Source organism: Dasypus novemcinctus, chromosome 2 (genome assembly GCF_030445035.2).
Source record: "Dasypus novemcinctus isolate mDasNov1 chromosome 2, mDasNov1.1.hap2, whole genome shotgun sequence".
Classification (NCBI taxonomy): Eukaryota; Metazoa; Chordata; class Mammalia; order Cingulata; family Dasypodidae; genus Dasypus; species Dasypus novemcinctus.
This window is the reverse complement of record NC_080674.1, coordinates 171,862,125-171,934,213: the sequence shown is the minus strand read 5'-3', so window position 1 is coordinate 171,934,213 and position 72,089 is coordinate 171,862,125. Positions and strand designations below refer to the sequence as shown.

Here is a 72,089-nt window from a genome sequence, read left to right as displayed (position 1 = left end):
ATGCTCTTTAATTCATTTGCCTATTCTTTCATTCACATATATTTATTAATCACCTATGATAGACTAGGCAAGAATTCACAATGGCAATAAAGACAGGCTGTCTGCCCTCACAGGACTTAGCAGGGTGGTGGGGAGAAATGCAAGTAAATAGACAAGGTTAGACACCCATATGTGTCGAGACACAAGAAGTATGGAACACTGAGAGTATATAGGAAAGACACAAGACCCATTGTGGGGGAGGGGGTTGGGGACAGGGAAAACTTCCTGGACAAATTACCCACTCATCTGAGAGCTAAAGGACAAATAGGAGGCACCTCATTACCTAAGGTATGCAAGCTGATAAGCTTAACTCTGTCTCCTGAGAGGAAAACAAACCTGGGTCATGTGGTCCACAAAGAACCAGAACAGCCACACTTGTTTCTAAGCATTACTATTTTACACCTTCACTGAAATTTGCTATATTCATTGTTAAATGAATCAGTAGCAGGTCTCATCCTAAAAGGGATAACGTCCTTTTGTTCTGCTTTGAGAATAATGTAGAGTTCCGCCAGTTTTCCCTGTTTAATCAGGTGTCGAATCTCAAGAGCTCCTCTTAGGACACTTTGTCTTTAAATGGGTCCCTTAGCAATGCTGAAAGTTAAAATCACACATCCTCACCTGAATATACTTCAGAAGGCTTGGTGTTATGCTCCAGTCCTCATTAGGAAGGTGACAGGTTCTTGATTTTTATTCAATTTAGAGAAAATGATACCTTGTGTCTGGTTATATTAGGTTGTGGTTTAAAAATAAATGTGAGATCTTAAGAGTCAGGTGGGCCAACTGCCCAGGATGTGAAATTATGAATAGGGAAACTGATTCAGTAACTTGGGCAACTTATGGGGACTATTTTTATTCATTCTTTAATTTTGCGTTTTTAAAGAATCCTCGTATTATTTACAAATTCACCGCAAAGAACTTTTAGTGTATCAGTGAGACGTCTCATAACATACTTTTCAAGACCTTTCAATAAGCTTCAAATTTACCACCTATAAAATGAAGGATCTAATCTAGATAATGTGACAAAATGAACCCATCATCACTAATCAATCACAGCATTCTTTCATACCAAAGTCAAGAGCAGCCTCATAATTAATAATCAATGTTATTTTTCTGCAAAATGTATATGCGTTTTATAAAAACCCTCAGGCAAGAAAAACAAATAACAAAAACTCCAACTCCCATACTCAAAGATAACTACTACCAATATTTGGAGAGATTTTTGTTTTTTTAATTTTATATCCAGTGATGAATTTTTTTAAGGGTGCTTCAGGGGGGCATTTTTTTCATTTTCAGACTTTATATCACCCAGGTAAACAAGATTTCTTTATTTTGAACTTCCACAAATTGACATGACTCTTTCTGAGGGAATTTTGAAGCTTTTTTTTTTTAATGTGGGCTCCCATTCCTACCAGTCAATTCTTGTCTTTTCTCAAGTATGCAGATCCTGGTCAGAACACTTTATAACTGTAGGTACCAAAATAATTCCCTAAGAGAAGGACCCTTACGCCATGGTCTTAGAAGCCTTCAAGTACCGGTACCCCGGTTGACTTGGTGGATTTACACCTGGAAATTCCTTTTAATCTTCACGGACAAAGACTCCTGGAATCTAGGCTGAACTTTTCTGTTCATTCATGGTTGCTAACTTTCTCTCTATTCTCCTTACAGCAACAAAAATAATCTGTCTAAAATGCAAATCTGGTCAGGTCATTCTGCAGCTTAAAATACTTCCATGGGTCACTGTTGTTCTTAGCATAAGATCTAAATACTGTAACATTGCCGTGACGTCATTTGTGATCTGGCCCTTGTTGACCACTCTGTCTTCATCCTTTGGAGGGTTTATAACTAACAGGCACCACTGGAAGCCTCAAGTATTTTCAGTTATTGAAGGACCATGCTTTCTTTGAGCCTTTAGATCTTCTCATACATTGAAATCAAATACAGAACAGAAATTTATAGATTACTTATGTAAAGCAGATATCTTAATATTTAGTTTTTCTAACTGAAAATTAGATATGTTTATTCATTTGTTGCCTTGAACACTTCTTTCATGTTTTTTAGTAGAATTTTAGAAGTTTTTTTTTCCTACTACAGCAGCAGCAATAAAAATAGTAACAGCTAACTTTAAGTATTTTCTATGCATCAGACATAAACAAAACCACCCACAGGCATTGTTATTTAATTCTTAGAACAATCAAATGAGGTACTGTTCTTAATATTTTAGAAATGAAAAAACTGAGCCACAGAGAAATGCAGTAAGCATTCCTGTCTCCAGGACCTTCTTTTTGGGTATTATACACTTTCACTTATGTTTGTATATGTTTATATATGTAAGCTTTATTATTACTATTGTAAATTAGATATTTTCCCATTACATTTCATAGCAGTTATTTGGGCATGAGAAAATTAATGCTCTTATGAGTATTAATATTGTAACCAATCACCTCACTAAATTGTCTGATGATTCTAATATTTTTTAAAATATATTTTTTATTTATTTTTAAAAAATACATAGTTCCCACAAAATGTTACATTAAAAAAATATAGGAGGTTCCCATATGCCCCACTTCCCACAGCCCCCACTTTTCCCACATCAACAACTTTCATTAGTGTGGTACCATTCATTGCAATTGATGAATACATTTTGGAGCACTGCTACACAACATGGATTATACTTTACATTATTGATTCTAATACTTCTAAGATCATTCTCCTTTGGGGTTTTCAAGTTATATAATCACATTATCTACTTTGTACTCTATTGTTTATACTTAATGTCTTCCTTTCCTTGATTGCATTGGCTAGTGCTCCCAAGAAAATATTGTTCAATAATGGTAACAATGACCCTTCTTCTTTTCCTGCCTTTAACAGGAATCTTCCTGGTTTTTGCAATTGGAAAGTATTCTCATTATTTCTCTTTTGTAGATAATTGAAGGTTATGTTTTTAATTTTCTCTTTAGCCTGAGAGTTGTTAAGTAGAGAGGAGTTCCATTCTCCACAAAGATAACATTTTGCTGTTTTTAAATTCATTTCCGACTAGATTATATTTTGAAAAGGAATGAATTACATGGTGCCTACTTTTTAGTAGCTACTAATATTTATTTTGAGGCCTAATATATGGCTATATTTTGTAAATGTTCCATGGACCCTTGAAAACAAAGTATATTCTCTACTCTTTATACCATTTTATTTATCTTACTTGGTGTATTAATTTTTTCCTTATTTATTTTTTGTCACTTTTAAATTTGATGAACTGATATAAACAGGCTAGCCTCTTACTATAGTTTTTTCCTATATATCCTTCCTTGCTTTTCCTACAGATTTTACATTCTGCATTTTGTTTCTACAGCTATTTGTTCTATAAATATTCAAGATATATATATCTTCATTGTCCTCCTTCTTTTTCATGTATATTGTTACATGTCTTGAATTTAACATCATTTGGGTACTAACTTTATGACTCCTTCTTGTTCTGTGCCCCTTTCTTTTTTTTCATTCTTTCAATGAATTTTTATTCCAACTGGGAATTTTGTTCTTTTAATAATTGATTTACCATATTTTTATGTATTAATGCAAAAATACCTTAGTTCCATTGTTTTATTCTGTCTTTCCTTCTCTCTTTTAAATGCTTACTAATGTCTCATTTATCATGAAAATATTGCTATTGACACTAAAATGAGTAACTGTTCTTTTTTCTTTTTTTTCTTTGCCTTTATTTTTCATCTGGATGGTCATAAAACTTTAGGGTTTCAAATATGCCTATGTTCAATCTCCTTGGGTCTCATTTATACCTATAGCTACCTTCCTAAATAGCTGTAAAATATCAGTTTTATCCCTTTTGGTATTGCTGTATTGGTTTACCTTGTATCATCAATATTGTTTTCAATAATAATGTCTTTTCTTCTCTTTTGTTTTTCTAATCTGGCTTGTATTTTGTACTAATTTCATGTTCATAATTTCAGTTAGTTCACTTTCCAATGCCACCTTCATTTTCCTTTAAATCCTCCATTCAGGCATCTTTTGTCTGTCTTTGAGATTTTTTTTTGTGCCAAAGAGGTCATATTTTTTTAAAAAAAAACTCTGGCAACCTAGAAAATATTGGCTTGAACTATTCTGCTTTCTGATGGACTTTTAAATTCTAATTTCTATTATCCATCTGCCTTTTGTTTGTTATAATTTTTCCTCTTTTTTAAAAACAAAATCCATCTATGGTGCTGATAGAATGGATATTTTGACTATGCTTTGAATCTTTCCAATGGGACAGTTATATCTAGTTCTGCTGCATGGTGTAGACAAATTTGAGGAAAAGCCACAGTAATGAACCAACTTAGTAGAACTTTCAGTTCAGATGCATTATCTTCAAACTCCCTCACCAATTTTCTAGAACCATGGTGTGGCAGTTTGAAGCTGGTGGACCCCTGATGATCATATCCTTAGAACTAATCCATTCCTATATATGTAAACTCCTTGTAGGTGGGAACTCTTGATTAAATTACTTCTGTTAACAGCCTTTGATTAGATTGTGTGATCCAGGGTGTATCTTAATCTTTAGATGACAAAAAGCCACAGACACAGGAAAAAATTGGCAGAGTCAAAGGGAAGCCTGCAGAAGTTGATGAGCCCAGGAGAGAGAAAAGCTACAGGCTCAGAGGAGAGAGGAGAGGACAGATGAGAGACCGGCATTGTGCCTGGCATGTGCTTAAATCACCCACAGCTGAGCTTGGAGAGAAAGCATCTTTAGATGACAGGGCCATGTGCCTGATTGCCTACAGCTGCCACTTGGAGAGACAGCATCTCCTGATGATGACTTGATTTGGATACTTTCACAGCCTCAGAACTGTGTGAGCTTTTAATCTAATAAATTCCCATTATAAAAGCCAAACCATTTTTGGCACATTGCTCCCAGCAGCCTTTAGCAATCTAAAAGACACGGCTTTGATAAGAATTGTATACAGGCACTGTTCTAGTTACTCATCTGCTATCTATTCATCCACTATAGTTACGGGTGCATCTGTACTACTCCATGGACATATGTTTTCATTAGATTCTGAAAGACCCTTGTGTATAAAATAATAATTACAATAAATGCCTATTTTGAGATAGTTTTTCTACCCTTCATGAAATTCTTCTCTTAAATTTAAGGACACTATGATGTGCCAATTGTCTCCTTATCACTCAAGCTACACAGTATAATCTGAAAGCTACTCCTCTTCCTCTCAATCTTCATTACAATTCCATTCTCATCTCCCTTCCTTCATTCTTCTTGGCAAAATTAACTCTTGTTTTATAACTTCATATAACACCTACCAATCCCAAACCTAGATTTCTCTTTTGAACCCTTCCCTGTGTATAGAGCAGTCTCCTAGACAATTAAACCTAGATATCCCCCTATATATATTTTTTTAAGGAATTTTATTGATAAATACTAATAAAGCATACAATCCATCTAAAGTGTACAATTGATGGTATTTGGTATAATCACATACTGTGCACTAATCAACTCAATCATTATTAGAAGATTTTCTTTATTCCCATAATAATAAGCAAAAACATACAATTAAAAACTCATCATCTCTCAAACTCTCTGTACTTCCCCTTTCATACATAGCTGCTAGTCTGTTTGTGCCTCTCAAGATTATTTGTTTGTATATTTTGTGTAGATGGAGTCAAGCAATATGAAGTACCTTGTGTCTAGTTTATTTGCCTTAGTATATTTCCTTTCTTTATGCTTACTGGACGATTATTAACATCTTACTATATGTTACTGTCTATAGTTTGCTTTGGTTGTATTTTTGCCTGATATTAACATTTTATACCATTGACATACATTTGTTCACTTTCAGAAAAAAGTCTTATATATACAATATTACCCATATTCATATTTCACATGAGGTTTCACTATGTTATACAGTCTCTTGTTATATTTTTTAGCTTTCCTTCTAGTAATATAGATGACCTTAGACTTTCCCTTTCAACTGCTACCATACCAATATAATAGCACTTCTAGCTATAAACACTATGATGTGCATCACCTTCTCTATATTCATTTCCAAAGATTAACTATTTTTTACCAATTCTGCACAGAAACCCTCAGCTTTCCATTCTCTACCCTCATTCTATTTTCTAATGATCGATATTCTAGTTAACTGCATGAGTTTACACAATATATTTAGTTCATAAGAGGACAGTCACACAGTATTTGTCTTTTTGTGTCTGGCTTCTTTCTCTCAACATAATGTCCTCCAGGTTCATCCAGTTGTCATATGCTTCATTACTTCATTTCTTCTTACAGCTGCATAATATTTCGTTGTGTTTATAAACCACAATTTGTTTATCCATTCATCCATTGATGGACAACTGAGTTGTTTCCATCTTTTGGCAATTGTGAATAACACAGCTATGGACATCAGTGTGCAGATCTGTTCATGTCACTGCTTTCAGTTCTTCTGGATATATACATAGTAGTGGTATTGCTATATCATGTGGCAAATCTATGTTCAACTTCCTTAGGAACTGCCAAACCAGTTCTCCACAGTAGCTGTACCATTCTACATTCCCATCAATAGTGAATAAGCTTTTCTATCTTTCCACATCCTACCCAACACTTGCAGTTTTCCGACTTTTTAATAGTGGCCAGTCTAATAGGTGTGATATGATCTTTCATTTTAGTTTTGATTTGCACTTCTCTAATCAGGAGTAATGTTGAACATTTTTTCATGTGTGTTTTTTTTTTTGCCATTTTTATTTCTTCTTTGGAAAATGTCTATTCAAGTCTTTTGAACATTTTTTAATTGGTTCATTTGTGTTTTTATTGTTTTGTAGCATTTCTTTATATATCATAGATATTAAACCCTTATAGGATATGTGCTTTCCAATTACTTTCTCCCATTGAGTCAGCTGCCTTTTTAATCCTTTTGACAAAGTCTTTTGAAGTGCAAAAGTATTTGTGCAGGCCCCTTTTATTTTTTCTTTTGTTGCTCGTGCTTTGGGTGTAAGGTCCAAGAAACCATCACCTACCGCACGATCTTGAAGATAGGCGTCCTCTTTCCTCCTTCTGATTATGGATATCCAGTTCTTCCAGCACTATTTGTTGAAGACACTGGTTTTTCCCTATGATGTGGACTTGGATTTGGTAGGTTTGTCAAAAACCAGTTGGCTGCAGAGATGAGGGTTTATTTATGGACTCTCAATTTTATTCCATTGATCAATGCATGTCTCTTTATGCCAATGCCACACTGTTTTGACCACTGTAGCTTTGTAATGTAACTTCCCACTCAGGCAGTGAAAGTCCTCCCATATCACTCCTCTTTTTCAGGATGCTTTTGGCTATTTGGGTGCACTTTCCCTTCCAAATAAATTTAGTAATTGCCTTTTCTATTTCTGTAAAGTAGGTTGTTGGAATTTGGATTGGTATTGCACTGAATCTATAAATCAGATTGAGTAGGCTTGACATCTTCCAATCTGTGAACACAGAATGTCTTTCCATTTGTTTAGGTCTTCTTTGATTTCTTTTAGCATTGTTTTGTAATTTTCTGAATACAGGTCCTTTACATCTTTGATTAAATTGATTCTTAGATATTTGAGTTTTTTTGTTGCTATTGCAAAGGGATTTTTTTTCTCCTGATTTCCCTTTCAGATTATTCAATACTATTGTACAGACCCTGCTGATTTTTGTGTGCTGATCTTGTACCCTGTCACTTTGCTGAACTCATTCATTAACTCATGTAGTTTTGTCATAGACATTTCAGAATTTTCTAAATACAATATCATCTGTGAATAGTGAGAATTTTACTTCCTCTTTTCCTACTTTGGTGCCTTTTATTTTTATTTTGTTTCTCATCTAAGTGTTCTAGTGAAAACTTCTAGTACAATGTTGAATAGCAGTGGTGATAATGGGCATCCTTGTCTTGTTCCTGATCTTAGAGGGAAAGCTTTCAACCTTTCCCTATTAAGTACATGTTGGCCGTTGTGTTTTTCATATATGCCCTTTATCATACTGGGGATTTTTTCTTCTATTCCTATCTTTCAAAGTGTTTTTATCAAGAAAGGATGCTGGGATTTTATTGAATGCATTTTACACCAATTGAGCTGATCATGTATTGTTGGTTTTTTTCCCTTCAATTTGTTAATATGATGTATTATATGTTAATGGGTTTTCTTGTGTTGAAACATCCTTGCATACGAGGAACAAATCCCACTTGGTCATGGTGTATATTTCTTTTGATAAGTTGTTGGATTCTATTTGCATGTATTTTTTTTGAGAATTTTTCTATCTATGTTCATTAGGGAGATTGGTCTGTAATTTTCTTTTCTTGTAATATCTTTATCTGGTTTTGGTACTTGGGTAATGTTGACTTAACATAATATATTGGGTAATCTTCCCTTCTCTTAAATGTTTTGGAAGAGTTTAAACAGGATTAGTATTAATTCTTCTCGAAATTCTTGGTAGAATTCACCTGAGAAGGCATCTAGTCCTGGACTTTTCTTTTTTGGGAGGTTTTTGATGATGGACTCAATCTCTTTAAGTGTGACTGGTTTGCTGAGTTCTTGTATTTCATATAGAGTCAGTGTAGGTTATATATTTCTAGGAATTTGTCCATTTCATCTAGGATGTCAAGTTTGTTGGCGTACAGTTTCTCATAATATCCTCTTATGATCCTTTTTATTTCTATGGGGTCAGTCGTAAATTCCCCCTTTTATTTTTATTTTATTTACTTGCATTTTCTCTCTTTTTTTCTTTGTTAGTATAGTTAAGTGTTTGTTAATTTTTCTGATCTTCTCAAACTACCAGCTTTGGGATTTGTTGATTTCTCTCTCTCTCACTGTTTTGTTCTGTTCTTGATTTCATTTATTTCTGTCTTTATCTTTATTATTTCTTTCCCTCAACCTTGCTTTGAGGTTGGTTTGCTGTATTTTTATAGTTCCTCCAGGTATTCAGTTAGGTATTTGATTTTAGTTCTTTCTCGTTTTTTAAAAAGACATTTAGGGCTATAAATTTCTCTCACACTACCTTCACTTTGTCCCATAAGTTTTGATAAATTGTATTCTTGTTTTCATTCATGTCAATATATTTATTAATTTCACTTACAATTTCTTCTTTGACCCACTGATTGTTCAGGAGTGTATTGATTAACCTTCACACATTTGTGAATTTCCCCCTTTCCTATCTATTATTGATTTCCAGTTTCATTTCATTATGATCTGAGAAAGTGCTTTGTATAATTTCAATATTCTTGAATTTATTGAGAGCCATATTGTAACCCAACATGTGGTCTCTTATTTTCGTCTGTCTTTTTACTCTTTTGGTTATCCTTTCTGCTAGTATTGCCTTCTACACTCTCCTTCAAGTCTGTGTCTCCTATCTTTTTCTTTTGGGCTGTAAGGTTCCCTTTAATATTTCCTGTAAGGCAGATTCTTTTTTACAAACTCTCTGAGTTTCTGGTTATTTGTGAATATTTTAAACTCACCTTCATATTTGAAGTACAATTTTGCTGGACAAAGAATTCTAGGCTGGCAATTTTGCTTTCAGTATCCTAATGGTATCATATCACTGTCTTCTTACCTCCATGATTTCTGATGAGAAATCACACTATTTCCTGCTGCATGACCCTTTTATGTGGTGGTTTGCTTTTCCCTTGCTCCTCTCAGAATTTTCTCTTTATCTTTGATGTTTGAAATTCTGAGTAGTATGTGTCTTAGAATAGGCTGATTGGGATATATTCTGATTGCGGCACACTGTGATTCTTGTGCATGTAAATTCATTTCTTTCATATGAGTTGGGAAATTTTCAGCCATTATTTCCTCAGATATTCTTTCTGCCCCTTTACCCTTCTTTCCTTCTTCTAGAATTCCCATGGCACGTATGTTGTTGCATTTCATTTTATCATTCAATTCCCTTCTCAAGTTTTTCTGTTCTCTCTCTTCAATTTCATCTGTTCTGTCTTCTGTATCACTTAATCATTCTTCTATCATTTTGAGTCTGCTGTGGTATGCCTCTAATGATCCCACTTATTGTATCCTTCATTCCCATAAACTGTTGTTTTTCTATTCAGGCTTTCAAATTCTTCTTTGTGCTCACCTAGTGTCTTCTTGATGTCCTTTATCTCTTCAGACTTATTGTCTTTCAACTAATTTATTTGATTTAATTTTATTTGTATGAACCTCATTGATTAGTTGTCTCAAATCCTTTGTCTCATTTGGGACTTTGATATATTCCTTTGCTTGGACCATTTCTTCCATGTTCTTAGTATGGTTTTTAATTTTATGCTGATGTCTAGGCATCTGATTATGATAGTGAGTTTACTCTGATGATCAATATATCTCTCTTGCATAAGGATTTAGTGTCAGGAGACTATGTGGTACTGCTCTTCTTTGATTCTTGGCTCAATCTGTTCTAGGTTTTAGAATTGCTCAAATCTGGGCATAGACCTAGTAATGAGTTGCAGACACATTGCCAAGGACTTTGGGGAGGGAGGCTATAAAGGTCAGAGAAGGCCTCTTTTTATGATAGATAGATAGATAGATAGATAGATAGATAGATAGATAGATAGATAGATAATTTACTTTTAACTTCCTCACATGCACTTTCTTGGTCAGCCAGCAGATGGTGCACATTGGCAGCCCTGTCATTCAAACTCTGGTTAGAATGTGGAGCAACAATGTAACAGAGGATCTTGCCTCAATGCTTTTCAGAGCCTCACAAATCAAACTTTCTCAGAAGCTGTTCTCCAACCTTTGTCAGCAGTCAACACCGCCCCCCAGTAGGAAATAATTCTACCTGCCTCTGTGTCCTCAACAACTAGTCCCAGTTAGTAGGGAAGGTGATTGAAAGGTTTGGATCTCTTTAGTTCATAATGGTGCAGTCCCAACTGATCTGGAAAGGCTCTTGGGACATGCAGACCAAATTTGTTGACCAAAAGCTGAATCAACCTTAGCCCGCACCTCTCTCTCTTCCTTTGCTGGGGAGGTAGACCCCGATGGCCCTCTCTGTCAGTAGTCACCAGCCAGAGGTCATTGAATCCAAAGTTTCCTCCTCAAAGGGTGGAGGGATGTGCACCAACAGTTGCAACTACAGCTGTTACTCACGGTCTTCCCACTAAGATTATTTTCTTGTGCCTTTCTCTCTCCTGGTTGTTGCTCAGTCTTCCCCTGGTGTCCTAAACCCTAGAATATTTTTTTCCAGGCTGTTTCTGCCTGTCCACTGGCAGGAGGAATGTCTTTTTTATCTTTATGCCCTCGTGTTTAGCACTATTCTTGATCTAGTGGCATTAAATAAATGTTTGATCATTAAATAGAACAGCTTAGAAAGTGAATAAATTCATAAATTGCTCCAAAATAAATGTGAACTTCTTGGTATACAGAAAATAACCCTGCTAACATATGTCAGTAGTCCTTGAGAAATTCCACATATTACAGTGCAATAAAAAAAAATCAGTTTTTGAAGAAATGTCAGTGAGACCTCAGGAATATCCTAAATAATGCCTGGTACACTGGTTAATATGATTATATGTGATATATTCTAGAAAATTTTTCATACAAATGGAAAAATAAATGTAAAAAATACTCTAATAAAGCATAATTTCCCAACTATTTCTGATATATAAAACACTATTTTACCTCATGTTGACATATCTCCAAAAACTGTTAATTTTTACACTGAAGCTTCATTGATTGTTGTTTGTTTAAACAAACAACCTTAAAATTAGATGCTTGAAAATCTTCATTAGTTATCCTGACTCCTTGTATAAAGACTAAGAAAATCCTGGGTACTAAATTTCAATCTAATATCTATATTCCTCTATTATAGTTTCAGAATAAATAGTATGCTTTTTAATCCAAATATGTTAATGCATTTTTGCAGAGTGGAGAAAGAACTACCAATGTTTATAGGTAAAAATTTTATTTTTTTCCTACAAAGATTTAATTTGTACAACAATTACCTATGAGGATATTGATCTCAGAGGGTGAATTGTTGTTGATTCTTTTTTGGAAAATAGTAGGAATAATTTTACCTCAAGCCAATCACAGTCTTTCAATCAAATTTTCCCTAATAAACATGAACTACAAATTATAGAATAGCAGCTACAAGTTAAAGGTTCAGTCTTTAGTCCATGGAACAGAGTGGATTTAATTCATTAATGGAATTTTCATTACACTCCCTTTTCAGAAAACTATCTGGCAATTTATAATAATTTGTGTCATGGATCATCAATCTTTGAATGTCCCAGATAAGTAATTGTTATTAAGCATTTTAAAGGAAAGGATACCAAATTGTGAAGTAGGAAGCACTTGATAACTATTGCCCCAATTCCTTATTAAATTCCTTATAATACGCTGCAAAGTTTTCTCTTCTCTCCTATGCATAAAATATGTCTGTGAGAGTCAAAATATGAGCAAACAAGATCCTTTTTGGATCATGACCTTGCACTTTTGTTACCAATGCAGAAGATGATAACCAAAATTAGAATAAAGTTTGACCTTCTGACAAACTATAAAGATTCATAAAATGTGTATCACATCAAGATTCCACAGATTAATCCAGACAGCATATGGAGCACAACAAGTGATATTACATATCCTAAGCTCAGGAATAGAATTATCATTTGTCTTTTACGGGAGTAAAACAGAGCTTATGGCTGGACTGTGTTTTAACGCCAACACTTGCCGTTAAGTATTATTCACCTGCAACTGCACATAAACACACTAATTATTTAGGTGAATATATTGAGGAAACTGACATATTATGGATTATGAATATTTTTGACTATAGCAGTGACAATAGTTCTACAGTTCATAGCTCAAATTACATAAAGAAACACTACTTACAATAAAATCAGAACACATAGTTATGTATTAGAAACTCCATTCTATGTTTAAGAACAAAGCAACAATAAATATTGAGCAGTATATCTAGCATAGTGCATTGTACATAGTAGATATATTATATACAATGTTTATTGATTGATTTATTGATGTGCCATATAGCCAAGTTATTTAAAAAGATGTCTTCATTTTGAGGTCTAGTCCACCTATTATCCACTGAGTACCACTTTAATATGCATTTCCTGGGGAACTATATTTATAAAAGTAATTTGAAATACTCTTACTTTGAACAGGAATTTTGTGTGTGAAAGAATACTACTTTTCCCTCACCTCTCCATTCAAGCCAAGAACTCCATCATATTGAATGAAAGAGAATAAAAGAATATATAATAAAAGAATTATTAATAAAAGAGTATATACAATTAAAAACAAGAATAAAGGGTTTGATTGACAGTAAAAACAATGAAGGTCAACCATGCCCTAAAGCTTCATGAAGAGTATGAAACAGAGGCAAAGTAGATGGCGATATGGTCAGCCTACCATATATGAGGGCCCGGGTTCAATCCCTGGTATCTCCTAAAAAATAAAATAAAATAAATAAAATAAATAAAATAAGTCCTAAGGGACAAAAAAAAAAAAAAAGGTATTCGGCAGGAGGAAGGGGCTTACACACCCTAACGTAAAGAGGCAGGAGATCAGAGTAAGTAGTTGAAGATATGACCACAGAAGCAAGAGGATGGAGTGATGAGAGGGAAGGATCATGAGCTGACCCCTCCCCCAGCCCACTCCACTCCCAAGGATATTTAGGTATGTCTCAAGTCATTTATGTTGCCACAATGAGGGAGTAAGTGTGTTGCCAGTATTTAATTGGTAAAGATCAGGATTCTGCTAAACGTCCTGCAATACACAGGGCAGCCCACTCCCATCACCCCACAAAGAATTATCAGGTCCAAATTGTCAGTAGTGCTGAAGTTAAGAAACTCAGCTCTAAAATGGCCCCAAAGCCCTTCACAAATAGACTGTAGTCACTTCTTCCCCATCTTCCCCAATTCTCCACTTAGTGAGTTTCAGCCATCCTCGCCTTTGCTGTTTCTAGCATGTCCTCAAATGATGGTATTGGGCCCCCTCCTCTCCTTTGAAAACTCTTCTCTTACGTAGCAGCTGGGACCACACCGGCACCTCCTTCAAGATAGTGTTCTCAGTGATCGCTTTCTGAATTCTCTGCATAAAATTTCAATCATCCTACAACCTACATTGCCTGTCCTCCTTTGCTTCTATATATTGCATTTATTTATTTATTTTATTGCCCCCACAATCATGTAAAACTAAAGAAGTCAGGATTTTATCTATTTTGTCCATTTCTATCTCACTGGTTCCCAGAAAATAGTAGGCACTCGATTCATGTTTTGAATGAGTGAAAAGAAGGCAAAAGACACAAAATCTCTCATGTAAAAGTATTCTGTGTGAACAAAGCAGAAAACAAGTACCAATGGATTGAGTCTATAGGGTTACAGATTTCAGTTCAATGGCTATAAATAGTCTAACAGAAAAGGTATTAAAAACAAATTGACAGAAGCTAATGTTGCAGAGTTCTCCATCTGTAAGCAATGACAAAAGAACCACAGGACAAGGATGGAATAGAACACATGGGATTCAAGTATCAGTTCTAGAAGTTTCTTGCAAGCTACAATAATGTGGTGATATACACAGATTTTGGAATTAGACCAACTTGGGCTTGGCTCTCAGTTCTGCCATTTACTAGCTGTGAAGTTGTGTGCAAATTATTTAAACTCTCTGAGCCTCACATTCCTTGTCTTTCAAAAAGGGATGAGTAATAATATATTCTGTCAAAGGTGGTTTGGAGAATAAAATGAGATACATGAATTACCTGGCATAGTTAAGCACATATATGTTTGTTAATTATTATTTTTAATGTAATAAAGTTTCCAAGAGATAAGACTTTTATTAGCTTATATTTTGAGAATTCTACAATTTCTTGTCTCCATCTTATCACTTGCCATGTTTTTTTCAACATCTTCCTAAGAGCAGAAGTCAATCTACAATTCCAGTACAGAATTATTGCACTACTCTCTATCAACCGAGTCCCTTTCCCCAAATCCTCAGGATAAGTTCTCAGCCCCAATGTCGTCCATGCCCACTATACTACAGATGCCAAGAAATCAGAATAAATAAGGATTTCATTTGCATAAATAATCTTTCAGCTTTTCTCAACTTGTGTGATGTGAATCTACTACAAGGATTAACACTCTATTCTTATCAATGTGGAAAATGTATTTTTGGTACAATTGATGAACTTGGCTATAGAGCAGGATAAAGAGGGCATAAGTCTTTTATAAGTAAAAGATTAGAGTTGTAATCCCAAATTTATACAAAGACAAGACCGTATATGAACAATGAGCTATTCAAGAATGTGCATCCTGAGTGTATAAGAAAATGCCATCAAGGAGCAAAAATTTTACTCAGTAATACAGACCTGAGAAGTGACCAGTGACTAGGTGATAGATTTATCTATCTGATGCTTTGTTGCACTGCAGTGAAGATTTCTAATGTTTAGTGATGACATGTTAATGATTTTTAAAAATTTATTGAAATATACCACTCATACATAAACATACATAAACAATAAGTGTATAATAGTTGCTAACTTACAAAACAAGCATATATAATATCAAACAAACATATATAACATCTCACCCTACCACCAATAACTTGCATTGTTTTTAAACTTTTTAAACTAATGATTTAAGAGCATTGTCAAAATATTACTACTAAACAAAGTAGTTTTCCCCTAACCAATCTAGTTGTTATTATCTTTACATCATTTAAATATGAACATACATAAACAATTAAGTGTATAATAAAAGTTGCGAACTTACAAAGCTAACATGCATAATATCATACAGGGATCCCATACATCAACCCTTCAGCAACACCTTGTGCTGTCATGAGATGTTTGTTACAAGCTATGAAAGAACACTGTAAAAATCTTACTACTAATCACTGTCTTATCTTACATTTGGTGTGTTTTTCCCCCAACCCACCCTATTATTATTTTTTAAATATATTCTTTTATGACAGATGTTGTAAACTTACAGAACAATCATGCACATGTGCAGAATTCCCAAACAACATCCCTCCATCAACACACCAATGGAACCAAATTTATGGTTCAGAAACAGACCCTCACAGGTATGGTCAAGTGATTTTTGACTAACCCATCAAACTCACACAGCTCAGGCAGAACAATCCAGTCAACAAATGGTGCTGAAAAAATTGGTCATCCATAGCTGAAAGAAGGAAAGAGGACCCCTATGGTCCAACAATAAGCCCTTGATACTAATGACTATGCTTGTGAGCCTGTGCACCTGAAATAAGAACAAGGCCTAGAGCTGCAGGGTGCCTAAGAGTTACCTCCTGAGAGCCTCCGTGTTGTTCAAATGTGTGGTCAGTCTTGAAGCCAAACTCAGCATGTAAATGTGTTGCCTTCCCCCCAGCATGGGACATGACTCCCGGGGATGAGCCTCCCTGGTGCCAAGGGATTACTATCAAGTACCAGCTGATGATGTAACCAGAAAATGACCTTGAATAAAAGGGTCAACTCAGACCAGCAGTATATCTCAGTCTACATATAATACCAGGAGTTAAAAATGCTTTTTGGCTTGAATCAAGGGGGAAATGGAAAGGACTAATGAGTTTATATGGCTATGAGTCTCCAAAAAGAGCTGGGAGGTTATAAGGGGCCCTTATGCACACCTCAGCAGAGTCCCAGAGACAGATAAAGTAGATACAACCCTGGGTATTGGTTCTTCTGAGGGCTACAGAGACCCACAGGTTCTATGGACATGGCGGATGGAGTTCAGTGCCATGTCAGTTGGCCCTTCTTTGGAGTTTGTGTTTCTGTGTGATGGAGCTGGACTGAGATGTGATCTTTTTTCACAAGCCTCTCCTGTTACTTTTACCAGAACCATAGTTGGTGGGGGGGATATGGGGACCTCATATTTTTTGAATGTAATATTAAAAAAATAAAGAAAGAAAAAAATTAACTCAAAGTGGATCAAAAACTAAAATTAAAAGCAAGAACCATAAAACTTCTAGAAGAAATTATTGGAAAATATCTTCAAGACCTGGTAGGAGGTGATAGATTCTTAAAGGAGGTAAGAGAAGAACTGAGTGGACTACTGATGTTTAATGTATGTAGAAGTTTTAATTAGTTTTACTGTAAAATTGTGGAACTGTATAGAGTGGATGGTAACACACAGTAAGCAACAGCTAGTTTATAAATGGGGATGTGACTGAAAATGTTAGTCTAGGGAAGCGGAGTTGGTCCAGTGGTTAGGGCGTCCGCCTACCGCATGGGAGGTCTGTAGTTCAAACCCTGGGCCTACTTGACCTGTATGAAGCTGGCCCATGTGCAGTGCTAATGCACGCAAGGAATCCCGTGCCACGCAGGGGTGTCCCCCATGTAGGGGAGCCCCATGTGCAAGGAGTGTGCCCTGTAAGGAGAGCCACCCAGCATGAAAGAAACTGCAGCCTGCCCAGGAATGGTGCTGCCTACATGGAGAGCTGACACAACAAGATGACACAACAAAAAGAAACACAGATTCCCATGCTGCTGACAACAACAGAAGCAGAAGAAGAAGACGCAGCAAATAGACACAGAGGACGACAATAGGGGTGGAGGGGTGGAGGGAAAGGGGGGAGAAATAAATAAATAAAATAAATCTCAAAAAAAAAAGAAAATGGTAGTCTAGTTATATAAATGCCAATTGACAGAATGCTTGAGAATAATCTTGGAACTGGATAGCACAGTAAACCAAGAGGTAGGTGAGAATTGTGGTTGATGGTACAGATACAAGAGTGTTCTTTGTTAGCTAGAACAAATGTATATCATTAATGATATTTTGATCCTGTTAATCCCTTTGTATGTGTGCCCCCAATATCTGCCATTTAAAAGTGTGCCATCCATAAGAAAGAAATGTTTGAGAATTAGTTGCTAAGAATGTCAGGATTCCCAGTATGTTAGTGAGTAATTATATTCTAGCTCTCCCCCAAAAATTCCATTGAATTTCCTGCCTAAATTATCTTTTTCAACAAATTCTGTGATTTCTTCTAATAAATGACCAAAGATGAAGAATGACTTTTGATCTCTTAGGTCACCCTCTTCTGTGTCCAGTTTATTATGCACCAGCTGTAAATATCATATGTAACTAACTCATAGCTCCATGGCATCTCTGTTGGTGATTCAAATCCAGAGATTGGGTGCAGGATAGGTGTGCTGAAACAGTTTTACTATTTTGATTCCTTACCACCATGTCTCTAAGTTTTCCCAATGATCATATATCATTTACATGAATGTCACCCTAAGTTTTCAGCTGAGGGAGAGAAAAGAGGGAGGAAGGAAAAGGGGGAGGAACACATAGAATGAAAGAAAGAAAGAGAAAGTAATGTAAATGCAGCATTAAATATTGTAAATTATTCCTTCGGCCATTCCCACAGAAGTGTGAGCTAGAGTGAGTTTGAGGTGGCAGAAGTCAATGTCTTATTTCCTCACTCACTCTCATATATTCCAAGTGTGAGAATCTTGTAGCTCGGGGTTCTAGTGTTTACAAATTATGTAGTTTTCATCACATGGCCCTCTTTAGTATGTATTGTACATAAGTGAACACATTGTAGATTTTACATATATGTTATTCATGGGTGTTTTAAGGAACAAAGACTATTTTTCATTCTTGCTTTCCAGACTGAATTTGAAACCAAAACTGATACACTGTTTTTCCATTGTTTATGTCCTAATTTCTGAAAAGCTAAGTGCATATTTTTTGTATCACAGATACAAGGAAATTTTTTTAAAAAGTAATGTGCCAGTACAGCATTGTTTCGAAAATTTGGTACTTCCCAAAAGAAGGGTAGCTAAGGTATCTGCGTTTTCTTTTAGGGCAAAAAATTTGATCTGTAAGACAGTCATAGATTTCTGTAATATAGCCTGCCCTCACAGTGCTGCTCCAAAGTCTTCTCAAAAACCTTCAGCCCATATTTGTTTCTTTGGAAAGATACAATACATTAGTAGAAATATAACAGCATGGCAAGCAACAGTTGCTCGGGTTGCTCTAGTGAGAAATATACGTAAGTAAAAATGGAAAGGCAAAGCTTTCTACATTTAATACATTTTTAAGATAGAGGCACTGATTTCACATCATTTAACTTCAGCCAAAATATATGGATGATGTAGTAGAACAAACATCTCATGGAAATACCAAATTTATTTTCAAAGATGCATGGAATCTTGGGTCCTGATCACTCTAATCCCATTTCTTTTTTACCTTTTCTATGTAAGTCAACCTGTTTTTCAGAAAGATGGTTCTTGGGAGATATAACTATAGTCATGTTTATTCCAAGAGAGAAAAACAAGACTATTAAGAAAACAAAACAAAACAAAACTTAGTGTCCTGAATTGTAAACTTAAATTCCTTTTGAAAAATGAAATGAAATACCCACATTGCCTACTTTATGTAGAGTCATTATGTGGGACAGACAGGAACTTTGTTTTTCTGCAGTAAAAATATCACTGTATGGATCATACTCACTCAGTAAATACCCAGAATCTGAATTAAGACAGATTAAACTAAAACTGTTTAAACCATCAGGGTACTTAGAGAAAACTGTTTAAACCATCAGGGTACTTAGAGAACCCTTATCTATCTATCTATCTATCTATCTATCTATCTATCTATCTATCTATCTATCTATCTATCTATCTCTACTCTTTACTTTGATAATAATAATAAAAATGAGAAAAAGAAGACTTAGAAACAGGATGTGGGTGAAATTACCATTTAAGATATGAATGAAAAGTAGCTATTTCTAGACTAACATTTTAATAATTATAAATCTTTCATGGTGATTTGTTTTCCAAGCTGTCAAGAAAAGCATTCTCATATGTTATATTTATGGGAATGCCGTTGCCAGAAATTAACATTTACACTAACTTTAAGAGATATGAAATTATGGAAATTCTTCTTTAATACCTTTTTGCATATACTTGTAGATTTTGGTCAATAGAGAAAAATGTCCACCTAATTATTAAGGACATTGAAAGATGAAAAGTGAAATGGTTTTTCACTTCTGCTCATTTAGGATAAAGTTCTAGACCCCTGGGAAAATATTTGCACCATGTATTACCTTATCTATAAAAATAAAGATGTGGTTAATTTAAAGCATTATTTTGAAATAGATAGCAATCAGATACATGGTATTAACAATGGCCTGTGGTGAGGAAAGTTCTATCAAGCTATTTTTTATACAAGCCATATCTACATAGTGCAAATTTGCTGCCTTCCTGGAAGAAATTATAAGAATTTTGAATATGTCTGCAAAATAAATGTAAGAGGGAGACAAATATTATATCTATAAATGACCTAAAGTGTTTTTTTTCTCAAATTCCCTCATTTCTAACGTCCTTTAAAACATTTCAGCATTTCTGTTGGAACTTGCTATAATTTTAAAATACCCCCCACTTCATAGCACATAGTCTCAAATAAATAAACCAAAAGCAGCCTTAGCTTTTTAGTTTTTCCCCTCCCCTATTTTCCACAGTACTCAAGAAACACATTAAGAAAACTTTTGAATAGTTTTAAATCTACATCATAGCTCTATAAATGGAATTTGGTACAAAATTATTGCTCTCTTATGGTTTACAGAACATAAAGACACTCTAGCCACATTTTTAATTTAGCTTTGAAGAAATACTCCAAAAAAGTTTTTAAAATACAAAGAAATACAGAAATAATGTATGCTCCCTGTTCCTTCTTCAAAGAGGCTTTGAACAAATATACAGTATTTGGGAGCTGAGGAAAATACTTATATAAAAGGAATTCTCCGTAATCTGCCTTTCTGTCATGTTTCATGTTGTTGCCAGTAAAATAGAGACAGAGGAATAAAGATTTGTTTCATATTCAAACAAACTCAATTTTCAGACTAGATCTTCAATCTGACCTTAAGACAGACTCTATCCCTCCCATTTGAGTCTAAATGAAAGAGCTGTGAGATACTGCTTTAAGCAAACATATTTTACATGAAACATAATATTTTATATATTTGCTTTTATGTTTTGTTCAAGTTCAGCATTAGTTAAAATATCATGAGGTAGAATGCTACGTAATCACTGAATTCTGAGAAGCACAGTTAAATTCTAGACATTGTTCAGCAACAGACACGCACAGAACCTTTGGAAAATTACTGACCATGTTATGCCCTCCATTTTCTCACATACAATGTGTGACTAATGATACTTGCTCAAATTAATTTCATAGGATCCAAAGGGATCAGCACAGACTTGATATATAGACTTGATGTGCTTTGAAATATTTAAAACACAAGAACAATAAAATGTCATTAATGAAATAATGGGACTGATTAAAATTTTATGGAATGAATGTGTCCAGAAATAAATATCCTTTCTTATATCCACTTACAGATCTATGGTATTTTGCTTTTTTGATTAAACTTCCCAAATTTTTTTATTTTCTCATGCAATATAATTAATAGATTTGTTCATGCATATTGACAGTTATATCAAAAAGGAGGTCTTTAAATTTGTCTAAATTAAAACTAGAGTATTTAAATATGTGTATGTGTGTGTACAATGGATTTTGTCACTTTTAAATATTTGGAGACAGGTTTACATATGTAGCTTTCTCTATGTTGTGTGTATACAGCATGCACACATACACATAATACGTATATAGTATATATGTATAGATGCATTTTTGTATATATATAAAGTATGTAGTTAAGTTGCTATGATATATATATATATGACCTATAAACATTTATACATATACATGCACACACACATACACATACAGAGACAGACAAGAGAGAAGAAGAGAGTGACCAAACTACATTTTTTTAATGTCTCCAAATATTTAGAAATGGCAAAATAATTCTTTATTAGTTGCTTAAACACATCTCTAAATGACTCTGGATCTGCTGAAATCCTTTCAAACTTACAAGACAGTAACAAAAATAGTTCATAGCCCATAGAGAAAATTCTAACATACCCCTATTTCCCCAGATACCCAGATCCACCAATTTAAACATCTTGCCACATTTGCTGTATCATTCTATCTATTCATCAATCTACCAACCCAGCTATCCATCCATCTGTCTATCTGTATGTCTATGCATTTATCAATTCATTTTCTGAGCACTTCAGAATAGGTCGTATACATCATGGTCCTTTAGCATGTAGTGCCGCAGAAGAGATTGTTCCACCAGCACGAAATGATTTTCCTATTTTCCCCAAAGTATCAATAAAGGCTATTTCAATTTAAGCCAAAAAAACGTAAAAACTGGAGATAACTGTGGTGAAATCCTCTTAATACTTTAGAGTCCTCAGGTGATTCTTTTTTGCCATAAACACAATTCTCTATTCATGATCCAATTAATCATCAAAATATCCCCTTGAGAGAGTATAGTAGCAAGTACTACTAGATAAATAAAGATGTTCATTTTTACTTTATGAGTTAGCTTCCTCAGCTTATTTATAACATCAATTACCTCTTTACCTAGAATATCATGAAGTATTCCAATGATACCATATATATTCTTCCCAGGTGGTTAAAAATAGATATAAGTTTATTTCATGAATTTGATGATATGTCAAGAAAGTTAATTCTGTAAGACAATTTAGTGAATTCTAAGTTCTTCCTGATTTTCCAAATAAGAATTTAGTACCCAAATTGAATCTGTCAGCACTTGATGAATTGAAAAGAAAGGAAGAAAGAAGTGAAGTTGATTGAAAAAATAAAAAGATGGGAGTGAGCTTTTCTTTGTCTTAGGAGCTAATGAATGAATTCATCTCTGGGGGTATTAGGAAGAATACTTCTTGATTTAACTTTCCATTGTCCTTCTTTTTCCCTTCTCCTGCAATGGACCATGGATAAAGAATGCATATGCATCAACCTGTGGATATTTCTATTTCACCTCCATATTTCTTTGCTTCCCATTGCAGCAGTTTCCGCTGGGAAACAAAATGAACAAATTTGGGGAGTAAGCCAATTTGGCAATGATCATTCTTCTCTTTCTGTATTATTTAATACCCCTAGCAGAGCCTGGCACTCAGATACTCATGTCTTCTTCACAGCTGCCATATTGTGTTGTAAATATCTCTATTAGCACTTCTTTCCATGGTTTCTAATTATCTGTTTATGTTCAGCAACTGACACGCTATAGAACTCTTTTCACTAGACTGAGTTCCTTGAGAGCATAGTATAAATGTTTTGTTTTGTTTTAAATTCCAGCACATCCCAGGCATAAAATAAGTGCTTAGTATGAATTAATGCCACTTATATTTTGGATTAACGATGGGAAATAGATTCAGAAAAAGAGCAAATCAGAAATCCATTCAGACATTTGGTGTTGAGTTAGAAGGCAATCTATGTAGAACAGAGAACTTGACATATATAATTTATGGTCACGTACTTGATAATTTTGCATGTCTTTTGCATGTCACTAACTGCACTGGCTCTATTTTAAACCTGATGATCATATATCACATGAATATAAATATTTGTGTAATATGTGAAGAATGAGCCTCCCTTTCTCTGATATTCTTTATTCTATAGATATTTTGGTTTAAGTAAACTACAACATTCATCTTCATTGCTATTCACAATATAGTAAATTGATTACCTGGTATGTGCAAGGCAGTGTAGATGGATCTCTATATTTAAATTTTAATCCTAACAAAATTATTGTGAAAGAGTTTTGGTGTCTTTATTTTATAATTAATTGCACAGAAGCATGGAGGTAAAACATGATAGTACTAAATTTATAGATAATTGTTGATATATACTGATGCTTTTCTCTTCCCCCAAGTGACTTCTAGATAACTGTTAAGGAATTTCAAAATGGCCTAACCTAAATCTGTTTTTGCTATTAACAGCAAGAAAAGAGCCACAGGTTGGGCAATCACTAGAAAGATGAAAATGTACATGTAATGCACACACTGGAAAATTAGCCCATTGCATCTCTCTGTGGCAATGGCAAAACCACTCTACCCTCATCTATTCCATCCCATATATTCCAGTATATTAGGTGGCCTCATTTACTGGGAAGGAAATGCACAATTCACTCAGAACTGGTTGTTAAGAGGCCACCTCTATAACCTTATATTGATATAATGTTCTCAGTGTCTAAGCCTTTTATCAGAAACTAGCTCATAATATGTAGGCCAGCAGAGAGAAGAAACAGTGCATCGTGCTTCACACAAAAGATAGACCTGGCTTCAAATTCTGATTCTACCCTTCTTTATCAACTGTGACAAAATTATAAGATCTCTCCCTTGGCCTGGAAAATGAGAGAAAAGCTCATAATAATGTTTTCCTCAATAGATTTTATAAAAATTAACTGGATAATGCATTTAAATTGCCTGGTACATAATATGACCAGTAATAATCCTTTCAGATAAGCAAAGCTGGTATTTGAGGTTCAACCAAGAGCTAAAAATAGAGCTATGGAGAAATAAGTGTCACTCATTCAACAAAAATGTATGGAATATTGGCAAATTATCAGACCTTGCACTATGCAGTAAGGAAATAAAGAGAAATAAATTCAAATTCATAGTATTAAGGTATCTACAATTATCACAGGGCTAGAAAGTGATAGCAGCAGCTAATAATAGCTTAGGTTTTTTTTCATCACTCATCATATGTGAAGTTTTACTTTACATACATATATGAATTTACTCACTTAAATCTTTACCAGAATCCCGTAAGTTATTTACTATTATTATTCCCAGTTTATGGATGAGAACATCAAGACTGTGAGATGCCTTAGATGACATATTTAAAATGTGTTTAGTTATAGACGATCACCTTCACAATTCATATTCTTTGTTACTCTCAAATTGGGCCTCTTGGATATTATTTCCATTCTTAAATAACTACTCGGAGAAAATGGATAATGATTTCTGGTCAAGATGGTAGGGTGATACTTGCCATACTTCTTGCCTCCAAATACTTCAAAATGACAGTTTATAAAATGAATAAACTGATAAAAATAGCATATTCAAATCCCAGGGTAAACCTCCATATATCAGCAAGCCCTTAGCAAGATGTGGATATTGAATTCTATTGTGGCGAGGAAGTGGGAGTCACATTTAATCCCTTGAATGTTCTTGCAGGACCTTGAACCACCTGGTAAAATAGCAGAATCTAAGGCTGCATGTAAATAAGAGCCAGGAGCATGTTCCTACCAACAAGCGACAGAAGAGATTGCGCCACCTAAGTGTTCGTTCCACAGACGAGAAGCATGGTGCTTGTGTGCGGCCCAGGAACCTCTGTGCTGTTCCGGGAGGTAGAATAAAGTTTTGCAGAAGACAAAAAACAGGCTCAGCATTGATTGTACACTTTAGATGAATTGTATGCTTTATCAATATGTATCAAAAAATTAATGTAAAAAGGAGTTCAGGATCTTGGCTCATCAAGGGCTACTGTACAATTTACATACCTGACTGAACTTCGATTTCCTCATTTATACAAAGTACTTAAATAGAATCCTCTTTCCAGGCTTGTTGCAAATATTAAATCAGATAATACACAGAAACACTTGGACAAATGCCTGGATTGTGCTAAATAACTGGTATTTATTACCATTAAGACCAAATCACTTTTATTTAATTTGACTGCTTTGGGTAGAAATATTTTAAAAGGTGCCACACACTCTTCTGACTTTTTAAAGGAACATCATTGAAAGCCAATATAAAATTGTTATAAAATGGAATTTTGTATTGGTGAAGGATTTTAAAAATCATCTACTCAAATCCCCTGGAGGCTTAGGAAATTTCTTCTGTCTCACTATTTTCTATGTGTTGCATTTCTACATCATGTTCATCTGATTCAAAAAGCCTCCATCTTTTACTGCTCTTAGTTAAAAACAAAAGATCTAGTTTGAAATAGATTTTAAATATGAGTGTACAATAACTTTGGAGTGAGGATGTAGTAGCACTTCTGTAAGTAAAATAAAACGCCTTTATTTTAATTTATTTATTTGCCACAGTTGCAGATGGTAGTAGTGGTGGTAGGAATTGGGACATTCTGGGCTAAGTATTAGGTTACTGGTTTTCTGAAAAATTAAATTCCTTAGAAAAGTGAGGTACACACAGCGAGACATTGTTACATTAACACATGTATTAATGTAAAATTCAGAATTGGAAAAACAACCTAATTAACCCTACCACCAAAAAATGAATCCAAGAACAGTAACTAAATTATGGGATTTTAATATGTTCAGTTAGAATAAAAACATAGATGTTATACAGAGAAGATAGTCTGTCAATTCATTTTGCAATAACTGAGGAACTTTGGAAACTAATTTTAGGAAAGTTTGTTTGCATATTACCTTTCTGGCACTGTAAGTACGGAATCTAGTCTGGAAGAACTGCCATCCAAATAGATATTATGTCATAAAGCTACTTTGCAGTCTCCCTTCCCCCTCAATATTTTCCTACATGCTAAATAACTCATGAGGTCAGAAAGATGAACTTAGCCCAGGTTCTCCAGGATTTAAGACTACAATTGCCATCGATTTCTCTGGGACAGAAAGTATTAGGCTGCCAAATCATGGGCTAAGGATTTTATTAAATAATAACACATAATCAAACAGCAAAACTTTGAGGGAAGCTCATTTGAAATTGTTTCCCTTTTTATTTGGATACCAGCACTGTGTGAATGTTTCAACATTGATTAGTGTTTTTTAGATTTTATTTTGGTATGATAACACAATTTGTATTTTTATGTAAGTTAAGATTTGTAGGCGGCAGACTTGGCCCAGTAGTTAGGGCATCTGTCTACCACATGGGAGGTCCACAGTTCAAATCCCGGGCCTCCTTGACCCGTGTGGAGCTGGCCCATAAATGCCCTGCCATGCCGGGGTGTCCCCCGCATAAGGGAGCCCCACGCGCAAGGAGTGCGCCGGGTAAGGAGATCTGCCCAGCGCGAAAGAAAGTGCAGCCTGCCCAGGAATGGTGCCATGCGGAGAGCTGACGCAGCAAGAAGACACAACAAAAAAGAAACACAGATTCCCGTGCCACTGTCGACAACAGAAGCGGACAAAGAAGACACAGCAGGTAGACACAGAGAACAGACAACTGGGGTGGGGCAGAAGGGGAAATAAATAAATAAATAAATAAATAAAAAGATTTGTATAAGCAATTTCATGATTGTACATTTCAATGATTTGTAATGCTTTTAACAAACTTAATTTTATTACTTTTGCACCAATGTTTAATACTAGAATATATTAAAATGATCTGACAGAGATAATGATAATAATAAGATGAACAATAACTTGTTGTGTTTTATATATGCCTGACACTGTTTTAAGCATTTCACATATATAAATTTGGCAATCACGTTCAGAAATGAGTTTTTATCAGTAAGTGCTTTATGATCAAAATATGTTCTTGGTCCATTATACCAACCAGCCCTTTATGACTCAACCATTACTTGGCAAGTCATCTTCCTGGGTGTGAGAAGACTATCCAACTCTTGGATTAAAAGACTTCAGTAACTCTACAAGGTAAGCAATTCCAAATCAACCAGCTGAGATGCTGACTAAGTGAAAAAAGTAACAGAAAAAGAAGTTTTAAGTATTAACTACAGTTGTATGGCCATACACAGAAACGAGAACTGTAGCGGCTATGTATATTTTATTCTTTGATTAAAATTTCTGTCATAGATATAGACATAGATATAAATATGCACGGATATACGGATAGTTATGTGGATTTATAGATATTTGTATATATTAACTACTCTCTTCTGATCTCCTTCATCTCTTCTCCTTACTAATTCATATGAAGTGTTTTTTTCATCATAGTTACCATTACTTTTGTATCTTTAGGAGTCAGTACTTAGAAGGGATGTGATTGTGTTAGAAAAATAAATATCACCATTCAGAAATGGATACTGCAGTTGTAACCTGGAGATGGGTAAAATGGCTGTTGAGATTTGCATATCTACTTTTCTTGGAGAAATGATGACAGCATTTTAGTTTGTGTGAACGACAGCTGCTCGTGTTATTGATGTTGTGAGGTAGTAGAAATACGTAGAGAACTGTGTATTTGGTACTGAATTATGCCAGTTATTAAGCAATTGTCTGTCAGCTCCAAGTCAAGCCTTCTATACTCTTATTTTGTGAGGCTGGAGCTGGGTCTTAGGAAGTTTTATGTCTTCTCTTCCTCCCAGCTTCCCGTTATTTTCTGCTAATAGGAGGTACTAGACAGAGACTGGAAGTCAGGAAGAGAGGAGATGGAATATTCTCCCTTCTGTTGACTTGCTGTGCCTGTCCATGTTACCCTTCACCTGACAACAGTTGGTTGCAGGCTCCATTTTTAGGCATTCACAGAATCCGCCTCAGTGTGCCCTCTCAGGGCTGTTTCAGTCAGGCAGAACCTCATCTTCAAGAATATGGGTCCCAAATTTACAAGGCTTCTCCTTCAAGCTCCTGAGGGATCAGCAATATCTGGGCAGAACTCAGGGTCAGGCTCCACTCTGAGGAGCCTTCTGCTGGCTTTCTGATTCTAGCTTCGGAGTACAGGGGGAGGCGTGTTCCTTCTCTGACCTCCTGAGGTACTACCCTTATCGTCATCCTCTTGTGGTAAAATTTCTTCCTCAGATGGCTGAGCCCAGCTCTATAGGGCCTCTCATCCAAGCTTCTAGATTCTTTTAACTCTATCCTCTTCCCTTTGGTGTCTGGATCCTGAAATTACCATCTCTCAATTGCTTATTTGTTGCTGATTGAAATACTTAGTCTCATATCTATTTTATACAGTCCTGAATTGGTCTCAATGGCTGCAAGGAGTGGGGTAACTCACGTCCATTCGGAGACTCGATTTTTTGTTTGTTTTCTCAGGTGTGGTAAAAGGGATAGTATAGTTTATATCTAAGGTGGTCCTCCCAAATTGTTTTCTTGGAAAAGTAGTTCCAAGACTTCCTTCCTATAAAATTATTTTTATAGTCACATGGATTTGGGACATGTAATAATAGTATAGCAAACAATTTGAGAAGCATAGTGCACATAAGCATAATAAAGCCTCTGAGAATCCCTATAGGAAATAAATCTATTTTGATCAAGCATCTCTCCCAAAATTATTTCACTATGCGAACTGTTTTATTTTCATTTAACATATTACCATCCCATAACATACATGGAGAAACGACATTCTTTAGAGTCATAAATTTTGTAATTTTATGGTTTGTCCTCCTTATTGAAAAGGGATCTAGGATCTGTAATATCTATGCCTTTAAGAGATTTTATTTATCAATTTCAGTTTTATGCACAAATTCTGGCTGAGAGTGCTGTTCTTTGCAGTAAAATATAGAATGAATGCCGTGGAGAGAGGACTGGACAGCAAGGACGCTATTACAGAAAATAAAATGTGAGGTGAGAGATTTTGGAGGGGATGAAAGAACAGAGAGTTATATGGAATTAAATAAGGACATGGCGGGTTATGGTTAAATGAACAGAGCACTGACTTAAACTGCCTGGACATCACTGTCAGCTACAAAGCTTTAGTGTTTTTTGGTCTTGAGCATAGATACTCCTCCTCTCTGTAGGGTGGCACCGTGTGGGAGCGCAGCGACAGCAAGGGTCGGCTCGTCTCCAGGCGCCGATGCGAGTCGGACCCGGGTGGCGGGAACGGGCGTTAAGGCCCTCCGCTTGGGGTTCGGGCGTACTGCCCGCCCCTCTGCCCAGCTGCACCCGCTTCCCCCTCGGTGGCCTAACCCCGCCTCTCCCCCGAGGGCCACCGCCGCGCCATGACAGCCCCGCCTCGCTGCCGCCGAGAACCCTGGATACCCCGTCTTCTGCCCGCAACCAGTGATGCACCCCTGCACGAACCTATCAGCCGTCTGCCGCCCCCTGGCCACGCCCCCTGCCCCTCCCCCGTCTTCGCCCTATATTAACCGCTGTACTTCCTGAATAAATCAGACTTGCGCACAGATCCTGGTCTCCTCGGTAGTCTTCTTCCTACCGCGCGTCCTCCGCACCTTGCCGGCCCCGGAGCGCCTTCTCGGAAGGCCCCTCCGTGTGTTGCAGCCCTCCGCCCGAGCTCACACCACCCCTGCAGCGGCCCTCCGGGCGAGCCCACACTGCGACACTCTCTTTATCTTTACATGAAGCTAATAGTAGTAAATCTTTTACATGTTTGTGAGGAAGATTAAGTGTGACATAGTATATAAGATTACTAACCCTTACCTGGGATTTAATAATTTTATATACTCCTCAAAACAGAGGTAAGCCCTGTAAAAATTAGGTTAACTAAATTTAGCCACAAAAGAAAACATGATACAAACATACCTTTTTCAAAATGAAAAGACTTTAAGTGGCCATCTAATCCAGTCCCCTTATTCTATACTTGAGAAAAGAACTGAGGCTTCCAGAGATTAACAGGTTGGTTGCTTGGCTCATTAATTCTGCTGGGGAACTATTGTGATTAGTAAGAGAAGAAATTGTGGTAGTTATGTGGAGAAGGTGGCCACAGTGCTGCTGATGGTAGGGAGACGGAAGATCTTTCATACTGGGGCATTTTCAGGACTTGGAGTTGTCCTGGGTGGTGCTGCAGGGATGGATGCTGGACATTGTGTGTCCTGCCGTGGCCCACTGGGTGGACTGGGGGAGAGTGTGGACTACAATGTGGACCCCTGTCCCTGTCCATGTGCTGCAGCAGTGCTCCAGAATGTATTCACTGGATGCAGTGGATGTGCCACGATGATGGAAGAGGTTGTTGGTGTGGGAGGGGTGGGAGAGGGGTACATGGGGACCTCATTTTTTAAAATATAATATTTAAAAGAAAATAAAGAAGGAAAAAAGATAGTAGGGAAATTGGTCTAGATCTCAGTCTCCTCACCCATAATCAATTCCATTAAATTTTAAGTTGTTTCACTGTAACATTTTGGCATTTTCCTGGATAAAGACAGAAATGGTAGTATCCAAGCATATCTTTCTGGGTTCAGAGTTCAAGATGGGTTAGGACCCAAGAACATGTAATGAGTGGGTTTATGGATTTTGACAGGTCATAATTCATGATTTTTCCTGCTCCTCTTTACCAATAAGAAGTCCGTGTGGGAGAAGCACAGTTAGAGTAAGCATCAGAAGAGCTGTGATGGTAGATAGGGAGATTAGTTGCATTACTTTTTCATTGTTAGTAGAGCAGGATGGAGGGCAAGGAGTGATTATGTTCATACAAGCTCAAGTTTTTTTTTTTAAGTCCTTAGTGACAGAGGCTGATTCTCCATACCTTCTGCCTCTTAAAGCCACCAGGTATACTAGAAATGGAAAAGAAGCAACTACCTCGTTTCCCCATACCTAAGGAAGCTTTTCTTCCTAGTTAACACATCCAGAGTACCATGCTTAATGTTGTTTTATTAACTTTATAGTTAGAAACGTGGAAAATCAGAGAGATATATCCACAATCTTAAGATACAAGGCTTCCTTTTACTCACCATTTTTTATATAATTGCACAGAATTATTTAAACATATAATTTAAAAAGAGAAGTTAACAGAATAAAACAACCCTGTATTGCAACCAAAACTATGTACATGTACATACATAAGTTATGATCCATGTATAATTCATATTTGTACAAATACCATATTTATTGAGGTAAAACTGCACAATGAGATTAAGAATGAATGGCTAAACTCAATGTAGGTTTTACAATACAAGTGAAAGTCATTTTACAAGCATAAAGACCTCCAGCATGCTGGCATTAACTTATCGATAAATATTTAGGCAGTATTTATTATTTTTCTCTCCTGGAAACTAAGCTAAAATAAACACATTTTAAGGTAACCTTTGGAGGTGTCAGCATTTCTTATTATATTTAAATGTTATTCACAGTGACAATTAAAACATTCAACAATGAAGGAAAGAATGACAAAATCATCTTGAATTCATCTTACAAAGAGCTTTCTCTTTGTAATGTCATATTTTTCAACAATCTTCAACTTTTAATTTTGAGGGGTAACATTATTGCTTTTATGGCCTGTATGTCCTTACTCAAAGATATTTGTTACAGATTTTCAATTTTGAGTTCATGCTCTGAAAAGCATCTATACAAGTTCTAATACTTTCTTTAAAAAAAATAAAGAAAATGAAACCTTGTGGTATCCAGGCTGTCCTGGCTACAAACTATTCGACACTGCCACTCACTTCCATCGTGTCTTTGGAAAGATAAACTACCCAGTATACAAGGTTGAATCCTGCAAATGCAACTGGGAAGAGAATTCGGGAATATTGGTCTATTTTACTTGTGCCTCCGAAAGCTGGAGAGAGTGGTGGTGGGGTGAGAGGTGTTGGTGGTAAGATGGGAGCTCTGGCCTCAGGGGAAGGGACTATTGGCAAGGTCAGAGAGGTGATTCTTTTCTTCAGATTGTACTTGGCATCAGGGTGCTGTGGAAGAAAGACACAAATCATCAGCCTAGATAGAAAGATCTTATTTTATCATTCATTTTTTCAACATTAAGAACTATTTGTTGAGTATTTCCTTACCATGTAAGAAAGACTTTAACAAATTCTTAATAGTATTTGGAGATACTACTTTTTTTAAAAAAGCCTAAAACACTTAAAACAAGTATATACATGTGTGTGTTTGTATATTTTTGATTTGCTTGCGTCTAACATTTCATCTTATATTGCAGATCAGCAACTGATACCAAACACATTCCATGTGCCAGAAATACTGTTGAAGATTGCATCATTAGGAAGAGATGAGCCAGGTTGCAAAGGTTTATTGGCCCCCTGGTTATCCATTTACCTGGGGTACAATAGGTGTAGGCAATAGGGAGGAGGGTTCCAATTTAGAATAAGCGAACAATTATTTAATACTCGAAAATAACAGTTCAGTGAATGCATATCATTCTTTTAAACACATGCCCAATCTACATTTTCATCTTCACACATGCAACTTTGAACTAGCTGGGATGAAAAAGGAGCTCACTTATGTTAAAGGCCAGTGACATAAAGCTACTAACTTTAATGAGAAGACTGCTCATCTCTTGAAATATCCCTGCCTTTTAGCCCAGAAATTCTATTATGAAGCTTTCTTCTTATTATTATTCAGAACTCTCCACTGGTCTTCCTCCATCTTATGTCACCAAACTGATTTACTTACTAACTTCAGAATTGCTATAGGTTCTTTTCTGTCATTAGATTTTCTGTTCCACTGAAATCATCAACAATCAAAACTTTTTTTGAAGGGAATGTTTAATGCATTATTTGATCGGTGAGAAGGCTAGGAGGCGGGCAAGGAAACTATCTTGCCCTTGCTCACACTGATAGTAACAAATCCCAGTGGCCAGTTTCAGTGCCTGCTTCATTTCACTGCTTTTTCATCTCTACTCTAAAGTATTGGCCCTAGTTCAAAGACTCTGATTCTGTTTGATTTAGACTTCTTTCCACGCTTTTGGAATCTAGGGGGCCTTCTTCTGATCCCTACCTTTTCTTGCTTGCATCCTAGAATAGACACTCTCCTTGTGGGCAGGTTGTCCTTGCTGGGTCTCAGCCTCAAATACTTGCTGTGCATTATCTCTGCTCTTGTAAAACAGTCGTGTTTCCTCCCTGGCGGCAAAATCACCACTTTGCTGCCTGGCAGGGTGTGTTACTCACATGGGCAGCACCCTGTGGCTTTAGCCAGCAACCCAGCAGCTACAGGATGAAGCGGCCGCCTCCCCATTGCTGGCCGAGCCACAGGATGAGAATGACCTGCCACTGTGGTGACATTTGGACTGCAGGAAACAACCCCAAGACCCTGTTTTCTTTCTGTCCCCCTCCTGAATGAAAGTCAGCATCTACATAACAATAGTCATCATTGAGAGGGCAAACCTGGTATGCTTTTAGGGGTCATGTAAAAATCTGTTCCTTCACTAAAAACAAAAGTGGGTCTTTATAGTCATATCTGATTTGATATGCCCATGGCAAATTTCAAGCAAAAAAAAACGTCTTTTGGCCCAGTACAGTTGTAGGTACTTTGGGTAGAATTAAATAAATCATAGCTCTTTGAGGTACAAGAGCGTTTTAAAGAGCAGGCGGCCTTGTCTGCTGACCTTGGATATGAAGTGACTATCACTTTCTATTAAAATATGTAACAGGTGAGGAATTCTATACCCATCATCACCAGACAGTGCATGGATAGGATCAGAGTAGTGCATTTTGATGACAAATGCATGTTGTGTCTCTTAGGGAAGCAACACAGTACCATCTTCCAAAAGCTTTCTATTGGAATTCTCAGAAACTAATTTGAATTTTCATCTTTTAAACATGCAATTAAAATATTCTCCATCTGAGAAAGCAAAATGTGTCACTGTTTCATTCTCCCCCTTTGTGTATGAAGCACTGACATACTCTCCTCTAATAGAATTTGTAAGTATCATGATGAAGTAGAAAGAGGATAGACCTTCAGAGAAGAAGGCTTTCTTTTTATATTCAGTTTCACTTTGAATAACTTGCATTTCTTGTCTGAAACCTGTATTTCTTTCTTTTTTTAGGGGGAAAGAGGGTAAACATGCCTAGTTTACTGAAATGAAAAGATGATTACAAAATATAATGTACTACAAAAATATAAGGCATTATCGCCCCCTCCCCCTTCTTCAGAGATGTGGACAAAACAGTTCATTGCGACTCTCTTAGCATTGACAAAATGGGCTTAATTATGAGTGACAAATTATGTCCAGAGTTAAGAGATATCATTCAGAACGAAGCAATATGGAAAAATGTAAGCACAATGATGTTAGCTTGGAACTGAGTGTCCCTACAATAGGATTCCTCTTTGCCCATCTACTTTCTCAAACAATCTTTGTGGAGGCTTTCTTAGGAATAAAAGGACAATCAGAAAGCCCTAGACTGCAATTCCATAACTACTACTTACTGTATGTAACATATTCTCTCTGAGCTTCAAGTTCCCATATTTAAAATGGGGACAATCATTATATATACACATTTTTTTCCTCAGCAAATTTTAAGTAGATTTTCGATTTTCTACGACATATGTGTGCCTCTCATCCTCACCACTCATATACCTTTACTGTATTTCTTCTTTCCCTGAAATAGCCTTCTATTTACCCCATCTTTATTTTTTCATTCATATGAACTCTGGTACCTCCTAATATCACTGATTCACCCAGCCTTTGTTCACTCTTCTGTCAGCTTAGCTGTTACAACCCTATTAGCTGTTATCATATTCTCCCTTATAGGAGTAATTATTTCTGTAGTACCTTACCTTCTTTCCTAGCAAGAAACATTAATGGTAGAAGACATTATTCTCAAGCATGAGTGCTCCACAGTGCCTACCCAGGGAAGAGCCATACCATATGCTTAATAAACAGATGCCAAATGAACAAATGAGTGAATTTCCTAGGTTTCTCCAAAGTTGGAGTGAACAGGTAAAGAGAAGGAACAGAAAGTTTTATTTTGTTACATTGAACTTTAATATAATATTGTATACTATATGTCCCTTACGCAAATGCTTACTATTGACTTACACTACCAGGCAATTCACAGGCATTATCTCATTTATTCCTTATAAATTGATAAAGTGAATAGTATTTTCTTCTTGGAGATAAAAGACTAAAGACAGGAGGAAGCTCACACAATTATTATGCTATCCTTTCCATCAGTTTTAGGATTTATAGTGCTCTTCTTCAACATCAACCTCACCACTACTGGCATTTTGTGTGGGGCCCGTCTTCCGCTGTGCGGGGTCTGTATGCGCATCACAGGAATTTTAGAAGCATTCCTGGCCTTTACCCATAGGATACCAGCAGAGTCTCCTTTCCCAAGTCAGTCATTACAACAAAATTGACTCCATACATTTCCACATGGCCCCTGGTGGGGGGGCGGGGGCGACACACACCTTGTTGAGAGTTGCTGGTTTAGAGTCATAAATTTCCCACTGCCCAGCAGTGAGTGGAGAAATTTCTAGCAGGCAGCAAACACAATATGCTAAAGGAAATGCAAAAGACCTTGCTAACCCACATGCTGGGTAATCAGCTTCTGGATAATTGGGAATTGGCAGCATGAGGAAACTGGACACAACTTTAGCAGAAAACACATTGGATCTCTGAAATGAAAAGAAAATGAATTTTGCAAAAATGTTCAAGCTACAGGTTTGCATCAGACCCTGCCTGCACTATTGTAAACCCAAAAGATTCAGCTGATGGTAAAATGGGCTTTTGTCAGAGTCCAGATGAGAGCTCAGCTTGGGGCTGTCACTGTTTTGAGTGGAACACCTGCGGTTTTGAATTTTTCCAGGGCTCCCCTGCTGCTGAGTGCCATCCTGCCTTGGATATTTTTAGGGTACTGCTTTGTTTTAAGTAATGTCATTACAAAACTACTTTGAGTCAAACTGGACATTATGACAATCATTATTTGGTGTAGGGATAAGGCATTTGGGAAGTATTTAGAAGAATTTTGATGCAGCATTCAATGAGATGAGTCTAATAGATTAATGGGGTGGGGGCAATGGGTTACCTCTCAGTGGAGATATTCTAACCAGGGTTGCATCCTTCAACGGACAAACTGTGCACCTACTTTTAGAGCCAGTAATGCAGGGCACCAAAAGTAAGGGAAAATATATTTTTTAAAACCTTTAGTATTTCATATATTTAAAAAGCATCATTTTAATGGTTATGGGAAATATTAGGACTCTGTTGGACTTTCTTATACTTACTTTTACCACCGATAGAGTTAGGGGCAGAAATGACCCCAGAATTTCTACAGAGAATCCACTTACTGACAGCAATCTGGTGGACGGTGGTGTTAGGGAATGTCTGAGAGCTTTATTATAACGTTTAGAGGGTTCAGGGTGGAGAAATGTTGGGAAGGAATTTGGCAGGAGGGGCGGGGAAAGAGTTAACAACCTACACCTTTATCTTTGCTCAATACTCCCTGTAAATTATACAATGTCACAACCACTGGGGAAGGGTTCCATTATATTTCTGTTGCTTAGGGTCTCTGATGCACCTGACTTAATCCTGTTTCAAATAGATTTCTAGGGAATGATGATGGTAAGCAAGGGAATATTCATTGGCAATATTTGGAAGAGGAGTGGTAAATCTTGCAAATCCTATCCTTCAGATTTCTCTGTTTAGGTATAAGGCAAAGTGGTAATAGCCCAACGGGCATCTCCTTGAAAAGGAGGGCAGGGTATATTTATTTCCCTCTCTGTGCCCAAGTTTCTAGAAACTGGCTTCATGCTTTCAACACAGAGCTAGACTAATCTTTCTATTCTCAGTTTAGACATTACTTCCTCCAGAAGTGACGACCCTTCCAGACTGATTTTTGTACTCCTACATTGTTCTTCCCCAGCCCACTATACATCCTTAGCCACAGCCCTTATTATGATGTATTGCAATGGCTCATTAATTGCTCCTCTTCCTGTTAGACAGGGGGCCCTCTTGGTCTCACTCTACCGTATTCTCAGCATTCCACACAGGGCCCGACATGCAAAAGATCATAACAAATACTTATGATATGAATGGTTCAGTGAATCAATGGGTACTCAGTGAATAGTTACCAGAGGAAAAGAAGAAAAAGAAAATCAATAAACAATGTAAGTGGTGTAAATAAAGCTATTGTCCTGAGTAATGAAAGTTTGGTCAGTTTTCACAGCCCCTGTAAAGAAAAGAAAGCACACTGTGTGTGGGGAAGGGTGCGTAGATGGGAGGAGGGGGGAAGGGAGGGCAGGCATCATTCATTCTCAAACATAGTGATGAGAGCTTAGACCTTTAAATATCCAAAATGAGGCCAATGTCTAAACTGGGTCTTCCACGCAGTTTAGGTCAGCCCCAAACACACAGTGCGTTCTGAAACCATGAAAACAGGACTGACTCTCTAATGCCAAGAGAGAATGCCTGTTAAAACAATGTGGAGAGATGTCATATGAGCATGAAAGATGCTGTGGGCAATTTCTCAACATCTGAAAAAATAATATCTCCAATTCCAAGTACCTTAAAAACAGAAAGGTAATTATTCTATAGAACACCTCTGAAGATTTAGCTTTAAGGTATCATGATGGTTTGAAGCTGCATGTACCCCAGCAAAACAATTTCTTGAGTTAATCCATTCCTGTGGATGTGAACCCCTTGTAAGTAGGACTTTTGATGAGGCTACTTCAGGTAAGGTGTGATCCACTTCATTTGGGATGGGTATTAATGTTATTATTATAGCCTTTCATAAATAGTATGGAGAGAGAGAGAGCTACAGAAGCAAGAAGCTGAAATCAACAAAACGCAGAAGAGAAGGGAGAGACCAGCTAACACTGCCATGTGACTTGCCATATGACAAGGTAAGGACCAAGGGTCACCAGCAGCCAGCCACAAAATGCCAGTCTTGGGGAGAAAGGATTGGTTTGATGAGGCCTTCATTTGAACATTTTCTCAGTCTCAAAACTGTGAGCTAATAAATCCCCATTGTTCAAGACAACCTATTTCATGATATTTGCGTTGAGCAGCCTCGGAAACTAAAACAGGTGTCTTTTTGGATTTGAGTACTAGGTTTAAAATGCCGGAGTCTCTTTGTCATCATTATATTAAATTTCAAGGTCAAAATAAAAGTGATAAACTTTCCCCCATACTCATTCTAAGTAGTTTCCTATAGAAAGCAATGACTACATTGGAATATTTTTGAATCACATGAAATATACAAGCATTTCATTTCATTTCAAATTCACCGCATTAGTTTGTTATTTCAGTGTTCAACTTACTCAAATAAATGTTATTTTGATTATAACTGTATACTTATTTTTAAATGTCATGGTATTTGAAAGAAAAAAAAATGACCTTACAACTTGCAATTATAATATACCATTTTGTTGTACAAACAACAACAGGTTATTTATGTTTGCTCCTCTGCACTAGGTAAGGAAAATTCCCAACGTCAGGCATGAACAAATGAACTGTAAATGTTCTATGTAATCACCTATATTCATTTTTTATACCTTCAAGCTTTGGTTTGGTTATTTTGGTTTTTGTTATTAATTGTTTTGCTGTGTGTGTGTGTGTGTGTGTTTTTTAATTCTACACTCTGAGCTAGGCTTTCAGAAATAATGTCTACCTTTTCATTGTCTTAAAATATCCTAATTGAAGTCAGGTTCAGAAATATAATTTTTAATTTAAAAAAGCAGTTAACGTGCTAGGGAAAAAAAGAACTTTCAGATGATTTAAATTAAAAGAATATGTTATCCAGTTTCCCAGATGACCCACTCATTATATGTTATTATGTTAGGATGGCATGAGATCTATGAGATCTTAAATTTCATCTTATTAATCAATTATACCTTTCAATAATAGCCTGAGATGATAATTCTATGTTTTTTTCCAGGGATTTAAAATCATATTTCTATCAGTACTATATATCCCAAGAGAGATGAAGTACCGAATTTAGTCCTTTTGTTTCAATATCTGATGCATAGCGTATTAAAAATCTTTAGCATAACTTTTTTTTATCCTGTTTCTCATGAGATTCCTTTTTCCACATTACTATATTTCCCAAATGAGAAACTGGCAAAATGATTTCTGATAAAAATTATTTCTTTCTTTAAAGAAATATATTAAGGATAAGATAGGGTCTTTGGACAATATGTAGATACATAATTTATATAAACATAGATTGTAATAGATTTTTTTTTGACAAAGAGCAATTCTCAAAAAGTTTAGAATTTGTCTTGCCTGAAAAATGTGGTTTTCAAAAATGTTTGGATTAGGTCTTCGGACTAGCATATTTTGCTTACAGATTTGTATTTTGGTGACCTTTTAAATAACGTAGAAAGAAAATGCCACTGAATCAATGGAAGAATTCTGCGAGTGACCTCACCTACATTCTGAAAAGATTTTATCCAGTGGTATATGCACAGGTATTTTTATGTCTTTAAGGAATTGTTAAGGCTCAGTCTTTCTAAAGTTCTGAATAGTAGGCGTTCTAAGAACAAATCTTAGTTTTGCTATCAACTAGTAACTAACATTTTTCTTCCCTAAAACTCTTTTTCCATTTGTAAAATTCGGTAATTAGATTGCATCTCTGGTAGGCAAGAGTTTTTTTTAAATGAGGTATAACACAAGAAAACAACTTTTTAAATTATTTCCACTAACTATAGTAATGGCTTTATCCTATTTCTTGAAGAAAGTGAAAAGACTTAAACAAGTTTCTTATCTTATCAAGGAGAAAAATTGCAATAAGAAAATTATCACCATTTTATCTATTTTAGGTATGATTTTTCTGTAAACCTACAACTTCTCCAATAAAAAAAATCACCATGTTAACCACAAATGTCTGCTATTTGAGAAGTAGAACATGTGTAGTTTTATAAATGTTTTAATCATAAAATTAAACTGAGGCTTATACCTTAATGTAAATAGGCTGCTTGTAGTGTTGCGACATAGAAATGTTACTAGAATCAATCAATTATAAAGTGACTTCCTAGTTTAATGTATCTATATTACTTTACAGATCAAAATCTCCCTGTTTTCTAAGAGCTAATTTTTGGGGTTCAATTGAAATAATACTTTATATTTGTCAATCAGTTCTATAATCCAGTTTTTAAAAAGTGTGTATACAACTTAACTGTGGTATTTGATCATATATAAAATCAAAATGAGGGGTGGGCATTTATGACCCCCAAATTATTAATACCTATTCTAATACACACCAAATCTAAACTTAAGTTTATGAGTTTATGAGTATCTTTCACTGATTATAAACCTCTGAATAAAACTTGTTAATCTATATGTATTTAATACATGCATATGAAAATGTGAATGTTTTCATATGAATCAAATTCTTGGGTTATGACCCAATGTTCATAGAACTTAATATTCACATCATGTCCTCATGAAATAAAGCAACACACAGATTTCTAACATGGCTCAAAAGCCTCCTTAAGAACATATATATATATATATATTTTTCACTTTATTCTCCCTAGTAGGTCTAAGTGAACATATTCAATGAAAACAACTAAAGGCTGAGAAGAATTTTCTAGCCTCCTCTAAGAGCCTGGAATCTGCCCATAATAGTGAGGACAATGTTTTAAAACGTCAAAAATTTAGAGCAAAGATAAAGGAAAGATTGTTCCTTGGCTTTTCACTGTGAAGTTGGAAGAGAAGTTGGCCCTGTACTTAGTTGGAAAGTTATGTAATATGCACAACTAATATTGTTCCTGAACTATTTGATTGAATTGAAATGTCATTTAGGCTACTTTTTCCTACATGGTGGATAACATTAGAAAATTAAATCCTTACCAAAACAATCTCAGCTTCCAAGTGTTCTGTTGCTTTTGATAGTGTCACAGGGGGTGGGGTTGAGATTTGGTCCTTCCTTTGGGCCTTCTGAGTCTGAAGATTGGTAAAATAGTTGACTGCTGCAAACTCAATAAGGGCAGAGAAAACGAAGGCAAAACAAACAGCGATGAACCAGTCCATGGCAGTCGCATATGACACTTTGGGCAGAGAATGCCGGGCACTGATGCTTAGAGTGGTCATGGTTAAAACAGTAGTGATCCCTAAAATGAAAGAGAATGGGAAATAGAGAATTTACATTTTGAATCTTGTAGTAAGATAAAATGAGAACATCTTGGTGGAGAAGATTAAGTATTCTAGAATATAAAGTAATTTGTGTTATATTTTATTGTATTATCACTTTTCAAAATTTTCATAGAATATTAGATACGTATTGTTAGATGTTAATAGATGGATCAGATATTATCATAGATAGGTAGCATATCATTTTTGTATCCTTCAATACCTAATACAGTGGTTGCTCAAAAAAGTATCTGTTGAATTGCTTTAGTTTACCTATTATAAAATCTGAAACCTTGAAAAATTCTAATTGTGTACTACTTGGGAAAATGTACAGCAAATTGTTATCCCATAAGCAGAAACTTGAGTGTCTTGCCAATTAGATTAACTGGTAACATCTTTCTTAATATTTTAGATGTCTATCAGGTCTGAATAGTGAGCATAAAATTTGGTACCTCAATTTTTTTATTTCTTGCTTATGAGAAAACAATTTCATCATCCATCTGCCAAGAGTGTTCTTTCTTGAATTATGATTTGGAGAATTTGTACAATTTTGTACATGTGAAATGTTGATGTTTGACATCATTAGGCAGATATTCTTTTATAATTTACAAAAAAGAAATGTGCTAATCAATTCAGTGGGAAACCAAGATTTATCCGTGATTTTAGTTCAACTCATTTCTTCCATGTGAACTAGTTAATTCACAATCATGAAAACCCAACAAGAATTTAATTTTGTTACATTAAACACAGCTTTAAATATTTACCAATGAAAGTTTCTGTTATAGCTCTTTTCTTATTATTATTTCATTTTGCTCTTTAAACCTACAGTGATTCCAAATGTCTCCAAACAATTATATTGAACCATAAGAAATTAAAGATAATTAATTGTACAAAATCACAATTTTATATGGTCCAACCTATTAGAAGTGAGATATAATTTATTTATTAGCAAGTCCAATATCTTAGCCTTTTACTCTAGTGGATTTGCATGTCTGTTTTTACCTGTCTTCATATTTTTGTTGTTGTTATAAAAAGCTAATAGAAATCGAAAATTCCTACATAGGATACATTAAAGATATCAGGATCCTTGTTGAGAAAATATTTTTTGTTGATTCACTACACAAATTATGACAAGGTGAAGGTGCTTTTACATGATATATGTGTCTGAATGAAATAGGAGTCCATTTCCTTCATGAGTCGCAAAAGCACACTGGCTTGAATATTCACCTTCAAGTACACAAGCAATGAGAGGTGGAGAATGAATGGAACTGGAGCAGAAATAGAGAGGCATACCAAAGACAGTTCTTGCTGGGACAGACTCCTTATTAATCCAGAAGGACACCTGGGAAAGAATGACTGTCATAATGCAAGGTGTATATATCTGTATCATGAAGTAGCCCATCTTCCTTTGCAAGTGGAAATGAACTGTCATTATTATGTATTCACCTGTTGGGAGACACGTATATCAGCATTATCACTATTGACAGTCTGCAAAAAAAGAATACGGCTGAAGATACATCTTGTTGGTTTTCAAGTTAGCATAGGCTGGAAGAAAACAAGTGAAAACATATTTCAATGTATGACAAAGATACTGATAGAAGAAAGAGACACCTCAGCTCAATATGATTTTTGGTGGGTATCTTTGGGTAACATAAAAAAAATACAACTCATTCCAAGGTTACATGGACCTTTGTAAGTGCTGCAAAGTTAATGTTAAACAAAGTTACTCATCATTTCAAAATGGCAAGCATAGCTGAAGATAGCTGTGGCAGAGGAAAAAGAAATAAATATTTTGAACGTGTAATCCTTATAGGATTATAGTCATTATTGGTCAAATCCTTACCTGTGTTAGATTTAATTGTCTCACTGGATACAGTTTGCCCAATCAGATCATACTGGAGGAGGCTTGAAGATTCCTCTGGGACCTCTACTGAGTAAAGTGGTCCTTTTTTCCAAGTATAAATGATTTCACTTTTGGGGTAAGCATCTGAATTTTTTAAACAAATTAAGCATAACAGTGAATCTAAGTGGTTGACATTTTTTTCCGTCAAAGCAAGTATTGTTCATAAAAAAAGAAAATAAACATCAGCAGTAAGTTTGCTCTAATATTTTTCTTTAATCTCTGTGATTAAAACCTCTGACTCTTTACAAGAATGTCAGGCATGATTAATTAAGTATATCTCTGAAATCACACCAAATGTGTAATTATAATATTTCTTTCCTGCTTTCTAGTCTCTGGCTACATCCAAATAATTACATATTGCGAATGTATTATTTGACTCCAGAAGCTTTCTTTCTGTAACTTACAGCTGCCAAACTTCAGCGGACAAGCATGTCCATCCATGGGAAAGTTAACAAGTCTCATGGGACAATCAGCATTGATGGTAAGCCTAAGCACATTGAAATAAACGGTTCTTAGTTAGTATAAAGGACAAGTCATTTCAGTGGTGGAAACAGAATTGGAGAAACCTCACCTCATGGTGTATAGAATGGTTCCATTTTGCATTATCCTGAAAAGCTTATTAGGGGTTGTCATGTTGTGTGCAATCGACTTCTTGCCATTCCTGAAAAAAGTGTCAGGTGTCCAGATTTTACTGACCATCAAGTTATTCAAACTCAGAATCTCAGTTGGTCCCCTAAACTTCAGCCTCTCATCAGTCCAGGTCTGGCGGAAGAAAACATCCATCGTATATTCCTAAGAGAAAATAAGATATTCAATGAGGCTGGGGAGCTGTTTTGCTAAGAATGTTTATTCACTAGTTTATATACCGTTTTCTAAAACTTAAGAAATAAAGCAACGCTTTATGACTGTAACTTCTCAGGGAAGTTAAGATGTCATGAGTCATTATTTTTCTCAGATTCAAACAGTTTGTGATATTGTTATATAAGGTGACACTGAATTAGACAAACTTCCCTCCCTACCTTGACACTCCTCAATATTCCCACTATTTCTATCTGTTCAGGCAGTCATCTTCCCTCCATTGACTTAGCTATGTCTTCCCTTCCTAATAGATTGAAAGATTTAAAATCTATTTTGGTAATGGATGATGGTATGGTAGCTCAACATTGTGAAACTAATTAGCAGAAACACATCTTCGAATGTGATTGTAAGGGCAATTGTTAGGTTGTATATGTTACTAGGATAATTTTTTAAAAGAATCTATGTGACTGTACAACACAGTGTACCCTAAGGTAAACCATGAGATATAGTACAATTATAAAATGTTCTTTCATCATTGTAACAAATGTAACACACTAATGCAAGATATTAACCATAGGGTGATATATGGAGAACTTTGTATTTTACGCATGCTTTTTCTGTAAACTTACAACTTTTCTAATGAAGAAAAAAAAAAAAAGATTTATAATCTAGGTTTTGTTCTGACCTTCCTAAAATTGGTGAGTCCAACAATTCCTCTTGACACCTTGTTCCCCTTCAAACGGGTCTCCATGTATCACTGTACATTCAATAACGTTCCAAAGATAGATAAACTACTTGCTAACCATGTTACAGCTACCCCTCATAATTCTTTTCTATTTTTCTCAGATGATATAAAAGCAAATGTTACTATGTTTACTATAAATGGAGCATCATTTAAACATGCATAATCAAAATTATGAGTTTTAATTTGAGGCTTTGATGAAATAACATTAAAAAATCTTAGGAATTATGATAAGGGTCTTTGCAAAAGTCAATGATAAGTAACAACTGGTAATTACATCAAAACGTTGCTAATATATTGCTTTGCATACTTTATGTGTTCTTTTATGAGATGTATTATGGCAAGTAGTGATTGTATTTTAATAACATAATTTGGCCCAGTACATATGCACATAATAATGATCCAGACTATAATAGGTCTCTATTGTACAAATATACTTAAAATGCATAAAATAAAATTCCAGGAATCCCCAAGTCTTGAATACAGTAGAATCTGGTGGTAGTTTTTTATATTTAGGGTGTGTCAATATTTAAATGAAAAATCTGATGCTGAAAAAAATAATCCAGCTTGCTGAATAATGCTGACTCTCCTTTTTCCTCAAGTTTTAAGACATTTATCTCTTTAATAAGCCCTTTTTCTTTCCTTCCCTCCCTTCCTGGTTTTCTTCCTAATTCCTTTTCTACCTTCCTCCTTCATTTTGTCATTTACTCCTTTCTTTTTGTCATTTCTTTCTTCATTCTTTCCTTCTTGTATTTATTTTCTGGTCAGTTCAAAAAGCAAAAGATGAAAAAAAAGTCTCCAAAAATAGTTTATCCAGAATTACATTCCCCTAATAAAATTTAATGACATACCTCTTCAGAGATAGTTAAATTTATTTCAGTGTTTATATTTCAGTTTTAGGGGAAATTGCTACCTGAGAACTGTGAAAGATATTGTGATACACTTTGTTCTAGAAGACTAGCCTGTATTTCCATTGCCATGTACTATAAATACCTTCTTACAAATCCCACAGCCATCTGTACCTGGAACAGAGTCCCAAGAACACCTACTGATCTATCCACACCCTAAAAAGTGGCATGCATCAGCCTTTCCAAATGACTCCCTTTACCATTTTAATGAAATATACCAATAATGACAAAAGACAGGTAAGGTTTAAATTTCATAGATATCCTCAATGTACTCTTATGTACATAGCATCTTTGTGTTTGTTTTTTTCTCTTCCAACAAATTTACTAGGACTTCACAAAGAAGAGAAAATCTCTTCTTTTTAGAGAAGAATCAGTGCATGATAGAAGGTATAATCTTAAAAAAATCCTACAGATTAACTTGTTCAGCCCTTCCTGAGATATGAAGAAGATTCAGCCAGCCACCTGCTCTTCAGCCTGGGTGCTCCCCGAGGGTGCACACATATGCATCATGAGTCCGGAGTCACGCTTGGTAGCAGTGCCCGTTACCATTAGATCTGAAATTTAGCCCTCCTCCCCCAAGTGAACACCCCCTCATCACTCAGATCACTCACCATCTCCACATCTGACACAGGCCCAAAACTGGTCACGTAAATGTCTGTTTTGACTTCAGTGACAGCACCTGGAATTAGGCCAGAGGGAAGGAGGAAGTATTACCACTGGTGTTAAGGGGCCTGAACTGATGACTTCAACACAGAGCTTCTTCTCAAGGCCAGGGGCCAGGATCTGTACCTCATCCTACGTAATCCATTACATTAGGAAGCGTTCTTGGGTCTTTCAAATACAAACTCAGACCAGTTGCTAAGAAAATCGTTTTAAATGGATAACCTCATTCAACAGTCACACAACTCTAGGAGGCAAGCACTATTCATACACCACATTACATTGGAGGAAACTGAGCTTTGGAGATTTAGGCAACTTGCAAATTGAGGAAAGAGCAGAGACCAGATGGGAACACACACAGCTTCACCCCACTGTCACTGCACTTTAGCACTCATAAATACTATTTCTTTTCTGACTCCACTGAATCTTGGGAAGGTAGTAAAGGTAGGACAGGAGAGTACTGGTGTTTGGTCCAGCAAGGATGCTGCCTCTCACCTCCAAATCCTGGCCTCAGCCGGTTGTCATAGCCTTCAAGTAGGTTGTCCAGGATACGGCTGACATTCTCTGAGTAGAGATTTCCTTCATCTTCTGGATTCCCCAGGACATTATCTAGCCTGTGAGTAGAATACAATCCACCCTGGTCCACCCCACAGCAAATAAATGCCACATCACCCCTTACTTCTTCCATATACTTAATCTAGAAGTCACCCATTAAGTGTATGCTTTCCCTTTTTCCTGGACTAAAAGGAAAATGTAGAAAAAATGTCTTACTTACCATAAAATAATGTACAGCCAGTGCAGAGGTGACACCATCATATAAGTCACTGAAATACCCAGTTTACCCTTGTCTCGGTCTCCTCCTCCCACCTAAACAGCTCCCCTTTGTCAATCAACTACAGAAATCTCCCAAATCCCTCATATCCCTTTTTGCTTCTTTGCTTTCCGTCAATAATCCAAAGATAAAGAGATTGCCAGGAAAACTTTGAGGGGTCCCCTTGCTCCGATGGTTCTTGTTTCTGTGTCACATGGAACAAGGTGGATGGTGGTCTTAGATGATGCCCTAGCCCTCAGCCTCCTCTGAGTGACTCAGTTGGGAAATGAGAGCCTAAAGGGACCGTGCATGGTCAGAGAGCAGTGACAATAATCAAATAAGGCATTAGGGGAGATTAGAAGGAAGAAATCCACCGCTAGTTTTGGCACGAAATTAGAAGGTCCCTGTGAGGAAATCTGGAAAGCAGTGGCATCTTGCTGATTGAGATTATGTTCCAATGGGCTCAGTATTCATTATTTCTATGGTTCACAGAAGGATTCCTATGCAGCTCTTACTGCTTGAAAAGGTTAACAATATTGCAGCCCTCTTGGACTCTTTCTGATTTTTCATCGCTTTGTTGGCAGCAGACACACACCCTCCCTCAGTATTTAAAAATTGACTCTCACTATTCATTTGCAAGCACTTAAAACACACCAGGATGAATTCTGGCCATCTTGCTTTTAGGTTATCATTTTTTAAAGAACTTGTAACTTTTTCCTTTGCTGATCTTTCAAAGATGTGCCATCTCAATCTAAGTTGTAAATGGATCCTAACACTATACTTAGAAACTGTGCCAGATTGATGAGTACTGCCTATAGGAGACAATGCCTGAGAGACAGCAGGTTAACTTTCACCATGTAGAAATGCTCAAGAATAAAGTATCTACAGACATGGTTAATAATGATATTTCTGGCATTATTTTAATTGGCTTGGAACAGGTCAAAAAACTAAATGTCTAAATCTAAGAAATAGCATTCTCTCCCCAGTTTCAGTAGGAAGACATTCTTAAAGGAGTACCTTTAAGCCTTAAAAACTTAAAATAATGATAATAAATGTATTGTGATTATTATTTTAAAATCAGAGACATAAGAACAAGAAGCAAATGTCTCAAATCACCTGCCTCCCACCAATTCCAATCACCATTCTCCCAGTTCACAATCTTTATTTTCTGGAACCTTAATTCTACAAAAGTAATGTTAACTATTGCAGACATATAATGACCAGAGTTATTTCTGAATCCAGGGCATAAATTGTTTTGAGGTGCCTTGTTAAGAAAGTTGCTATTGTCAAAAGGAAGCGACTGAAAATGAAAAGAGCACAGAATTCCTATGTGATATTTATTTTTAAGATTACTGAAGCCCAAAGTTACATGGAATTTTCTAGTTATCTATCAAAAGCTTGAATTCCCTCTAACATCCCTCCAAGTGATATGCAGCATTTGCTTTTCTCAAGTGCTTTTTAAAACAATATTATTTATTTACTTTTTAAAGATACTTAAATTACATAAAATGTTACACAAAAAAATATAAAAGATTCCCAAATGCCCCACTTCTCACACCTCCCACTTTTCCCCACATTAAGAACTTCTTTCATTAGTATGGTACATTCATTAAAATTGATGAACACATTTTGGAGTACTGCTACACAGGATGGATTATAGTTTACATTGTAGTTTGCACTCTCTCCCATTCAATTCTATTGGTTTTGGCAATATATATAATGGCCTGCGTCTGTCATTGCAATGCCATTCAGGACAATTCCAAGCCTGGGAAATGCCCCCATATTATTCTTCTTTTTCCCTCTCCTTGACTTCAACACTTCCAGTGGCCACTGTCTCTACATCAATGATATAATTTCTTCCATTGCTAGAATCACAATAAGTCTATAGTAGAATCCCAGAGAGTCCACACTAGTCCATATTTTGTTCCCCAATCCTGAGGGTTCTGGGATGGTGAAGCCCACTCCACCTCTAATTGAGAGGGGGCTTGGATCACATTTGGCTGAAGAATGGGACTCTCTTGCTTGTAGTTGTAGACTTTCTCTGTTCCTTGGTGCAGTGGTTGTCCATCCTCACCTCCTTGTTAGTTGTTCTGGGTGAGTTCAATGAACAGGAGAGTAGGTGTTGCAACTCCACAGAGGCTCAGGGCCCAGGTGGCACATATTCGCATGTGTTTTTACTTACACTGAGTTGAAACATGTGCTGTGGTCGTAGTTCAAACTTCGGAGGCATACACAGTAATGGAAAGGCCACATGGCAATGATTTAAATAAAGATACCTATCATGTCTTGTTTAATTCAGGCTAAACACTCATAAAAGCTTTGATGGTCAGCTTAGAACCTGTTTTCCATATCTTTTCTCATTCTTTTCACTGTCCTTTAAACACACTCCAACTGAGAAACTGCACAAATTATCAATTCATATTAACTGTACTGTAACTTAAAACCTCTGCATATTTGGATATATGGTAATGTCAAATCATTCAATGTTCATTTGTACTACAGCTTATTTTTTTATTCAAGCAGAGGATCCTGTCCTTATTCCTATTGCCTTGTTAGATTCTGACTGTTTGTATCATTTTAAAATATCAATTTGCATCAAGAGAAAACTTTGTGATATTTTTAGAAATAGATATTTTCATGGTAAAGAAAATGATCATGGATGAAACTACACATCTCTTTTTCTTTCTCTCTCTCATATACTTATGGAATAAGCATGTTTTTGTCATTAATATTACATGTACCAGAAGGAACAAATAATAGGTGAATTACATTCTTTCCTAAAGAGAAGATTAACATACCTCCTTCTATTTTCTGATAGGTTTTAGTTAGAAATCAATTAATGAGGGAGAAGGAAGAGCTTTTTCACCTTCACTAGGCAAAAAAATCTTAGAACTATAAGGGAGGACAAGCGTTGCAACCTTAAGCAAGTCATTTTACTTCTGGCAGACCTCACCTTTAAATGGCTATGCTGGACCCGATGATTGCTGAAATTCTGAAATTCTGTGACTTCTAATCATATGTCAGTATCCATAAGTAATGAATTTCCTTGTTCCCACAACCCTGTCAGAACTGGAAGAGAAAAGACCTATTTGTATCAGAGTTCATTGGATTACAATTTCCTGTGGAACTAGCAAAAAACTAAAGAGTTCAACAACATGACAATGGCTAAGGCTCTGGGAAATGTGTGATTATTTATGTAGAATTCTGACTGTGCAAACCAAGCATCAAGCCTCAGGATACCTTTCTTCCCCATCCCTTCCCATTTTAAAAAATTACCTTCCTTTAGTATATTTGAGAATACTTATCCCAAACCTGTCAAATTTCACAGCTGTTCATCCACAGTAAGTTCTCTTTTTCGATCACCTTAGACAACCAACTGCTAGTTTTATTGTCTATCTGTATCTGGAACTCTAGAATTACCATACTTACACAGCAATACTGCTATTGCTATGCTGAACTTAGCAGAAGGACAATGGAAGAAAAATCTTATTTCCTTTCTTTGCCCTCCCCTTTAAATGTGTGCACCACCACCAACACAGGGTTGTGTGTATTTATTGGCTTACCAAAGACTCAGGGATAATTAGAGGAAATTATACCAAAGATGGCATGAACTTGACACCAGTTACTAAACACGTTTTCCATGATACAAAAGAACTGCTGTATACATACAAACATATACAAACCGACAAATAAGTAAATTAAAAAAAACTTCATGGGGAGGTACAGAATCAACTCTTGGAAAACAAAAGCTTGTATCTTTTCAGCGCAAACTTCCATGGTTCTTTTCAGAAAACACACTTGAGGTTTTGCTTTCTGTAGAAATTGTACTCAAGCCAATGTGATCCAACAACAGGGCATTTTCAGAAGCTTAGTTGCTCACTCCCGAATAGTGGTTTTCATCTGGTTGCCACGGAGCAAACTAGTACCCCGAAGGATATTTTGAAATTTGGCCGTGTCTGGAGGCATTTTTGGTAGTCACAAATGGGGGGAGGGTATATACTGGCATGTAGTGGATAAAGGCCAGGAGTGACGTTAAACCTCCCACCATGCACAGGACAGCCCCCACACAAAATATTTATTGCACCCAAAATCTAATTTGTGCCAATGCTGAGAAACTCTGCCCTAGAATAGATCACACTGACTTCAATTAAATGGTCCTAGATTGTGCGATTCAGCTTCCCACGTCCTACCCCTCCCAAGTGTCTCCACTATTGTGGGACCCCGTAAGGCTCCATTTCCCCCATATAATCGATTGAGGATAACTCTAACCCAAACATATAAACATACCTGCATTTCTGAGACAAATAGTAAGTCTTAAAATTCATAAAATGTTTAAAAGTCAATAGTAAGAAATAAAACATGATTCACTGCTTCCCCTGGCTAAAAGGTTCATGTCATATTACGTTACTATGCAAAACAGTCTCAATTCCTTTCCAATTTCCAGATAATTAGTAAAGTCCTTACCAGGTAACAGATCCATTACCCCATCCATCCTAGTCAACACATTTTTGTTACACACAAATATGTTAAGAGCGAGAACTTGCAATTCTTTCCTTACTTTTGGTGTGATTAAATTCTTTGACATAATGCATCACTCGACCTTCACTGATTTCTGTATGTAAAAATGAACAGTATATAATTCATTATTTTACCTCTATAGGCCGAATTCCAGAAAGATATTTGTAGTGCTGGGTTGGGGAAATGGGGTGTCTGTTATATGAATGTGTGAAGAAGCACTATACTAGGACAAGGGAATTCTAAACCTGGATCTTTCAATAACTAGCTGAGTGACTTTGGCAAGCCATTTGACCTTAACTTTGGTAATATCGACAACATTTCTAAATCTGAGTTTCCTGATGCTTATTCAAACAACTGAATTCTAATGAAAAGGCAAAAGAGTAAAGGAATCCAATGAAAATTAAGTAATGAGATAATATCTTTAGGAGATATCATTTTCTTCTAAATTATATAAAAGAATAGGCAATGAGCACAAACATTTCTTTTAATAACATGAGTATTTTATATATCTATAAATGTCTTCAGCTCTACAGTTTACAAATCTATTTTTACAAGAATATTGTTTGATATCTACTCCAATCCTATGCACTTAGGTGAGAAAACATTCAACCCATTACACAAATGAGGTAATTGTGACTCAGGAAAGTGAAATTTGAAAGGAGCAAATAGATTGTGGCTTCCAACTCTTTCACCAAAATGCCTGTGAAAAGCTGTGTCTGCACATGATTTCTTTCTCCATTTTTCTGAAATTGATTGTACATCTCTTCCCATTGTCATGATTTCACTGGCATCTTTATTACTGATTAAAGGAAACTTTCATGTACTTAAAATACTATAGCCATATTAAGTACTTAAGTACTATTAAAGTACATGTTGTTAGAATCTATAAATTTCTTTCCGTTAACTAGGAAACATCTTTTTTTTTATTTTATTTTAACTAACTTTTGGCTTTGGTTCTAGGTTGACTCTTCAGAGGAGATTGGATATCTTGCCTCTTTTTATTTTTTAAAATTCCCTCTTTCAACCTATCCATCTCTGTCCAGAGCATTACTATTCTCTTTCTTCAATTATTGAGAACTTAGAAAAGGTCTGCTTTTCAGGTACCCCCCATTTCTAGGAATTTTCCCAATTCATATTCCCCTTAGTAATATCTCTTTTAACAGTTTCTATCTCTTAAGTCCCTCAGTCATCACTCTAGATTAGACTTTTAATAAATCATATTTGGATGTTTATGATTATCTCCTAGTCAGTGTCTATAATTTGAGTAACTCTCTGCTTCTCGTTCTGCATGTCCCCGTAATCTTCTAAGTTTTTTCAGCTAATAGTTGTTAACTGAGGGTTGTGACACAGATACCACATAAAGCATTGTAGATACAAGAAAAATGAAGACATTCTCATTGTATTTGTGACTCTCCTAAAAATAAAAAGAATAAATGAACAATTACAATTTTTTCTTATAGTATTTTTTCCTAGTTTTATTACCCTACCAAACCCTCGACAGCTTTGTATTTCCTAAAGCATAAACTTTATGTTTACCTGGAAAAAAAGAGTGAGCCCACCCATCATACCCATCATAATCGAAGCCCATGACACCTGTCAAACCTGCTTCTCCAAATTTGAACACAGCGTTCTAGGAAAACAAAGTCTCTTGATTACTTCAGTCACTGAGTCTCTTCTCATGTTTTCTTTTCACCACTATTGACATTTTCTCCCACTCCCTGTATTCAATTTCCACCAACTTTATAAGGTCCTTCTTAAGTACTTCTTATCCAAATTAATGTTTCTCTTGATATAGCTTAAATATGTATTTTGAATGCTCATTATGAAAGGCAATAGAGTGTAGTAGATAAACACATCGGCCCAGGTTTCCAATCCTTGCTTTACACTAATTCAGAACCCTAACAGATCACTGTCTCTTTCCTCACCTTAATATAATAAGAATAACAGGAACACTTATCTCACAGGTTTTTAGCAAAATGCAGGTAAACCTTGGAAGAGTACCTAGCATATAGTAAGTTCTACAGAAACATTTGCTGTTAAAATGTTAGGACTATTACTGAAAGCCACGTGGACAAAGCATGTCTTAACATAGGTGCACTCCCTGCAAACAAGGAGCTTAATTTTTTTCTTAGGGAATTAGGCATTAAATAATTAAATCCAAATAAAATATTTAGTTATAAATCCAATAAAAATTATTAAGGAGAAGGAGGAAGTACTATGGAGAGGAACCTGGTATAGTTTGGGTTGTCAGGGATGGCTTCTATGAAAAATGAAATATGTCTTCAGGGATAAAAAGAATAGTAGGAGAAGAATGTTATTGGATTGCAAGTAGAGAGAAACGTAAGCAAAGTCCTTGATGGAATATGGGGATTACACGTTCAAGTCAACGAAGAAGGATTATGTGCCTAGGAAACAAGTGCGAGGAGAAGAGAAGTAAGGGATGAGTTGGAGAGTTGGAAGGGGAGTGGATCTGCATGGCCTCCCCAACCCTGGTCAAAATCATTCTAAACACTTCAAACTCAGAGAGACATGATCAGGCTTGCATGTTTTTGAAAAGTAAATCCAGTTGTAGTATGGAGAATGGACTACTGAGGAAATAACATGCACTAGGGGAAAGTGAGACTATATGCAGTAGGCCAGTTGAGTCAATAATAACTGGCAATGAGTGGTAACACTGGAAATTCAGAGGTGTTGTCATTTTAAAGATGCTTTTATTTCAGTGTTGATTGAATTGGTTTGTCAGTGTAAATTTCAGGGGTTGAGGAAATAAGAAGAGTCAAAAATGACACCAAGTTTCTGACTCAGCCAGCAGGATGGAAGGTGGTATCATGTACAAGGGTAAGAAATACTGGAAGAGAACCAAAACAGAGAGTAGAAGGAAGGGAAGAGACAAGGAATAGAGTGCTAGCTGAGGTTACTGTAGAACATCAGTAAAGACCTTGATTAGACAGTTAGGCATGTACATCTGTAGCTCAGAAGATATACACATTCAAGACATCTTTGCATTTAGATAGAAAGTGAAGTCATGAAATTGAATATATTTGCCTGGGAAGATCCTAGAATGCAAAGGGAAGAGCATCGTAGACTGACCATCAGGAATTCTAACAACAGAATCTTGGGTAGAGGAAGATGAGAAAGAAATGAAAAACAAAATGTAGTAGACAGAACAGCATGAGGATAATCAAGAAAGTGCAGTGTTGGAAAAGCGAAGAAAAAAGAAAGTTTAAAAATGAAGACAGTGGCCATAGGATCAAACCCTCAGACAGCTTAAATCACCTCTAAACTGTGAATGGTCTATAACTTTACTACACAAAAGTGTTCTTTCTACACCAGCGACATCAGCATTATCTGAGCACTTCTTAGAAATGCAGAGATTCAGGCTGACCCCAGATATGCTGAATCAGAAGCTGCATTATAATAAAGTGTCTAGGTGATTCATATAACCATTAACATTTGAGAAACACTCATCTACACCATGCAATCCAGAACATAATAATAAACTGATTTGAAATGCCCCATGACCATATTGCATGAGTTTGGTGAGGGGAGGGGGAGGAATATGTCTTTTGAATTGAAATTTCTGCCTGTATCTTCTATTCTAATAGATTGTAATATTTTCCAAATTAAAGACTGTATTTTATTCAATTTTGTGTAACCAAAATTAATGAAGTACACTTAATGATATTCCTTAATGATATTGCAGCAAGGTACTGATTATCCAAAGAAAAGCATAATATTTGAATTGAATAGTGTCTTAAAAATAAAGCTATTGTTAGCAAAAAGGTCTTTGACAAATTTGAGAACTTAATGAAAGATAGGGCTCTCTACCAACAAAGGCACATATAATCAACATTTTTAAAATATTTGCATATAATAAGTGCTCATGGATATGCTAGAGCAGCAGTCTTCAAATTAAGTTTTTAGATCAAATTTGCAGTATGAAGTACACTTATTTTTTAATGAGATGGATTATAAAGAGATGAATTCAAGCCATAAGAGTAAAAATAAAAATAGGGAAATATTTTCTTAGAGAAAGTTATTGGAAAATAAGTTGAAAATAAGAGAAGTAAACATGTACTTCAAGAGATTAGAGAAAAACCTAAAACCCCCAAAAGAAGGACAAAATTAGAATTGTGAAAGAAAAGTATTATTGAAATAGAGAACCAATATTTCAGTGTAGTTGATCAATATAATTAAATTGTGGTTATTTGCAAAGACAAAAAGAAAAGAAAAAAAGAAAAGAAAAGAAAAGAAAAAAGAAAAGAAAAGAAAAGAAAAGAAAAGAGAAGAAAAGAAAAGAAAAGAAAAGAAAAGAAAAGAAAAGAAAAGAAGAAAGACAAACCTTTAGTAAATTGAATTGGAAAAATAAGTCAATACAAAAAAATCAATAGATTTCCTACAGACTAGAAATAACTAATTATAATATGTATTAGAAAATAGAATCCTATTAAAAAATCAAAACCACAAAACTCTGAAATTAAATCTAATGAGAAATATCCAATATTAATTTAAAGAAATGTACTAACATTTACTAAAGATTTAAAATGGGGCCTGAATAAATGGAAAGACATGCTATGTTCATGTTTGGAAAGACTGGACTTAAAAGTATTAATTCTTAAATAATAAAAATTGACCTCTAAAGGAAAGCCAAACAATATATGTATCTCCAAGAAATTTGTTACAGAACATGCTAAGCTACAGACACAAGGCATTCAAGAAAATTTGGAACAAATAGTAATAGCAAGGAGGTATCACCCTATCAGATACCAATTGCTACTATAGAACACATAAGTTTTAAATATGGTAGTCACCTGGAAATAACACACAGAATAATAGAACTAAATGGAGAATCCAAAATTCCTATATATTATGGAAGTTTTGCTAATAAGCAACATGACATTTCAGATCAGTGAGAAAAAGAGAGAATATTAAATCAATTAGAAGGAAAATTTACTATTTACAGAACAAAGCTTTGATCCTACTTTTCTGTGCACAGCATACCTAAAAATCAACCCTAAAAAATTGAGAACTAAGTGCAAACTACAAAGTTATAAAAATATTTAACCAAAACATAAAAACAGGTATTTTTATGATCTAAGAGAAAAGAAGTCTTTCTTATGCAAGAGAAAAACCCACAATTAACTTTGGAAAAAATTTAATAGATTAGACCTTTTAAAAATTGACAAACTTTTATATACTATATAAACACACTATTAAGGAGATTAAAACAAGCAACACATTGGAACAGTATATTTGCAAATTTATGAAAGGATTGCTGTCTAAAAAATGTAATACATAAAAAGCAAACAGCCATGATACATAGAGAAATGACACAAATTTACAATTCACACAAAAATGGCCAATAAACATGAAAGATGACCATCATCAGTAGTAATCCATGAAATGCAAATGAAATAAAAACTTTGTAAATTCTTCTTCTAGTAATAATCATTAAGATTTATAATAGTTTGATATTCAGTCAGTGTTTTTCAATGGGCTGTGCTATTGGCACTTGGGGAAGAGCAATTCATCATTAAGTGGGACAGTCCAGCACTTTACAGGATATTTATTATACCTCTCTAGTGTTTCCTAGGCATGGGTGACAATCAAACATGCCCTCCACATGTTGAAAAGCTCTCTAGAAGGCCTTACCACCTCTGATTGAGAAACATTGGGAGTGCCACATGCTATAATTAGCTAAAAATGTGCTCAGCACTCCATAGCCTAAATTCAAGGAAACTCTCACTCTTGAGCACAAAATTAATCCCCTGAGTTTATTCCAATCCCAAACTGCGAATATAATTGGGGAAAGGAGAAGTAGGTCTTTGGAATAATCAATGACTCTTAATGGGAGGTTGTCCTATCACCTTCCCGGGAAGAAGAGATAGTCCCCTACTTGCCAAGTACAGGAGACCTCAAGTCATTGACTCCTAAATATCGAGAATGAGTGGAAAAAGAACCAACTGGCATCTCCTTTCTTGGCAGTACTCTTGCAGCAGAGTGAAGCATGGAAGGAAAAGTCTTGAGAGAGAGAAATGTCTTGAGAGTTCATGGGGTATGCATGAACACAAAGAATGATTTACCTTCCAATTTAAAGGCAGGAGACTTTCTAGAGTAGCAGATATCAGTGGGGCTTAAACAACATGGTGCAGTATGACTAAGAAGAGAGGGAGGCACATATCTCCATCCTAGTTCCAGAGAGAATTGCATGAGAACAGATGCTACCCATGGCTCTGTAGGAAGGAACATACAGAGGACAGTAGTAGGCCAAGAGCTATGGCATTACCAGATATCCACTAGATCAAGCCAGAAGAGACCCATCTCTAAAAAGGTGTGAGGGACATGAAGCAACTGGAAGTCATGGTATCCACCCAACCTGTTACAGATGGGCCTGGGAAAGACTGAAAAGACTAAAAAATAGTTTAGTCTGTGCTTCCAATGTAATTTCCTTAGAAAGGCTCCTTTCTCTTATCATTGTTAAAATGGTTTCTAAATCTGAACAATGAAGGTTATGTTCTGTTAATCTTTTCATTGACTACAGGAACAAATCTTACCAGTTAAAAGCTTGACATTCTGCATTCTGTAATTTGCTCTTTTTTAAACATGTTTAGCTTAAAATAATCATCTGAAAATATTGTGAAGCCAGATTGGAGATGCGTGGGAAGAAGAAAATCAATGACTTTGGACCAAAAACTTAAGTAGAAATAGGCTCCCAGTGTAATTTCCCTAAGTCTTAAGAGGAAATTGAGTTTAAAAGATTATTTTGAGATGTTTGGCACAGATAAAATTATTGGTTAACATGCAAGTTTGGAGGCTACATAAATGTATAACAAACTTCGTTTTCATTATGTGATATAGAGAGGTGTATAAATCAGCTAAACATCTCATTTGGATTTCCCTTGCCAAACAAATTAAGCAGAATGGTATTATTATTCTGATTTTTTAATTACAGCTTTTAGAGAGTAGAGCTGGACACAAGTCTTTAGATTCACACTCAAATAATCTTTAGGCAGGCTCCAAGAGCCAATATGCTGGCTCTTCTTGCCACTAAGTTCATTTTGATAGAAATCAGTTTCAGTAATTATTTAACAGAAAGAGAAAACTGACCTGAACTTCAAAATACCAAAAGTTCTTGCTCTGTCAAAAATAACCCCAATCAAGAAAATTTCATCTTTGAGCATTAATTTTCTCATCTATATGAGGGTATTGAATCAAAGGACCCTGACATTTTTGTAACTACTTCCCACCTAGTACCAAAGGACTTGAAACATTTTCCTCTGCCTATCTTAAAAACTATTATGGAAAGGAAGAAACTCTAAAAATGATTAATTTCAGGCTGGGTCAATACAAATTAATATTTAATGTTAACAATAGCTACCAATTATTGAATATTTATTTTGTGCTAAAAATTAAGAACTCTACACACCCCAATGCATTCACTGATAACACAAAACATCTGCATGTGCCTATAATTGTGCCCATTTTACAGATCAACAGAATATGTAACTGGCCTAATCTCACACAGCTAATAGTTAGTAGAATCAGAATTAAAAGGCAGATCATTTTAATTCAAAAGAAGCTAGGTACATGTTAAGGGCAAGGGATAGAAGACATTTGGAAAGTAAGTTTTAGTTATAGCTAAAGAATAATTTCCAACTGTCATGTACATCCAAACAGGGAATAGGCAACCATAGTAGGAAATGAGTTTCCTATTAACAAATGTATCCACATATAGATTGGAACACCACCAGCAGGAGTATATGTTTCAAAAGAGGAAAACACATGGCCCTAAAGATGTTCAGCAGGAATTTTCTTGGGGTCATTTTAGAATGAGCTTCTTGATAGAGACCTTGAGTAAATATTTGGACTTAAAGAATCTGTCATGAAGTTTCTTTGGAGTTATGCAAGAAGGGGGAGTTAAAATGGCTCCTGGAGATAAAATGTACCTTGGAGGAGCAAAATGTCCTCCTCAATTGCCCTAAAGGAGGAAGCAAAAGAAGCAGATTATAGAATAATGCTCAATATATACTGAATGTTTATGTCAAATTTATGCATTGAGATTATCTCTAATCTGTGCAAACTGCCTTGAAAGTTAGCCATTTTTACCTTCAATTTACAAAAGAAGAAAATAAAACTTTTACAAAAGTTATACAAGAAGTTCAAGGTTTCAGTGCTAGTTAGTTCCTCTGACTCAAATGTATAAACTCTTATGTTTTGTGCTTTATACATGATAGACCTGATTCCTTCTCCTAATTGTAAAGCTTTTGAACCCTCTGAACCAAAAATATTTTTTATACTATTGTTAAGGGATACATGACCTCTCGGGGGACACTGTAGAAAATCCCCATGCAATCCCTTTTGGGAAACCAGTGAAATAAGGATAAAATTGCTCTGGGACACAAAGGAAAATAAAGGGACATTCCTTTAAACTGAAGCTCTAAATTGTTCTGACTTGATTAGGAATAGAACATTGAACACATTATAGGGAACTTTGTTGCTGCAGGAAAAATATAGGCAGGTAATAACCATTTCAAAACCTCAAAACACAAATACCGAGGGACCAAAAACCCATTTCTAAAAGGATACAAATATATGATTTATGAAGTAGATTTGTGCAACCCAATTAAACTTTTATATAGGCGCTTAACATATGCTGAAAATATGGGCATTTTAACTTCCCTCAGGAAATTCATAATCTAGATATTAATAACCAACATAATAGAACAGGGAAGTGCTAAAAAAGAAAAGATATAGTTATTTGCCATGTGTGTTGGAACACCTAGTGAGAAGGCATCTAAGGTAGGGGGAGGGGATCAGTGATTATTTCATGGAAAAGATGAGATTTGGACTGAGCTCCCAGGGTGGATAACACATTTCCTAAATTAGGAAAGGCCATTCCAGGCTGCATGATCAGCTCAGAAGTATGACAATTCATGTTGTGTTTATGAACCACAAATAAGTTGGGGAAAGTTGGAAGTAAAGAGGGATGTAACAGATGATGTAATAGTCTTCTAGAAAAGAAGACTGGGTCCTGTATAAGGAGATTTACATGCTTATCATTGGAGGGTTTGAGAAAATGCATCAGTATCTAAAGCAAATCACACTGGGTTGTCTAAACAGTTCATAATAGTATACTTTCTCTCAGAATAACCCTGCACATTCATGCAGGTGGGTCTTTATTTGTCATGTTGGTTCTCCTTGACCTTGTCTCACCACTCAGTTGATGAGACCACTTTGGAATCAAGTAACCTGGATTCAATAGCAAGCAATTTACTTCAGGCACATTACTCATCACCAGGCATCATTTTCATCACCCATTAAAAGGAGATTATAGGGATATGATGAGGATTTAATGAAAAAAATGCAGGAGGTGTTTAGCATGGAGCATGGCCCATAGTAAACAAGAAACAAAACCAACCATCACCAGCAACATCTTCACCATATCATTGTTTTCTTCATGATTTCTGGCTAAATAAAATATTTCCTCTCCAGCATTTAGAAATGGTGCTAAGAATCAGTGTTTTGTCTCTGTCATTTACTAAGCCTGCTATTGTTGGGAGAGTTATAATAGGCCAAGTTCACACAGCACCAGAAAACGATCTGTGGAGAGAGAAGCAGAAATGCAGCAGTCATACAGAAAAAAAGGAGAGATAAGTGTAAATGTAGCCCCAAAATTTGAGAGTACAGCTGCCTGGATTTCTGACAGACTTCCTGTTTTATTCCTTCATAAACCAGGTGTCATTCCTGACCTTGTGTTCTCTAAGTACCATATCCTTTTTATAAATTCCTCTTTTTTTTTTCAAGGTGGATTAAGTGGGTTTCTGTCACCAGCTTCTAAAAAGAGCTTAACCAAACAGACTGTTTCACAAACTTGAAAGAAAAACTTTAGATTGTGATGACAAAGGCATTATTGATACTGAGCAAAAGTGGGTTTTTTCCTCTGGATGCATCTTTAAAGCCAAATCCTGAGGCATCAAGAATTCAAAGAGAGAGTTTTATTAGATTTGCAAGCAATGGAGCACAGTGGCGTCATGGTCAAAAATTGCCACTGTGATCTTCAGAATTTCTAGTATTTCATAACATTGGGGTGCCAATGAATAATTGGCGTGGAGCTGAATACAGGTTCCTTCTTTACGAAACATTAGGGGACTTAACAGGATGGATGAAGGCAGCAAACCAGGGTCAGTCACAGGGATTTAGGATAGGGGTATACAGAAAAAAAGGTTAGTTACAAGGTCTTTCATATGGATATTAAACAAAGTTGGGTGGGTTCACATTTGTTACCATCCCTATAGTAAGCATACACAAGGGTGAGTTCAATCTAAAATTACCATCACAATAGTAAACATACACAAGTGTGTGTTTACATCTAGATTAACCATAAATAGGGGTGGCACCACTCTAGTCAGCGTCAGTATTTCAAGTATTAACCTTTCGCTATTTTTTGTAATATAAAAGACATCTATATAATGATTTAATAAGCATGGTTATTTGTTAATTCTTAACCCTTGGTTACAACTCCTCCCTTTCTGTTTATAAAATTGCCAATTTGGGGAATAATCTGGATGACAGCTCTTTCTGGCGTCTACATGCTGAAAATGGGCATCAACTTTAAGGAGTAGAGAGGAAGCTGGTTGTCATTTAGACCTCTGGGTTCCATGGTTTGTTTGGCATAGGACTAATTCAGAGACTTTCTGAAAAATCAACTTAATACATAAATTGAGAATTATAGGTTTAAATAACTGAAGCAGGCTAGTAAAATAGAGAATCAATAGACTGATCTGGAACCTGGCAGGGAGTCCACATGGACATCAACAACCCCAAGACGGTTGCTGGAAGACCCTCCCCAAGATTCTGCCACTCAGAAAAAGACTTCCTCTGAAGGCCAGGAGAAGCCCCAGATATTCCCCAAGGGCGCTCTCTCGCTCTCTCTCTCTCGCTCGCTCTCTCGCTCTCTCGCTCTCTCTTGCTCTCTCGCTCTCTCTCTCACCTCTGGATTTGGACTCCAGCTGCTTTCTCCCCCCACTTGGATCACTATGCAAGTAAACCTGGGGATTTATTATCCATAATGGAGAATTGTAGTTTGTAAATCACCCCTCTTTTTCACTTTTCAGCCCCTTCCTCTCTCCCTAGGACCCCTGATCTATTATTTTCTCCCATTTCCCTTCCCTCCCTACCTGAATAAATTACTGGCCTAACTCACCCCATGTGCTCTTGAAATTCACTTCTGTAGCATAGTCAAGAACCTAAACAACATCCAGTACCATATTTGGCAAGCCAGCCAGGAGTTTGTTGGTGAGGGAAACTATGGCCTACAGCTTGTTTAATGAATTCCTTTGGTTCCCCATTTTAAATGGGTTCACCTACAAGCCCCCAAAGGATGTAATCCTGGGAGGCAAGGGCCAGAGCATGGGGGGAATTTTCTGCGTCTATGCCACATGCCCAGGCTTGTGAGCTCTGACCCTCAACGCGGAGGGCTGGGACACAGGACAGGAGCTCAAATCATGGCCCTGCCAAGACAGAGTTTCCCGGACAGAGCATCAGGACCTGTAAAGCTTCTTTTCCAAGCCCTTTTAGCAGCTGGGATCTTTGCCCTTGAGCCTGCCTGCTGCTGCCTTCTCCAGCCTTCTCCCCTCAGAGGCAGCATGGCACGGGAGTTTGCCCCTCCCAGCAGGTCCACACCTGTGTAGCCCCTCCAGGCAGGCAGAGCTAAAATAGATGCTATGGGAGTTCCCTTCCCCAGGGGTGTCAGAGGACAGGGTACCCTTGCATAATTAATCTTTACCCATGCTTTACCTTCCTACTTCTAGCTACTGAATTTCTCTTTACAGGTTTGTGTTAGAATGCTTTGGAATGTTTTAATAACTGGGAAACTGGGAAAATACCTTTGTTTAGCAAGGCACTATTGCTTCAGGGCCCCAAGGCTTGTTAGTTACAGCAATTAATCTCTAATCTTTTAATGGCTGGTTTAACTGGGAAACTATCAAATAGTAAAGTCAAAAAACTAGGATGGCTTTAAGAACCTCTGTAAGAGTAGGAAGAAGTTTTTTGGCCCTTCTCAAAAGAAGAAGCAATATTCGAGGAAGGAGCACTATTTGGCTTGGCAGTTTCAGGTTGAAATCTATTCAGCCTATCTCCCACGTCCAGAACAGCTCTGGAAGTGCCCAGTGGCAGGCGCTCTGTGATTCTCTGGGGTGGTGGGAATCAGACACCTGCCAAATGTTTCCTGAGATTTAACTCAGGAACTTCTGTTTGGGTAACAGTGCAGTTGGTCTTGGACCCTCATGGTCAGGGCTGCTGAGAACCAGAGCAGGAAACTGAATGGCCCCCATTCTTTGGTCCCATCCATGTGGAGAGCTGCCAAAGATCCCCTGAGAGACAAACATCTCAGGCGCTTTGATTTGGGGCCTCTGCTCAGTCTCCCACCAATTCGGCTTGGGCGCATTGATCTGATCACCAGAGGAAGCATCGGATATCCCCAGGACCTAGGTTGCCCTCAAGAATATTTGGGGGCCAGGCAGGCTCTGAAAATTGAAATTCTCAGGACTCTGGGACAGAGCTTCAGCTCCAAATTATGTAGAGCGGTGAATGTTTTAGTCAGACTAGGGCTCTGGCATGCCAGATCAGTCAACTAAAAGGTACTTCTTCATTCTTCCTAGAATAATGGGCACAGTCTCTAGCATACCAGTAAACTCTCCATAAGAGTGTCTTCTCAAGAGTTAGAAAATTCTGCCTATTGCTGGTCTACATGGCCACAGTGGAGCCAAGAACAGCCTCTGTATAGGACCCTAAATTCCAGTTAAACCAGTGTAAGAAAAGAGAACAGATAGATCTGAAGCCCAGAAACCTCATGTCATGTCTCCTTAAAGAAATGAGGAAATAAACCTCAAACTTCCATTAGTTTAAACTTGGTTGTGCCTATAAAAGGTGGGAATAAAGATGAAGATCCAGACCTGTTACTAAACCTCTCCTGAAAAATAGGAAAACTCACATGCCATCAATTAACGTCAAAGTATTCCTAGAAATGCTAAAGCTGTAAAATGATTCTGTTTTAATCTGTGCTTAACTTTCTTTTGAAAGCATATATCTAGAATAGGATATAGGTACAGCACTTATTATTAGTTAATGTAATATGAAGGCATTTATAAATGATCTTAACACTTACAGTTTCTACTAAGTTTTTACTTTAAGGTGAACTGGGTACTTTTACTAAGTCACAAGAATTCTATTAGTAACAACTTTGTGAAGTTTCTCTACTTTTCTAGCAGTTGAATTAATTCAACTTATGATTTATACATTAAATCCACTAGCAAGACTGTATTAACATTGAAAGACTCATTTTTAGGTTACCTTTCACCATTATCCAATTTCTAACAGGTGAACCCCAAATCAGATGTCCTGGGTTCAAGCAAACTGACAAAGTTACATGCAGATTTTAAGAGAGTAGTAGGAATTTCCCAGGTAAAGAAATTTACTATTTCTACATTTTTCCCAGTACTAAAGGGTTCTTTCTATCTTCTGCCCAAAACACTTTGAAATGCATCAGGATACAACAGCTCTATACAGAATATCACAATTTCATTCAATCTTCTAGGTTCCATGTTAACTATGCCATTAAATAAGCTGACTAGTCAGGTTAAATTAGATAGTAATCCACAGAAATTTAAAGAATGTTCTTGACAAAATAAATTTCCTCTTTCTGGTCCCCATTAAAAACTTAAAATTTAAAATACTGATAATATTACATTTTTCCTTGTATCTGTTTACTATTCCTATGAAAGACCTTGTAACTGACCTTTGTTCTGTATACCCCTATCCCAAATCCTTGTGACTAACCCTGGTTTGCTACCTCACCCCTGTCCAGTCCATCCTGTTCAGCCCCTTCAAGTTTATTAATGAAGGATCCTGTGTTCAGCTCCACTCAAATTATTCATTGGCAGTTTTGGGCCATGTGCTCCATAAAACTGCCGTCTTTGAGATCCCAATGTCTCAGGACTTGGCTTTAAAGATGCTTTAGGAGGAAGGAAACTGCTTTTGCTTATTATCAATTTGGTGACCCAGATGGGATTAAGGACAAAGGGGTTCCTGAATGAGTCCCACTGCCTGAAATTCTGGGGCCCCATTGAGAGTGGCAAACTAGATAATGGAGCTTTCTGCAACTGCTACAAACTCTCATTTGAAGCTGAGAAACAATCATGTGTCTCCTACATCATTGGCACTCCAAACTCTAAAAGTGGTTTAAAGCTTCAAATAGAGAAACAGTTCCTGCCCCTCATCTGGACATCTGTCTGGGTGAATGGGTCACTGAGATAAAATTGCATAGGGAAGTTTTTTCAGTGGTATGAGTCCCCTTAAACTTCCAGAATGATTCCTCTTGCTTTGACCTCTCCACCTTATCCTGTTTCATTTCTGTTTGTTTTTGGGAGGGAAGTACCATTCTGTCCGGCGTTCATGTCCCCACCTTAAGTTTGTCAGTTAAGTATACTCTTGAGTCTGTCTGATGGAGATACTCTTGAAGCTTAAGTCTGTCTGTTGAATATATTACTGAACCCTGAGTCAGTTAAGTTTATTCTTGAGAAGTACTCCACAATATAGGAAGTTCTAAATGTCTATTTATTAATCGGTGTGTGTTACTTAGGTATAGTAAATGTTCAGTGTCTATCTAAACTACTAAATTAATGTTTGATTACATTTATGCTGATCAAATATTCTTATTTGGTTACTGATGACTGAAATTCTTTAAAATGGGAAACTCTAATTTTACTAGCATTCTTAAATGTAGCCCCTTAGGCTGTATTTTGAAAGATGGTAAAATCTTAGCCAGGAGCCTATGAAAAAACAGGAAATTACTTTTGATCTCAATATAATTTAGGATCAGAAAGAAAACGGTTGGATTATGGATCTATAAGAAAAAACTCTATATCTCCATTCAGCTGGGATAGACTTTATGATCAGCAGCTGAGCTGGGAAAATATCTACTCCTCCAACAAATGCATCTAGGAATAAAGAAAGAATTTGTGTGCATGCTTACTCCATTTCCCCTGTCAGATTTACATAGGTGGGAAAATGGTGGCCAACTCTATAAAAAGGATCCAGAGAAAATAAAAAGCTAATTATTCCAAACTATAGTTGGATTGGTATGGAGGCCTTGTGGATAACAAAGAAAAGAAAAGAAATAAAATTAATTGACTAGAAAAAAAATTTAAAAAATAAAATTATAAAAAACAAACACACACAAAATCCTAACAACCCGGGGTGTGCTAGAGAAAAATTAGCAGCACCAGTAAAGAATCTTAAATGGAGTGCTAATTGTGCTAAGGACTGGGCTAATTTAGAATCAGAAGAAAGTCCCTCAACTTTCCTTAAAGGACAAGTTGAGAAAAGAATGGTGCTACTTGAAACTCTAGTGAACAAGGTCAATTACAGCAGTGTTAGAACAAAAGGTAAAACTACTTTGCCCACCCCTCAAGGTTTGGGTGACATTTGTAAGAACAGTTAGGCAGTAATGACAGAAACCTGGACTGAAAGGGCCCAGGGGGAAGGGAGTCTTAGAACTAAATTAAAACCGAATATTTTGTCTCAAAGAGCAGGGCTCCTGAGGGTTCTGGAGACGTCCAGACACTATAGGCAGGACTGACAGCTCAGAAGTTTGGCGCCCTGTCAGTGGGCCCTACTTTGGAATTTATGCTCCCCAGTGAGACACAGTTGAACTCTGTGGTTTCTCTACACATGGCTCTTCTGCCCCTTCTATTTGAACCTATAGTTAGTACTGGAGTTGACAGGTTTATGTCCAAGGGACTTAAATCTTTGGACTTCTTATGTGCCAGTCAGGCCCTGAATCTCCACAGAGTTGCAATACCTACTGTCCAGTTCTTTGGACTCATCCAAGACAACTAACAAGGAAATGATGATGGACAAAGACCATCCCAAGGGACAGAGAGAATCTGCAACTGCAAGTAAGATAGTTCCATCCATCTTAGATTCCCCATGGAATCTAAGCCTCCTCTTAATTAGAGGCAGAGTGGGCATCACCATCCCAGAATCCTCAGGACTGTGGAATGAATGATAGACTAGAATAGACTTACTGTTATTCTACTATAGACTTATTGTTATTCTAGCAATGGAAGAACTTTTATCGTTGATGTGGAGGCAGTGGCCACCAGAGGTTCTGAGGGGAGGGAAGGGTAAAAAATAGGTGTAATATGGGGACATTTTGGGGACACTGTAGTTGTCCTGAATGATGTTGCAATGACAGATACAGGCCATTATATATCCTGTCATAACTTACAAAATTGTGCGTGAGAGAGTTTAAAATATTAGGTAAACTATAATCCACACTTCATGGCAATGCTCCAGTATGTGTTCATCAATTGTAAAAAATGTATTACACTAATGAAGGAGGTTGTTAATGTGGGAAAATATGGGAGGGGTAAAGAGTGGGCATATGAGAATCCTCTACATTTTTCATCTATCATTTATGTAATCGAAGTATCTTTAAAAAATAAAAATAAAAAAAAACATAGCTTCCTAAATATACCTCACTTACAAAAATTTGTTAACCAAACAACACCCAGATAACCTTTTCTCAAATTTTTATATGCGTAAAAGTGTTCCCAGGTCTAAATTTGCATATTACAGGAAACACTAAACCCAGAGGAAACCTTTGAAAGCTGTAAAAAAACCAAAGGCGTAGAATGATGGAAAACCCAAGGACAGCACTACCAAAAGAGTTCGATTCATAAACCAAATCAGTGAGTTACGTTTCTGTTTGTGCAACGGTCTATTTATGTTTGTTTGTTCAATGTATATTTTCATACCTCTGGATGTTAATATCAAATTAACAGATGAAATTCTTAAAAGAGCTCTATTCAAATTGCTAAAAATTTAAAAAGCACATATATATGTACATATGTGTGTGTGTATATAGAGAGAGATATATAAATGAGTACTCCTGGAGCCCCAGATTAGAAGCACCTACCAGGTTAAAAAAGGTCATATAGAAATCTGAATATAGTAACTATTGGATGAAGAAAAAAAGCTTTTATTTTTCTCTACCTTCCTTGACCTACCCTGCTCCCAGTGCCTTCACCTTGAGAGAGCTATTGAGGGAAGGCTGGATGCTATTAAATGAGATGTGTGTTTGGGTCAGAACTCTGTATACTAGGCCTAGAAATTAAGAAAAATGGGAACAGAGGAAATGTTATAGAATGAAACTTGGTTTGCATAATTTGTCCTGTAATTCACCAATTTAAACTTTATAACAGTCTTTGAATGAGAGTAGGTAATAATCCAATTGCCAAGTTTCAGTAAGTAGAGAAAAAGATCCCCAAAAGCTATGAAAAGTTTTTCTAGATTGTAATGAAAATAAATAAAGCAATTGCTATATAATATATTCTCCAGAGCCTGATAGTCAGTGTGCATTTAGCTTTATTTATAATTTTATATTATAAAAATAAAGTGGTTTTAACCTCCTAAGAAGGGAAAGGAAAAAGAAAGCATTTCCTACATAAAATATATTTTATTATAATTCTACTTGGGTGTAATCTCCTGGGATTTATACAGATATTAAAGTTAACATTATGTTTGTTGAATCTTTAAGATGATAAAAAGTTTTTAACTAACAAAATTAGTACAAACCTCTTTTAGAAATAAGTGTTTTGATTGAATTGAAATGACTAGCTTTCCACAGAACAGAATGAGGGGTATAAAACAAGACTCAAATGAATATGAAAAAAAGTAGGTTTGTGAAAGCTCCTTTAAGGGAGTGTGTTTTGACTTAAAATAAGAGGTCTGGTTTTCATAAAACCTGGAATGGATTATGCAGGATCAGACTTGAACGGATACACAAAGTTGTAGAGAGTTAGTGAAAGTTAATTTTGTCTGTTGATAAATGTAATCTAATAAGCTTATTTAAAGATTTAATTTGTCTTAAGGTGAAGTAATAGTCTATATGGTCATAAACAGTTAAAAGAGGTTGTAAGAAATTACAAGTTGCAAGATGTAAAATCATTTTCTGAACTGAGGGATTCAAATGTTCCAGGAAGACATTATTAAGTAAAAATCTGTGAATTGATATTGATTAAAAAAAAATAACTTCATAGCAGAGAAACCTGTCAAAGGCCACCTTACTTCTGTTATGATCCATGCTAACTAGGATTTGTTTACTGAATGCAAAACTAAAGATTAACTTTTTTCCATGTTAAAGTAACACAGGTTTCTTAAATTGTTAATCTGTGAAAAAAAATTATAAAAGTCCTTTTGAAATCATCAGTATATAAAGACTAAGAGTCTGTGCCTTATCAGATTGGCTTAATATACTTAATACTGGCTCTCCCATATCCTTAATGGTTTTTTAAAAATACAGAGCCACTGATATTTGGAAATTAAGTCATTTCCAAACAATTTTACTAACGTATTTGTCACTGTGATAAATAGAGGTCTGTTTAAATATAATGCTCCAATCTGGTGCCTTGTAATATTCTAGTAAAACACTTGAGGATATTTTTAATTGCAAACTGTTAGAAAAAAAATTTGTTCTTTCACCTTGTTAAAAGTGAGGTGCTTAAATATATATGTTTATGAAAACTAATGTTATCAATATATTTATATTTTAATTTGCAATGGAAAAAATATTCCAAAACTGAAAAATATAATACTTGTATAAATGGTGGAAAAGTTAAAATGGGATGTTATTTTGTCAATGTTTTAAATTTTAGTAACATTTTATTCTGATCAGAATTTTTATCGAGACATTCTATCAATGTCTTCTAATAAAACTGGTTTGCCATAAAACATTGTACATAATCATAGTGTTTATTTCTTAAGACTATTGCAAATATGTAGACTTATGTTTACTTCAAAGGGAAATCACTTAATGCTTGCAAAGATCCATAATACATTTCCCACTCTGAATCACGCTCATTGTCGAAAGTAATATATTCTTAGGGTCGGGATATTAATGTTCCAATAAGTAATTATATAAAGGTAGTTATAACAATGGCAGTAGAAAGATAATCTTGATTCCATTGGGAATCTTAGGTTCTTGTAAAATTAACTAGAAAAATAGTTTTCTTTTGGTACTGCTAAAGTTTCTTTTTGGTAAACAGGATCTTTCTAAAACAGAAAACATGAAAGAGAAATTAAATGTGTAATCTACTTCTATATTTGAAGATTGTATAAAGTTCTTAAAGACTTTTAAAGTTCTCCCTGTTTATTCTCTCTTAATACTGACCTGAATGATGATATTGTTGGTTATAGTTTTAGTTATTCTTTAAAAATGTGAGTACAATTGAGTTTTTACAGCTAAGAGATTTTGAAGTGAGTCAGGAAGTCCTTCCAGAGGTTACGCTTAGGCATGTGTCAGGGGCATCTGATTAACTGCCACAGTGAACAGTATCTCAAGCAGGCGGACTTCTAAGGACTCTAGAGACGCTGGACACTATAGACAGGGCAGACAGTCTCAGATAATCGGCACCCGGTCAGTGTGTCTTACCTAGGAATATATGATAATCTGTTTCCCCAATGTAACAGAGCTAGACTCATTTCTGATTTTCCTACACATAATTCTTATGCCCCTTTAATCTATTATTATCACTATACCTGTTAAACACATGTCCCAGAGACTTTAATTTTTGGTCTGTTCATATGCCAGTTGAGCCCGAATCTCAACAGAGTAACAGCCAACACCTGCTCTCGAGTTCACTGGACTTGCCCAGGACAACTAACAAGGCGATGATGATGGACGAAGCCCATCCTAAAACACAGGGAGTATCTATAACTGCAAGCAAGAAAAGTTTCATCCATCTGTCCCATGGGATCTAAGCCCCCTCTCAATCAGAAACAGAGTAGGCATCACCATCCCCAATTCCTCAAGATTGAGGAATGAGGGAAGCGGACTTGGCCTAATGGATAGGGCATCTGCCTACCACATGGGAGGTCCACAGTTCAAACCCCGGGCCTCCTTGACCTGTGTGGAGCTGGCCCATTCGCAGTGCTGATTCATGCAGGGAGTGCCCTGCCACGCAGGGGTGTCCCCCATGTAGGGGAGCCCCACGTGCAAGGAGTGCACCCTGCAAGGAGAGCCGCCCAGCGCAAAAGAAAGTGCAGCCTGCCCAAGAATGGTGCCACAGACACAGAAAGCTGACACAACAAGATGACACAAGAAAAAGAAACACAGATTCCCAGTGCCGCCACCGATAAGGATAGAAATGTTCACAGAAGAACATAAGGATAGAAATGTTCACAGAAGAACACACAGCGAATGAACACAGAAAGCCGACAGTGGGGTGGGGAAG

General features: G+C 36.1%; 1 protein-coding gene across 3 annotated transcripts; it reads right to left on the bottom strand.

Moving 5' to 3' along the window:
• Window positions 1-31,285: 31,285 nt before the first annotated feature.
• Window positions 31,286-47,727, bottom strand: GABRA6 (gamma-aminobutyric acid type A receptor subunit alpha6). Of its 3 annotated transcripts, XM_058281820.2 has the most exons (10): window positions 47,242-47,727; window positions 46,962-47,080; window positions 46,418-46,485; window positions 43,930-44,150; window positions 43,763-43,845; window positions 43,299-43,442; window positions 42,749-42,901; window positions 41,177-41,436; window positions 35,794-36,000; window positions 31,286-32,336 (listed from the first exon to the last, which is right to left on the bottom strand). In XM_058281820.2, the coding sequence occupies exons 1-10, from the start codon at window positions 47,280-47,282 to the stop codon at window positions 32,076-32,078; spliced, it is 1,557 nt and encodes a 518-aa protein (XP_058137803.1). In that variant the 5' UTR covers window positions 47,283-47,727; the 3' UTR covers window positions 31,286-32,075. The 3 variants fall into 3 exon arrangements, with proteins under 3 accessions (XP_058137803.1, XP_058137822.1, XP_058137811.1); XM_058281839.2 differs by lacking the exon at window positions 46,962-47,080 and having other exon boundaries at window positions 47,242-47,725; XM_058281828.2 differs by lacking the exon at window positions 35,794-36,000 and having other exon boundaries at window positions 47,242-47,717.
• Window positions 47,728-72,089: the final 24,362 nt, after the last annotated feature.

What these genes read in the sequence shown, in the direction of transcription:
- GABRA6 (XM_058281820.2), bottom strand. Translation starts at nt 47,282, where the DNA reads ATGATGGTGTCACCTCTGCACTGGCTGTACATTATTTTATG. An exon ending in TCCGCTGAAGTTTGGCAGCT is followed by an intron (nt 43,443 to 43,762) that starts GTAAGTTACAGA and finishes TAAAAAATTCAG; the next exon opens with ATGCTTACCCCAAAAGTGAA. An exon ending in GACAATTAAATCTAACACAG is followed by an intron (nt 42,902 to 43,298) that starts GTAAGGATTTGA and finishes GTCTCCCAACAG; the next exon opens with GTGAATACATAATAATGACA.